General features: G+C 50.1%; 1 protein-coding gene and 5 non-coding genes across 6 annotated transcripts; 4 read left to right on the forward strand and 2 right to left on the reverse strand.

The window, feature by feature from the left end:
- The first annotated feature begins 16,367 nt into the window (after window positions 1-16,367).
- LOC115643907 (gastrula zinc finger protein XlCGF49.1-like) lies at window positions 16,368-18,161 on the forward strand. The gene is made up of 3 exons (XM_030547921.1): window positions 16,368-16,476; window positions 16,837-17,400; window positions 18,025-18,161. The coding sequence occupies exons 2-3, from the start codon at window positions 16,848-16,850 to the stop codon at window positions 18,159-18,161; spliced, it is 690 nt and encodes a 229-aa protein (XP_030403781.1). The 5' UTR covers window positions 16,368-16,476; window positions 16,837-16,847.
- A 15,909-nt stretch (window positions 18,162-34,070) lies between these two features.
- TRNAC-GCA lies at window positions 34,071-34,142 on the reverse strand. The gene has a single exon. It is a non-coding gene; the product is annotated as a tRNA-Cys (tRNA).
- Window positions 34,143-35,669: 1,527 nt separating this feature from the next.
- On the forward strand, window positions 35,670-35,751 carry TRNAS-AGA. The gene has a single exon. It is a non-coding gene; the product is annotated as a tRNA-Ser (tRNA).
- A 3,491-nt stretch (window positions 35,752-39,242) lies between these two features.
- TRNAV-AAC lies at window positions 39,243-39,315 on the forward strand. Its single transcript has one exon. It is a non-coding gene; the product is annotated as a tRNA-Val (tRNA).
- A 3,049-nt stretch (window positions 39,316-42,364) lies between these two features.
- Window positions 42,365-42,439, reverse strand: TRNAM-CAU. The gene has a single exon. It is a non-coding gene; the product is annotated as a tRNA-Met (tRNA).
- Window positions 42,440-63,508: 21,069 nt separating this feature from the next.
- Window positions 63,509-63,580, forward strand: TRNAQ-CUG. The gene has a single exon. It is a non-coding gene; the product is annotated as a tRNA-Gln (tRNA).
- The last annotated feature ends 6,714 nt before the right edge of the window (window positions 63,581-70,294 follow it).

Consider the following 70,294-nt stretch of genomic DNA (forward strand, 5'->3'; position numbering starts at 1 on the left):
TCCACCCTCGACCCCAGCCAGCTCCAGACTAACAACCCCTCCAGCCCCTCCTCTCTGCTCAGCTCCTTTCCCGGGCCAGGAGGTCACCTGATCCCTTTGTCTCCAACACCTTCAGCTGGCACCTTTGCAGAGGAGGGGCCCAGTCCATCAGTTGCTAGGAGACAGAGTGCCAGGCATTTAGGTGCACTGGCCCTTTGCTCTGCCAGATACTTAAGAACTGCCATGGGGACACTGAGGCACCAACACAGTATTCAGAGAAAACATTAAGAACTTTCCCAGTTCGTCACATGGAGAAAGGGAGAAACCTGCTGAGAGTTAGTTAATAAGTGGCCTAGATTCTAGGAACCAGACCCAGGAGGTTCGGTGGTGGAAATGCTCTAGTTTGTGGAGCAGAAAATAACCCAGCTCCATGGATCTGGGAAAACTGACCAGACTCCCAGTGCTGGAGCCCGACCTGACTAACCAGCGGCTGCTGTGAGATATGAAGGGGGCTCCCACCAGTGAGGCTGAAGGGAGATTCCCCTCCCTTCACATCCAGCTCTTCAGAATGAGGAGGGTGTTGGGCTTCCGACCAGGGAGCTGTCCCTGGACCTGCTAGGGGCTCCATCTCCTGAATCAGTCTGTGGCTAGTAGGTGTGTGATGGCTCTGCTGGGAGAGAGGAGGGGCTCTCTCTTCATCCCCTCCCCCTGGTGTTTCCTGGATGCTCTGAGCAGGGTGGGGGTGGGACTCTGACTGCAATCCACCCAGAGTTTCTGTTTGGCTCCTGTCCCCCATGTATAGGGGGGCTGTGAGTGGGGCAGCAGGTGCTGAGTGTTGGACTCTCGCTCTTTCAGGGGCCAGTGACCTTCGAGGAGGTGGCTGTGTATTTCACCAGGGAAGAGTGGGCTCTGCTGGACCCTACTCAGAGAGCCCTCTACAGGGATGTCATGCAGGAGAACTATGAGAATGTGACCTCGCTGGGTAAGGGTTACTCTCCCCTCTCTTCTTGGAAGGGGAAAAGAAGAGAGATGGTTCACGCCAGCCCCCCCATGCCACCTCTACTCTGTCCTGTCTCAGCATCACGCCAATATACCAGTGACACACAAGCTGCCAGAGACCCTCCCCTGCTGCAGAACACTTTGGGAACAGCGTATAGGAGCCGTATCGCACAGTGTCAAATATCTCCTGTTTGCTCAAGTAAAACTGAGGGTTAGGTGCAGCATAATCAGCAGAAGCTTCCTACCCCTGACCGCTCAAACCCTGAGCCTTCTCCACCCAGACCACAATTATGCTTGGGGTGTAACGAGCAGGCGGCTGGAGTCAGAGCTGCTGGTCCAGGTTACTTATCACACAGACAGTCCGTGTGTCCTTGAACGCTGGCTGGGGGGATCCCGAGAAGGAAGCTCAGTGGTGGATTTAGCGTTAGTGGGGCCATGTGCTCAGCTCCATTTTAGGGGTCCCTCCTTGGGACACAGGCAAGAAAAAGAACATTCTCTCATTTCCCTCCCACCCCCATTTTTCTTTTTTTTTTTCTTCCTCCTCCTCCTGTAAGTAATAGGAAGTAAATGAGGCTAAAGTGAGGAACCTTGATTGTTTTTGTGGTCTGAGTTTACCAGGGTCTGGCCAGGAGTTAAGGTGTGGGAGGGGGCTCAGGGCTGGGGCAGGTGGTTGGGGTGTGGAGCACTTACCTGGGACAACTCCTGTTTCATGCGAGCAATGCAGGTTTGGATATGGGGAGCAGGAGTCAGGGTTGGGGATGTGTGAGGGGCATGGGGGTGTGGCAGAAGGGGTTATGGGTGGTTGCAGGAATCAGGAAGGGCAGGGAACTGGAGTGTGTTTGAGAGGGGTGAAAGAGTAAGGGCTGGGGATGTGAGGGGGTGCAGGAGTCAGTGAGGGCAGGGTGCAGGAGTCAGGGTTGGAGGTGCAGTGTCTGGGAGGAAGTTAGGGTGCAGGAGCAGGCTGGAGATTGGGGTGCAGGGTCTATCCAGGTTTTAGGATGCAGGAGAGGGCTCAGGGTTGGGGCAGGACATTTGAGTGTGGAGTGCTTACTTGGGGCAGCTCCCATTTGGTGCGAGGGATGCAGATGGCAATGTGGGTGTGTGTGTGCAGGAGCTCCCATATTTGGTGCTCAGGGTGGGGGTGAGGATGTGTGTGGGGGGGTGAAGGAGTCAGAGCATGGAGTGTGAGGGCTGGGTATGTGGGAGGGGGTGCAGGAGTCAGGGCTGGGGCCCTGGGAGTGCTCCCAACCCGTACCCTGAGTGGCTCACAGCAGGGGGTGGGGTGGTGTTATACCAATTATATTAGACCAGTAAAAACCAGCAGGATCTTATTAAAGGGGACAAGACAAAGTAGCCACATTTATTATGACAACAATTTGATTTATGACTAATAACTAATATCTTAATTCTTATATACACACACACACACACACACACACACACACACACACACACACACATTCACATTATACTTAATACCTATACACACGCCCACATTCATCAGGTGTTCTGCAGCTGCTGCATAGTTACCAGTCCTGAAGACAGCTTGAGTTCGTGGCTTGATTTTGCAGCTTGGGTTCGTAGCTTGTGGTGGCTAACTGGCCAGGAAAGCCGGGCACAAGGCCGAGCTGGATCTCTGTTGGGCAGGCACCGATATTCTTCCATGTTGGCAGCAGAATGTTACCCAGAGTCTCTCATCTCACTCTTCTTTTTTATAGGCTTTTAGTTTGGATTCAAAGTCTATAGGTCTTGTTGTGTCACGCTGCCTCTGGGTTTAGATTGATCACCCATCAATTGCAGGCGTGACTTTCAGCCTTGAACCTGGCTTTGATTTTCTTTCTGTTGTTCTGCTGTCCTTTTCTTTTTAGGGTGGATGCTTCTTACTTTGTTTAGGGCTGTTGTCTAGGTCTTCAGCCGTTGGTATTTGAACTTTATCTCATCAGGACAGGCTGGGGCTGGAGGTTGATTTCGTCGTTCATACATACCTCATTCACACATCTAACCTGAACTAATAAGATTAAAGCAGGGTTTGCAAAAATGAAGGCTGGAGGAAGCTTTTACAAAATGGAGTGAGTGTTTTAAAATGGGGTTTGAATTACAATATGGAATAGAAGTTACAATGTAGGCAAGTGTAGTGAATGGTGAACAGAAGTTACATGAATAAAATGAACAATTAGAAACAATTTCATTTATCAGTTCTACAGTGGTATGTGATAGGGAAGTGCTTTGTAAAGCAGTGAGCAAGCGACCAGGAAGCTTTGCAAGCAGGGTTGCTAACGAGGAGTTTCATGAGGGAGTTTGGAAGGGGAGTGAGAAGGGGGCGAGGTACTCTTGCCATTCCTTAAACCATTTAAGCTATAATACAAACTTCTTGATTGAAACAAAACCGCTGTTGTTAACCTAGGTAGCTGTAAGAGAGAGTGCAGGCAGAAGCCTTGCAGCAGAGTGGAGGCTATCCTGTTTATTGCACTCAATGTAGCATGTATGATTACCTGCCCTGTGAATGGGTGGTTTATGTGTACATTCGGTGCAAGGAGCTCCTGGCCCTCAGAGACCGCATGGAGGCTTTGGCGGGCTGGGTGGTGGAACTGGAGATGCCTAAGGGAGGCAGAGAAGTATGTTGATGAGGCTTTCCGGGACACTTGTAGATTTCTCCCACCTCTGGCCAGACAACCACTGTGCTATTGAGGAGCATGAAAGGCCCAGGGAAGGAGAGCAGTCAATGGGAGCAGAGGGAAATCTTCTCATAATTGGGATCCTCCTTCCAGATGGTGTTGGGCTAACCTCTTGCACTGAGGTTACCTTGTCAGGGGAGGGAATTCCAGTCATTAAGCAAAGGCAGCTGTTAGTAGTGGGTGATTTGATCATTAGAAACAAGGATAGCTGGGTTTGTGATGACCGGGAGAACCGTATGGTGACTTGTCTGCCTGGTCCAAAGGTTGCTGATTTCTCGAGGCATCTCGATAGATTTATGTGTAGTGCTGGGGAGGACCTGGTGCTCATGGTACATGTAGGCACCAATGACGTAAGGAACGGTAGGTGAGACGTCCTGGAGGCCAAATTTAGTCTGCTAGGAAAGAGACTGAAATCTGGGACCCCTATGGTGGCATTCTCAAAAGTGTTTCCGGTTCCACGTACAGGGTCATACTCGGGGTGGGGAGGCAAGTGGCACTGCATGTTAAAGAAAATGTAAACTCAAATGAAGTAAAAATCTTAAATGAAACTACATGTTCCATAGAATCTCTATGGATAGTAATTCCATACTCTAATAAAAATATAACAATAGGGATCTATTATCGACCACCTGTCAAAGACAGTGACAGTGAGGATGAAGTACGAAGGCAGATTAGAGAGGCTATCAAAATAAAGAACTCCGTAATAGTGTGAGATTTCAATTATCCCCAGATTGACTGGGTATATGTCACCTCAGGTCAAAATGCAGAGACAAAATGTCTAGATACTTTAAATGACTGCTTCATGGAGCAGCTGGTACAAGAACCCACATGGGGAGAAGCATCTCTTGATTTAGTCCTGAATGGAGCGCAGGATCTAGTCCAAGAGCTAACTATAACAGGACTGCTTGGAAATAGTGACCATAATATAACAACATTTAAACATTCCTGTGGTGGGAAGAACAGCTCAACACTGTGGCATTTAATTTCAGAAAGGGGAACTATGAAAAACGAGGGGGTTAGTTAAACAGAAATTAAAAGGTACAGTGACTAGAGTGAAATCCCTGCAAGCTGCATGGACGCTTTTCAAAGACACAATATTAGAGGCCCAGCTTAAATGTATCCCCCAAATTAAAAAACACAGCAAAAGAACAAAAGAAGAGTCACTGTGTCTTAACAACCATGTAAAAGAAGCAGTGAAAGATAAGCCATCTTTTAAAAAGTGGAAGTCAAATCCTAATGAGGTATATAGAAGGGAGCATAAGCACTGCCAAATTAAGTGTAAAAATGTAATAAGAAAAGCCAAAGAGGATTTTGAAGAAGGGGCTAGCCGAAAACTCAAAAGGTAATAACAAAATGTTTTTTAAGTACATCAAAAGCAGGAAGCCTGCTAAACAACCAGTGGGGCCCCTGGGTGATCGAGATGCAAAAGGAGCCCTTAAAGACTATAAAGTCATTGCGGAGAAACTAAATGCATTCTTTGTTTCAGTCTTCATGGCTGAGGATGTTGGCGAGAGTCCCAAACCTTTTGTGGGTGTCAAATCTGAGGAACTGCCACAGATTGAAGTGTCAGTAGAGGAGGTTTTTGGAACTAATTGATAAACTTAACTGTAACAAGTCACCGGAACCAGATGGTATTTACCCAAGAGTTCTGAAGGAACTCAAATGTGAAATTGGGGAACTATTAGCTATAGTTTGTAACCTGTCCTTTAAATCGGCCTCTGTATCCAATGACTGGAAGATTGCTAATGTAACACCAATATTTAAAAAGGGCTCTAGAGGCGATCCTGGCAGTTACAGACCGGTAAGTCTAACGCCTGTACCAGGTAGAGGCGTAGCGAGCGCCCTCCGACCAGAGGGGGCCCCGCAAGGAAGAGGGCCCCTAAAAGTGGCAAAAAAAAATGTAAGGTATAACTAGGTAAGTGAATTTATTGACGCTATTGCACAATCCATGTCGGTTTTACTGACAAAACCATGAAGTCATTATGATACATCATAATGCTATTGGCTACATCAGTTGTCTGTCGGTCAGTTTCGAATTTTAGTTGGACCCATTCAAAGAATGTGTATTTGCGTTCATAATGGCAGTCGGCGGATAAATGTTATTAATTTAGTTGTTTAGTTTTTTATTGTTTCCAACGCAGGAGCGTGCTTTGTGATGTCTAAGAGAATGTATAAGAGCGGAGCTAGTAAACAAAAGGCAGCAAAAGATGCCGAGAAGGAACTTGAGAAAATTCCAAAGTTGTCAACGTATTTTGCACTGCAATCCAACGTACAGGTACAGGCACATGAAACGGACAGCGCTAGCAGCGACGAATCATATCCAGAAGTGCTTCAAGTGAGGTCGAAGGTGAAGCCAGTTGTTCTACCAAACAAACTGTGACAGATATTCCAGCTGCTGCTGGGAAAGAAGAATCTGAATCTGAACCACTGACTGATGATCCAGGAGATTGGCCATCTATAATATCGGACAAGCAAGTGTGTGACGTTGTACGTGGCCCACCGCAGCAGAATGAAAGTTACAAATTTCCATTTAACGAGGAAAGATAGTGGTTCACAAGTACTCATTTCTATCGAAGCATGGCAAATGGCAAGAAAATAAGACGTTCATGGTTAATGTACTCAGTTCAGAAAGATGCCATTTTTTGTTTTTGTTGTAAATTATTTGGCACTGGCGACATACCGCTACGTCATGGAACATCTGCTTGGAAAGCACTGTCAAAAAGACTTCAGCAGCATGAAACAGGCAAAGGTCATCAAGACTGTATGGTGAAATGGTTTGACCTTCGGTCAGGCATAGTAAACCGTACATCTATTGACCAACTCGAATTGCAGGCTTTTCTGAAAGAAAGATTTCTGGAGAAATGTTGTCAAACGCATGGTTGATGTCGTTATTTTCTTGTCCGAAAGAAACTTGGCATTTTGAGGAAGTAATGAAAAGCTCGGCGATCCTTCGAATGGCAACTTTTTGGAACTGTTTGAATTGCTTGCAAAGTATGATGCTGTCCTCAGCGAACTTTTACAGAGGATTAAGAAGGCAGAGACACATGTTCAGTACCTCAGTCCACAGATCCAAAACGAGCTGATTCAACTTGTTGCCAGTAACATTCAAGAGGCCAACATAGCGCAGCTTAAAAAAGCAAAATATTATTCAGTTATTTTGGACTGTACTCCCGACGTGTCACATGAAGAACAGATGTCTGTGGTGTTACGCTTTGTTGAATGCAACGGTGAAGATAGTGTCAATATTCGTGAAGCGTTTGTTGGTTTTCTTAATGTTCATGATACAACTGGCGAGGGCTTATTGGAAGTGTTTCTTGAAAAGGCAAACAACTTAGAAATAGACATTGCTGACATGCGAGGCCAAGCTTATGATAACGGCACAAATATGAGAGGAAAGAATAAAGGAGTTCAAGCCCGCATGCTAAAAATAAATGACCGTGCCTTGTATGTACCATGTGGAGCTCACACTTGGAATCTTGTGGTCTCAGATGCAGCAAAGTCATCAAAATATGCCGTTGACTTTTTCGGTCTGATTAACAGAATATACGTTATCTTTTCTTCTTCACCTTCACGTTGGGATATACTTCAAGAACATATGCCAATATCTGTTAAAGGGTTATCGGACACTCGTTGGGAGTCGAGAATTGATGCTGTGAAGCCATTGCATTATCACCTTGAAGAATTGTGCCATGCTTTGTCATCTTTGCGAGAATATGCGCTCGAAAAGAAAGATGGCAATACAGCAACAGAAGCTGGTGCACTTTTAGACCATGTTACTATGTGGCCTTTTGTTCTGACTGTGTACACGTGGTACGATATACTATTTCACGTCAATAAAACCAGCAAATTAATTCAGTCACCAGATGTGTCAATTGACGTACTTCAGGCAGAAGTCAGTGCTACAATGAAGTTTTTGGAAGACTATCGAAATACAGGATATAACTCTGTGGTCACAAATGCACGTGAAATAGCAGAGCATATGGGTATTGAGCAGGTGTTTCCAGAAACCAGGGTTACCAACTCGTGGAGTGGTATAAGTTGTTTGGATTTCTGTACAACGCTAACAGCCTGAAGCAGTGTCACAGAGAAAATGAACTGGAGAATCACAGCAAAAATTTTGAAAGAAAAATGGGAGACATTGATGCCAACGAACTCATAATGGAATTGAATGATTTTATTTATGTTGTCGAGAAAGAGAGAGGACTTGTCACGGCAAACAATTTTTTAACGTACATATACAAGAACAGCCTTCAGGAGATATATCCAAATCTTTGCATTTTCATCAGAATTCTTCTGACCACACTAGTTACTGTCGCTGGTGCTGAAAGGAGCTTCAGCAGAATGAAACTAATCAAGAATATCCTGCGCTCAACCATGACAGATGCAGGCTTTCTGTGCTTGCAGTTATCTCAATCGAAAACAAGATTGCCAGATCTCTGGACTATGACGCATTGATTAACCAATTTGTGGAGAACAAGGCTCGAAAGAAGCGCTTTGCATAAATACAGAATACATGTACACTGTAGGCCTATGTATACATAATATGAACCCTGTATATTGTATAAAATAAATACCGTATTCCAGTTTCTGCATTGTAAGGGGCCCCGGACATATGTTCAGAGGGGGCCACATTCTTTGTTGCTACGGCCTGGTACCAGGCAAATTAGTTGAAACAATAGTAAAGAATAAAATTGTCAGGCACATAGAAGAATAAAAATTGTTGGGCAAAAGTCAACATGGTTTCTGTAAAGGGAAATAGTGTCTTACTAATCTATTAGAGTTCTTTGAAGGGGTCTGTCATGGTATAATTCCCCACTCTGAACCTTAGCATCCAAAAGATGGGGTACCAGCATGAATTCCTCTAAGCTTGATTACTAGTTTAGAACCTGTAGCGCTGCCACCAATCAGGAATTCCAGTGCCTGGTACACTCTGGTCCCCCCAAAACCTTGTCCAGGGACCCCCAGGACCCAGACCCTCTGGATCTTAACACAAGGAAAATAAACCCTTTCCCTCACTGTTGCCTCTCCCAGGCTTCCCCTCCCTGGGTTATCCTGGAAGATCACTGTGATTCAAACTCCTTGAATCTTAAAACAGAGAGGAAAATGCACCTTCCTCCCTCCTCCTCTCTCCCCGTCCCAGACTCTCACTGAGAGAGACAGTACTCCTAACACACATATAAATTAGCCTCTCTCCCCCCCTTCCCTCCTATCTCCCCACCAGTTCCCTGGTGAATCCAGACCCTGTCCCCTGGGGTCTCACACCAGAATAAAAAAACAATCAGGTTCTTAAACAAGAAAAGCTTTAAATTAAAGAGAGAAAAACAGTAAAAATTATTTTTGTAAATTTAAAATGGAATAGGTACAGGGTCTTTCAGCTATATACACTGGGAATACCCTCCCAGCCTAAGTATACAAGTACAAATTAAAATCCTTTCAGCAAAATACAAATTTGAACTCCTTCCAGCCAAATACACATATGCAAATAAAGAAAACAAACATAAACCTAACTCACCTTATCTACATAGTACTTACTATTTGGAATCTATAAGAACCTGTATCAGGGAGATTGGAGAGAAACCTGGTTGCACGTGTGGTCCCTCTGAGCCTCCAGAGTTAACAACAAGCAAATTCTAACACCACACGCAAAAACTTCCCTCCCTCAAGATTTGAAAGTATCCTGTCCCCTGATTGGTCCTCTGGTCAGGTGACAGCCAGGCTCACTGAACTTGTTAACCCTTTAAAGGCAAAAGAGATATAAAGTACTTCTGTTCTATTAACTCCTAATATCTGTTTATGACAGGGTCAACAAACGTGTGGACGAGGGGATCCAGTGGACATAGTGTACTTAGATTTCCAGAAAGCCTTTGACAAGGTCCCTCGCCAAATGCTCTTACATGAATTATGTTATCATGAGATAAGAAGGAAGATCTTTTCATGGATTGAGAACTGGTTAAAAGACAGGGACCAAAGGGTAGGAATAAATGGTAAATTTTCAGAATGGAGAGGAGTAACTACTAGTGGTGTTCCCCAAAGGTCAGTCCTAGGATCGATCCTATTCAACTTATTCATAAATGAGCTGAAGAAAGGAGTAAACAGTGAGGTGAGGTGCCAAAGTTTGCAGGTGATACTTGTGACAATGCGGTTCTGGTGAGACCCAACTAAGAGTGCCAATTCAGGACAAATCGCTTAAAACAGGGTAGTTACAGACCAAGGCTGGGGTTTTTCCACCTCTAAGGCAAACCAAACCAGCCAGACAAAGAGGACTTCTGTTTCACCCCACTGGTTAACCACAAGTCACACAAGCAATTCCCTTAGACACTTCAGTCTTCCAGTATCACCACCAGTGGCACTCGTCCTGGGGATGAATGGTTATGAAAACCAACACCCCAATAAAAGAGAGAGGTTCTTTCGATCCCAAGGAATCAAGCCCCAGACCCAGGTCAATATACACATCAGATCTTACCCACAAATCACGCCGTTGCCAATCCTTTAGAATCTAAAATCTAAAGGTTTATTCATAAAAGGAAAAAGATGAGAGTGGAGACCTAGAATTGGTTAAATGGAATCAATTATATGCAGTAATGGCAAAGTTCTTAGTTCAGTCTTGTAGCAGTGATGGAATAAACTGCAGGTTCAAATCAAGTCTCTGGAGTACATCCCCTTCTGGGATGGGTCAGTCAGTCCCTTGTTCAGAGCTTCAGTTTGTAGCAAAGGTCCTTGTAGACGGGTTCCGCCGGGGCTCGACCCTCCCTGAGCGGGAGGGGAGCCACACCGGCCTCGATGTCTTCCCTGCAATTACAGTCTGCTCTGGCCTTTTCAGCAGGTCAGAGCAGAGAAAGTCAGATGGGGCCCAGCCCTTGGTTCGGGCGGGGCACCAAACACAGTTTAAACAGCCCTGGCCTTTTGGAGCAGAGCCAGAGCAGTGGCAAAGTCAGAGGGGGCCCAGCCCTTGGTTCGGGCGGGGCACCAAACACAGTTTAAACAGTTACAGGCCTCTCCGACTGGGGAAAGGGGGAATCTGCCACCCGGTTATGGGTGGCAGGGGGAACACAGGCCCACCCAGTCCTCTGCGTTCCAGCCCGGGGCCCTGGTAGCGGTTGTCACCGCTACTGGTGGTCAGTGGGGTCCTGACCGCAACACACTGACATGGGCAACGGTAGCTCTGCAGCCTGACTGGAGTCAGCTGCCCCCGGGCTACTTCCTAATTCCCCCTCTATTCCTGCCTGGTCCAGGGCCTCTGTTCTGGAGACGTCCAGGACCATCGGTTCCTCCCAATAAGGGGCTGGGCAGTAGGTCCAGTAGGGTTTTGGGGAATTCGGGCCACGCCTGGTCTGGGGGCTCCTCGGGGCCATAGTAGGGGCAAGGCAGCTCTGGCATCTCCTCGTTGTAATAGGGGCGAGGCAGCTCTGGCATCTCATCGTAGTAGGGGCGAGGCAGCTCTGGTGTCTCCTCGTCGTAGTAGGGGCGAGGCATCTCCGGCAGCTCCTGGTCTCGACCTCTGGCTTGGGCAGCCTCCCAGTCACGAGCGGCAGCGGGCACGTCTGGTCCTGCCGGTGGCCGAGCCACAACTGAAGGCTGGGGCCCGGCTTTTATTCTTCCGGGTCGCCGCCTGACCCTTTGAGGGGCGGGACTTCTGCCCAGAGGCCCCGCCCCCGTGGATGACTGACGGGGCTCGACCCTCCCTGAGGAGGAGGGGAGCCACACCGCCTCGCTACAGTCCTCCAGAGGTAAGAAGCAGGATTGAAGACAAGATGGAGATGGGGCATCAGCCTTTTATAGGCTTTTCCAGGTGAAAGAAACAGCAAAATGGAGTCTGGAGTCACATGGGCAAGTCCCTGCATACTTTGCTGAGTTATGTCAGGGACTCTAACCCCCAGACGGCAAAGTTCGTTCTCTGACCGTGAGAGAGACAGGTAACACCAGCAAGGTCCGATCAAACGCTCTTTATTGACAAGTGCACGCATTAAGAGAGAGCAGCTCATCTCCAGAGAGAACCAGCCCCCTCTTTACATCTTAGTATAAGCCTATATAGACAGTTGCGTCGTGTCATAGATTATTCACTGGAGCAACCCACCCCCTTCTTCTAACAACTAGAAACTAGACACTTTTAGTATACATGTTTTACAGCATTAGGTGATTAACAATATCTTAGCAAGCACCAGAAGTTAGGAATATAGGGGAGTTAAAACAGACGAACTGAACCAAGGAGTGAAATCAGGGAGGCTGGGATTTCTTATCAGTTCTTCAAAGGAACTGTTCCTAACACAGCACAGTTGGTACTATACCAGGAATGCAGCCCCTTCCTTATCTTACTTTTTCCCAGCGCTTCGTGAGACATGCTGCTTCTCAGTTTTTTTTCACTCAGAGATTACCCACAAACCTCTGTTAGCCTGACTTTGGTCAGGTTGGCATACCTGGTTTTGTCTGCTATATCTTTATTCAGGCCTAACAGTTACAAGGCATATCTGCCTTCTCTCAATGGGTCAGTTGAATAGCTGATGGTCCTTAATGGGCCATCAAGCATGCTAGGCAGAGCAAACACCAACTTGTCTGGGATGTCTCCCAGAAGCACAGCATAAGTTTGAAATACAGACAGTATAGAGCCAGTACTCAGAACTTCAACTACAAAATGATACATACATATAGACACCATAATTATAACCAGCAACCCATAACCTGGTCTTGGACACCTTATATGACCTCCTTTACATAAGATTTGGTGCCATTACAGAACCTTGGCTGCAACCATGTTCTATATGGTCCCAGATTATATCAGTAATGTCATAATACTAAACTGATCAAGATACTTAAGACCAAAGCAAACTGTGAAGAACTTCAAAAAGATCTCACAAAACTAAGTGACTGGGCAACAAAATGGCAAATGTGTATAAATGTAAAGTAATACACATTGGAAAAAATAATCCCAACTATGCATACAATATGATGGGGGCAAAATTAGGCTGATCAGGAAAAAGATCTTTTTGTCGTTGTGGATAGTTGTCTGAAGCCATGCAGCAGTGTGCAGCGGAAGTCAAAAAAGCAAACAGGATGTTAGGAATTATTTAAAAAGGGATAGACAGTAATACAGAGAATATTTTATTGCCCTTATATAAATCAGTGGAAATAACTAATTTAGACCCCATCATTTTATATGTATATTTGGGATTATGTTTTCCAATGGGCTGCATTATGTGTTATCCTGTCATTTAGTACTGCTGAGATCCTGCATTCAGTAATATCCCTGCCCTTCCTGTTCCCTTTCTCCACTGAACCCCACGCTTATGTTTCCACCTTCGCTGGGACTCTCTCTTTGTCTCTGGACCCGTCTGTCAGCAAGAAGCAGTGGCAGGGAGACTTGCCCTCTCTCTAGAGACTCTGATTTCTGGGACGTGGATTTACTTTGTGTGTGTTTTAGGAGACTCTTTGAAATTGAGTGTCTGTGACATTAAGCACAGTGCAATCTGGAGTGTTGAACAGCTCTGTCCCCTCAGTTCCCCAAGCTGGGGTGACTTTTACACTGCTCTACTGTGAGAGCAGCCGCTCCTGGGCAGTTCACACACAGTCTCCAGCATGTAACTCATTCCCAGCTACACAGTTTTAAGTGCTGCTAGTCAGTGACTCACAAATTACAGTACCTCACAGGAAAACCCCAGAAAATTCTCTGGTCCCAGACTTCCCCCAGAAATGTGCATCTTGCACTGTCCAGCACGCTCCTCGAGAATGGGAGCTCATATGAAATCTGTTATTTCATCAGTGGAAAATGCCATGCACCAGCCTTTTTATTCCAAATGGAGTTTCCAACACACTTTAATCCAAACACACTGGTTTGATTAAAAAAAGGAAATAAAATTGACTACTGAAAAAAAGATTTTAAGTGACTACAAGTAATGAGGCATAGAAGTCAGAATTGTTTACAAAAGAAATGCAAGATAAAACACAAACTAATGTTTAACTTAACAAGCTAAAATGGGTTTAAATCAAATGTTTCTCTCACCATCTGCTGAGACAGGCTGGTTTTCCTTTCAGCCAGGACTCCCCCCTAACCTGCCCCTGCCGCCCACATTCAGTTCTTCAGAAGTTGTCATGAGCAGAGGGAAAGGGGAGACAGAGAGAGTCTCATGCATTTTCCTCACCTTTTTTTATAATTCAGTCCTTGGTACTAGAAATCACTTCTGTTCTCAGCTGAGTCATGGTGACAGGCTGTCATAGATACGAGCTTCAAGTGATCCCTGTGATGAAATGTAAATGTCTTCTTCACACCTTCCCCCTGGTGGAGAATGGCTATTTGACCAGCTGTTTGCCTTGCTGTCTCTGAAGAACTTAGGGTTAGGGTTGCAACTTTTTCAGTAATTTCATACCGTAAAATCTCATAACTTTACATACAATGTTGCTACGCAGTTTAAGAGGAAGCTATTCAGTAGATTGTGTCTTTTCAAATGATACCTCACAAGCCATACAGTGATAAATGAAGTGGAAGGGCGGGATCTCCCTTTTATAAACACCCAGCCAGCCAGTTGGCTGTAAAATCCCTGTTGGTGTCTGTTCTCTGCTTGCTTTACCTCTAAAGGGTTAACAAGCCAACAGGGTTAAAAAAAAAAACAGTATTGGGCACCTGACCAAAAGAGACAATGAAAAGGCTAGAACTTGGTTAAATGGGAAAGTAACTTTCCCTTTGTCTGTTGTTCTCCGGAGAAGACGATGCGGAGTAGCAATGCTGTGTAAGGCTTGAAGCAGGTATGAAAATTCATCTTCCATGCTTAGAAGAATTGATTTGGCTAGGGAATGTTTAGACAGACACAATCAGGTTTATTTTTTATTTTGGCTTTTGGATCTCCTCTGTGCTGTCCCAGATGCTTTTGTTTGCTTGTAAGCTTTAAGCTGAACCCCTTAGAAAGCTATTTTGGATGCTTACAAAAAATTTCTTTGAAGATCTAGCAAAAGCCTAAGTTCCAGATGTATTGTGTTCCTTTTCAATTTTAATAAAATTTACCTCTTTTAAGACCAAGATTAGATTTTTGGTGTCCGAAGAGGTTTGTGCATGTGATTTGATTATCTGGCAGCCGCAGCTAATTTCCTTTGTTTTCTTTCTCGGCTCTTTCCCGGAGGGGAGGCGAAAGGGCGTGAGGGTGCCCCAGAGGGAAGAATTCTCAAGTGCTCCTTCCTGAGTCCAAGCTCCTTCCTGAATCCAAGGGTTTGGGGTTTTTTTTGCATTTGAGTGGCTGCAGCATTTACCAAGCCACAGTCAGAGAAAAGCTGTAACTTTGGGGTTTTAATACAAGCCTAGAGTGGGACAAATTAATTTTTAGAATCCTGGCGGCCCCCCCCCCCTTTCTGCACTCGGAGTGACAGAGTGGGGATTCAGCCCTGACACATACTATGAACAAAAATGATCATAATTTTCTAGAAGAGTGAACATAGGGGAACAGACTTCAACAGTGTCTCTGTATTCCCAACATATATGTGTGGGTATTTCAGTCCCTCACAAGCAAAGTGTTCGGCATCTTCAAACACCCGGGGAACCAGTCCTGGGAATTGACTGATTTTTTAAGTAACACTGTATGAAATTGAGACACACTTTATATTATTATTATTATTTTATAAATAGCAATATGATGAAATTGCAATAAATCGTGCTAGATATGCCATGTAAGGTGTCAAAGAAAATCTTATGATTTTCCAAGTATAATGATCTTGTTTCTATCTTTGTATTGTGAGTTACAGATCTGTAGGGTATATCTGTATTCCAGACTTGTGTAGTGTTTCTGAGTGACACCCCCAGACATATTGGCATCAGTGCTGCCCAGCCTGTTCGATGGCCCATCCAGGGTTATCAGCCATACAATAAACCCATTGAAAGGATTAAGGGGATACACCTATTGAATCAGCAAGACATGCCAGGGTTTGCCTGTGTACTGAGACCTCCAAGGCTTTTCCATGCCATGTGCTGTGAAGCTTGTGTTTGGGACACAGGAAGTAGAAGCCACTTGGCAAAAGGAATGTAAAAGGCAGCTCCATCATCTCCATTTTGTCTTCAATCCCTCTTCCTACCTCTGGAGCAACTTCTCTACAAACCGAAGGCTTGAACAAAGAACTGAATAATATGAATGTGTACCAGGGAGCCTTTCAAGCCAGAAACTCACCAACACTGCTAAGAACCAGATACATTCAGAAATATACATATATGATTGCTTTCCCATTTAACAACTCCCTTTTTCTTTCTTTCTTTTATAATAAACCTTTAGTTTAGGTGCTAAGGATTGGCTGGCATCGTAGTATTTTGGGTAAGATCCAAACCCATACTGACCTGGTAATGTGGCTGACTCTGGGGTCAGAAGAACACTGTTTATGTGAGCAGATTTTTTTAAATAATAACCTCTCACTGTGCTGGAGCTAGGTGCTGATTGGGAGTCAGAGAACTGGAATGCAATAAAGGGGGTGTGTGATTTCTTTTTTCAGTTTCTCGATAACCAGCATGGGGGATCAGAAGCACAGTTGGTGACTGGTCAGTGAGTTTAACTTCCATGTTATCCACCAGTTTTGGGAGCATCTGCTCTCTCTTTTTCAGCCTGCCCTGATCTTGGCCTTTTCAGTGAGGACTGCCCCAGGCACACTGGGTCACACTAAGCACTGAAGTTCAATTAATAGAGTGTTTTTATGACAAAGTTTTATGAAATCAATGGAACTCCTTTGTTTTCTTTCGTCTGAGCAGGGTTTCCAGTTTCCAAACCTGATGTGATCTCCCAGCTGGAACAAGGAGAAGAGCCATGGGTCCCAGACCTCCAGGGTTCAAAGGAAAGATTGATCCTGAGAGCCCCCTGCACAGGTGAGGAAACATTAAACCAACTCAGAATCCGTAAGTGCCTGAAAGAAACCTCTGGGATGCCCTACAGAGCCCTTGGGAGGTCTCTCAGTTCATTATTGTCCCTAGCAGGGGTCGCATCCTCAGGGTAAATATAGCTCATGGCTTCCTGTAGATCCTAGCAGACACCAGGCCATGGCTTCCTTCCTTCCCCCTGTGAATTTGGATGGGATGTGAAGGCCCAATTGATCCCCTCCTCTCTCCTATTTAGGGGAAGAGTTTGGAGGAGTTCAGTTCTTGTTTTTATTTGACCTCTCTCCAGCACTTGTATTGGTTTGGTCTTCCCCTTTCCATCCCTGTTTGAGGTTTCTTTCTCTATCGCAGCAGGTGATGCAATGACATGTGAGAAAGAGGAGCAGAATTCTCAACAGGAAAATGTCGAGCAAGTGGATAAACATAGAAAATTATTGCAAAGATCAAAAAGAAATGTGTCGAAGAGTCATGAGCAGAGAAAATCATGCAAGACTCAGCACAGACCACAAAGCAAGCAGGGAAAGCAGCCAGGAGAGAAAATGGGTAAATTTATTTCCTGTTGGGAAACTCAGAAGAGTGTCAAGGAAAGCACAACACAGCAGGAAATCCTCATGGGAAAGAGGAAAAATACATGCTGTGAGTGTGGTAAAAGCTTCTCTAGCAGCTCAGACCTTTCTAAACATCAGAGAATCCACACAGGGAAGAGGCCCTATGAATGCCGTGAGTGTGGGAAAACCTTCACTCAGAGATCAGGCCTTTCTCAACATCAGAGAATCCACACAGGGGAGAGGCCCTATGAATGCAGTGTGTGTGGGAAAAATTTCACTTACAGATCAAGCCTTTCTCAACATCAGAGAATCCACACAGGGGAGAGGCCCTATGAATGCCGTGAATGTGGGAAAAGCTTCACTTGCAGCTCAGCCCTTTCTAAACATCGGAGAATCCACACAGGGGAGAGGCCCTATATATGCCATGAGTGTGGGAAAAACTTCACTCAGAGATCAAGCCTTTCTCAACATCAGAGAATCCACACAAGAAAGAGACCCTATGTATGCCGTGAGTGTGGGAAAACCTACACTCAAAGATCTCACCTTACTGGGCATCGGAGAATCCACACAGGAGAGAGGCCCTATGAATGCTGTGAGTGTGGGAAAACCTTCCCTCATAGATCAGCCCTTTCTAGACATCAGAGAATCCACACGGGGCAGAGGCCCTATGAATGCCGTGAGTGTAGGAAAAGCTTCATTGAAAGATCAGCCCTTTCTCAACATCAGAGAATCCACACAGGGGAGAGGCCCTTTGAATGCAGTGAGTGTGGGAAAAGCTTCTTTACCAGCCCTCACCTTATTGAGCATCGGAGAATCCACACGGGAGAGAGGCCCTATGAATGCCGTGAGTGTGGGAAAAGCTTCCTTCACAGCTTTCACCTTTCTCAACATCAGAGAATCCACACGGGGGAGAGGCCCTATGATTGCCGTGAGTGTGGGAAAACCTTCCCTCATAGATCAGCCCTTTCTAGACATCAGAAAATCCACACAGGGCAGAGGCCCTTTGAATGCCATGAGTGTGGGAAAAGCTTCCTTCACAGCTTTCACCTTTCTAGCCATCAGAGAATCCACACAGGTATGAGACCCAATGGAAGCAGTGAGTGTGGGAAAACTGTGTCCTGCCACTGAGCCCATGTGAGCCGTCAGAGAATCTACATGGGGGATCAACACCACAAAACCCTCTAGGGCTATCAATACTTTAATACTTTTCCTGATTCCCACAGAATAACTTTTTAAAAGCTTTATGAACTGCTTGAAGCACCAATATCCCTCAGCTTGTCCAGATGAGTGGCCCAGTTTTGCATTTTGCAGTTTGACTCTTTGAGGTGGACCCATTTCTCCTTTCTATCAACTCCATTCTCCCATGAGTAGTTCGAGTGTGCCCTTCCCACAAGAAACAAGGGAGCATCAGATTTGTACCATTCCTCCTCTTGCGAAGTTATTGTTAGTCACCAGTGATGCAGATTGTATCATTGCCAGTTGTTCTCACATTACTTTGGGTTGTGCTGAAGAGCAGTTATCATGGGAACTTTTCAAATTATATGTAAATGAAGAGGAGCAAGGGCAGGAAAAAGTGTTATTTCAGACTGTGATACTGGGAGGAGATGTAAAAAGTGACAGAGTCTGTGGCACCTTATAGACTAAAAAACGTTTTGGAGCATAAGCAATATACAAAAACCTGTAGGAGAACACTTCAATCTCCCTGGACACACAATCACAGATTCAAAAGTAGCCATCCTGCAGCAAAAAAACTTCAGACCCACACTTCAAAGAGAAACTGCTGAGCTTCAGTTTATTTTCAAATTTGACACTATCAGCTCAGAATTAAACAAAGACTGTGAATAGCTAGCCAACTACAAAAGCAGTTTCTCCTCCCTTGGTGTTCACACCTCCACTGCTTTAAGAGAGCCTCATCCTCCCTGGTTGAACTAACTTTGTTATCTCTAGCCTGATTCTTGCTTGCATATTTATACCCGCCTCTGGAAATTTCCACTACATTCATCTGATGAAGTGGGGATTCACCCACAAAAGCTTATGCACCAATATGTCTGTTAGTCTGCAAGATGTCACAGGACTCTTTGTCACGTTGTACAGGGCTGGACTAACACAGTTTACCCCTCTGATTCTTGGAAGGAGATGGAGTGACTCAGAGATTCCCTCCTTCTCCATCACGGCAGAACTGTTACCTTTTGTCTGAGCCAGGCAGAGTTTATCGTCATCACATTCTACCCCTCCACTTCTCAAACTGTCATGTGATGAAGTGTTCTCAGTTGTCCATGCTTGGAGATGATGCTTTGACTTATTTAATCCTATGTCAGAGTTGCTATGACTGGAGATGAAAGTATCAAAGGGCTGGAAGGGGAATTCAAATGGATCCTAAATACAGTGTCATCATTTAGAGTTTAAATCCCAGGTTCCATCTATTGGTAAAGCCAATTCTGGCAAGGTGGCTGTTTTTTCCCCCCATTATGGCAATGCTAGGATACTAAACATGTTGTAAATAACATAACTGACTATTGAGACAGTGCTCATTGAAATATGTTTGAATGGATCAGAGGATAATGTGATAGGAGAATCTCTTGTCCTGATTCTAAATAATTAGATGTAGCCTGCTCTGGAATTTCAATTTACACTTCATTGTCATGTGTTCTATCTCTCTGTGATCTGGGTTTCTCTCTTTCTTGATGGCTGTGTGGTCACACAATTAGATATTAGTTGAGCTCAGATTTATTGGAGAATTGAAGACAAATGAGCATTTGCTAAAGTCATCATTTCTCACTTCAGCTTTGCTTTTCCCCCATCCTTCCATGATGACATGGAGAAAGTTGAAGTGCAGTTCTGTCAATAGTGGAGAACTCTCCAGTTTACTGACCATGCTAACAAAGACACAGCAGTGATTTAAAATCTCCACTTGGAAATGGTGAACAACAGCAGACCCCCCAGTAACTGAGGGAAGTGCATATGAGCACAGTGTAGTTCAATTGTTTAAATCAATATTGCCTCAGTTGGCTATGTTGGCAGGAGCAGCTCTCCTGCTGATGTGGCGCTATCTACACAGGGGATTAGAGCTGTGTAACTATGTTGCTCAGCTGCGTCAATTTTTCACATCCCTGAGCAATAATTATACCGATAAATGTCTGTAGTGTAGACCAGAGAGTTTTCTCTTGTGTTTTATGCATTTACATCACTTCTCCCCATCTCCTACTACTTCAAAAGATTTAAAGTGTGACAAGAGAGGTATTTTTCCTCATGATGCAAACATTCCCACATAGGAGACGCCTTCCACCAACACGCATGGCAGAAGAACCAGAGAGATATGAACTCTCAGAAGTGTTGGGACAAACCACAACTTGAGCCAAGGTTCAGGTGTTGGCAATGGCGAATAAAAGAAAACTAACATATGACAAGAATTTGTGATTTTTGAATGTGTTAATGTTACCAATGAAAATGAAATTATAGGTGGTTATTGATTCAAGAGTAAGAGACTAATTGTTTGATAATCTGAATTATTTTGGAAAACTGAAAGTTGTCTTGTTTTTTTCTTTTTTTAATTGTACAGGAAATGATGGCTAATCTTCAAAAGTTACTTTGATTTAATTTACCCCCTGTAGTGTAGGGAGTTCTGATAGAAAACCTCACTCCAAAGGTTGGGGTGGGAGAATAGGTGTTAGAGTGTATAAGAGAATATTGGGCCTGTATGGATTTTATTTTTTTGTATTTCAAATAGAACATATTTTGCTTAGCTTCAAAGTCAATTTCTATTAAAAGGAAAACTACTCGAGGAGACAAGTTGTATAACTTTTTACCTACTTACACTGTAAGGGTCACTGACTTCCCCACTTCTCTAATTTGCAAAGGAGAGACCTGACATCTGTCATAGGATGTGTCCAGCAGGTAGGAAAGCTGCAGTTGTCAACCATCAATACCAAGGAAAAGGCTGAAGTCCATTGTCTTTCTTATCAAAAAGCCATCCAAAGGCTGGTCTACCCTGAAAAGCTATGTTGACATGGCCACATCTCTCAGGAGTGTGAAAAATCCACTCCTCTGAAAGAAGTAGTTAATGTAACCTAAGCCCCAGTGTAGGCAGTGTTACCGAAATATCGGGTCCGCCTAGCTGAGATCCAATTAACAGCCTGACAGGGATAAGGAAAAATGCTTTATTCTGCAGAAAAAGGAGAGTCTGTACCTTGGTACAAAAGACTCTGTCTTACACAAATTTCACAAACCTTTTATACACATTCAGACAAAGACCCTTGCGTGTTAATACTTGATTGGTAAGTGTAAAATCTCATGTTCCCCTTATCTGGGTAGTACTAGCTGGTTTGGACCAGGATCTTCCTGCTTTGAGGCAGAGGAAAAGGGATAGTGAAAAAGTTCAGGCTACTGTGTCCATGAGCAGTACTCACCCCCCCCCCCCGCCACCTACTGGCCGCTTGTAATCTATTAAGGGGGGTCAGCCGGCTTTCACAATCCCCCCTTCAGGCCTGGCAAGCCCAGATTGCCAGGCCCATTATGTAATTTACGATCAAGCTGAAGAGACAGGAACTGAGTTGTCTTATGGACAGCAGAATCTTTGGTTACAGCATTATACAGACATTTAGTGCATTGTATTACTATCCAAACAATACATGGGAAGAACAGACAGAAAATAATCCATTTAACAGTTGTATGGAAATGGCCAGTAAACCATGACCCAAGGTCTGGGAGAAGGTCCTTAAAATTAAAGGTGTGATCAAGAGATACAGCATGAAAAATAACAGCCGCATTCTTAATAGCCTATAAATCCTGTTCAATTAAGCCAGAATGATTAACATAAAAACAGCATTTTTCCCGATGCGCACAAGCGCCCTCTATTTCAGCATTCATAGCATCTAGCACTCGTTTATTTCGCAAAGCCACTTCTGCTACTTCATCAATCTCTTTTTGTAACTTTTAAAAAGGGTCTATTAATGCATTAGCTGCTTTCTTAACCCCTGCAGAACTGTTTACAACTGCTTTCTCTAGTTCAGCTACCCGCAACTCAGGAATGATTGCACGGACAAAAGAATGGAATCCTGTTTGTTTGACAACTAAGGGATTGGGGCACTGACTATAAATCAGTTAAGTATACCAGGTCGTTTAATTTCCCAGATGTCTCGGTGAATAATCCAGTCCCACATGCATCCTCTCCATGGACCCATCAGGATTCGGTATGTGAAAGCACACACCCCCCTAACTGCTCCAAATGCTTGGAAGGAGCACTGTGAATGTCCACACTTCCAATCAGAAAGTGTCCAAATATATTTCCATGACCACAGATCAGATGGTACTCCTGATGTGTCTGTAAGGGCAGTGGGCCAAGTCTGGTGCTCAAGATCACTCCGAATGGCCATCAGCTGGTTATTCAGGAAATCCTGAATTTCTAAACATACTAGATCCCACTGCAATGCCTTCCCAGCCTCAGTGATATTCAGTACCATCTCTGTTAGTAACTTCTGGGTCATAGAACTAAGGGTGGAAATAACATGTAACTCACCAACTCCAGCCTGTACTTGGGTTAGCTGAGCCTCAGAGATAAGGCTAGTGGTCTTTTCTAGTTGGTCCAATTTCTCATCATGTTGTTGGCTTTTAATAATATTCCAAATGGCTGCTGCGCTATTGGCCCCATCCCATAGGGATCTGGTCAGGTCCCTCTTCTTCCAGAGGAAATAACCCAGGTCCTCTGTTGTGCTAATCTAATGGCAGCCCCTAGTGTTGTATTAATCACAGTCCATTGATATCCTAATACATATCTCTTAGGTGTAGAGCTATACCACATCTGTTGCTTGTATACCTTTAACTAATCTCAGGTACTTTCAAGAGGCATTGACATTAATAGCCTAGGAGGGGGTGTATTACAGGGTAACAGGGGAGATGGCAGGGGCAACAAGGTGCCTGTGGTACCTGTCATTTTAAATCCAATTAGGGAGAACAATACATACTGAAGGATTTATCCAGAACACAGGGCGCAGCCTGTAGAACAAATCCCAAAATCCAATTAATATCAGAATCCCAAGCATGGGTCCCACAATTTTTTTTCTGCCAGTGTAGAATTCTTTGTTTCTTCACCAGGGTCAATTTTTAATGTCCTTTCTAGTCAGGAATCCCTGGACTTTAGCAATTTTAGTGGAGTGAGTGTTCCTTCTTCCCTGAAACAGTTGTGATTCAGCATCCTACTGGGGAAAGGTTACCAGCACATCACCCTGTAATGGTTTTGATTCTTCTAGAAAAATTCAAAGGCACAGTAGGTCTGTCAGTGGACAAGGGAGAGGTTACTAGCACTTCACCTTGTACTTTTTTCCTGCTGTCCAGAAGGCACAGTGGAGCTAGAAGGAGAAATAGGCTAATCATCAGTAGGAGAATTCTCCCAATGTGGAGGGGTCTTTTTGCAGTGAGAATCATGGGTCCAAGCAGTCAGTCTTTGGCACTTCACAGCGGCGTTGGTAGTTAGCAGGACTTAATAAGGGCCTTTCCAGCGTGGAGCCAGAGCAGTCTTTCGTTAGTGGACCTTTACATTGATCCAGTCTTCTGATTCCAAGGAGTGGCAGGGCTGCTAGGGTCTTTGGGTAGCGCTTCCTTACCTGTGAGAAAAGAAACCTAACACATGTCATTAGTGCCTGGCAGTGTTTTGCAGATCTCATAGCTGTTTGGGCATATTCAAGCCCTCCCCCCGCCCTTTCTTGGGTTATCAGCCAAGTCTTAACTGTGAGCAGTGTCCTTGAATGGAGCCAGTGTCTTATCTTCAGTCTGCTAGCTATTATTTTTTTTCTTTCCAGTTAACTCATTCTGTTCTTTTTTCCTTCTCCCTTTTTGGCTTCTTTTAACCTACAAAGGAAACTTTCACTCTTCACTCATACACCTTTTCCCAACAACGAACACATAAACATTGTCATTATACAGTACATTAGTCGTCTTATTCAATGTATGCCACATATACCCTTCCACTAAAATAACTTTATTACAGAGCTTTGGAGCAACAAGCCAGGACAAGCACACCCACTTTGGGGAGTTCATTCAGTACAACCTTTAGTCCAATAGCTTCCCACCATCCCCAGCCCTCTGGCTAGAAATCTGAGGTAGCCAGACGGATCCCATGTACAATATGGGGAATGGGTTAACCTTTCATGTCCTTGCTCCCCAAAACTGTTGGTATGCAAATTTTAATAACAATTTTTAATTAAAAAATTTGGCCAAAGAAGTTTCTTTTTTTTTTTTTTACTTAAGCAAATGTGTTAGACTTTAGTATATCACATTTTCCTGATTTATCCAAACACTTTGTATTCCAAGTTGAATAAAACAAGTATCTGCATTCCAATCCAACCCCTCTGCCTGATTTCAAACCAGACCATCCCATGAAAACACTAAACACAACAATTCCGGCCACGAGACAAACACCACAAGACAGAACATAGAACACAAAACATAATTTCTATTGTGCCAGTAAATGCATGATATGTTGAATGCTGTTCAGCTGTCATCAGTTTTCTATGATTATCTGAAAGACAAAAAACAGAGGTCTACCTCTTTTGGGCAGTCAATCATTACTTAAATATACAAATACCCTTGTTGATTTCAGGCAAAACAGAGGAATTACCAAATTTTTTTTTTGTATTTGTTTCATAGGCAGCCCAGGTTTCAGTGGCTTCTACCTTATCAGTTAGATAATTCGCATTAATACAGATGCTTTCTGGCTTGCTTTTGGATCCAAAGCTATCCACAGCTTAAAGATTCTTACCTTAAAAGGGACATAATTAACTTTACCGGAATTTTGATTGCTTTTTACTTTTAACTCCTGCTTTCAAACACTGAAAGAAAACATCACTACTTATAGTGTCCTTTAGAGCCTAATAAAATTTCAATTACATAGCACTGTATATATTTCTTTAACTAATTTAGCTAAATTGTTCATAGCCAAGTGATTGCAATCTAATAATTTCTTTGCCTGAATTTATTTACAAACATTTCAAAGACACCAAGAATTTTCCTCTTTAACATTTTACAAAGTTCAACTGCTGTTCCCTCCAGCAACTACAGAGTTAACTTCTCACTCTTCCTTAAATCACTTGCTTGTCTCCCAACAGCCACTTTTATCAACTCAAATCACCATTTCAAGATATTGTCCTGGGTATTTGAAATCCCCATGCTTACACTTACTTACTCCTTCCTTCCACTATACCCTCAGAATTTCCAACCTGTTTTCCAATCTCTCTGTTGCCTGCCCACCTGGACCCGATCCTGCTTTTCTCGCTGAACCGCCCCTTCCATGGGCACCAACTTGTTCCACTACCAGTTTAGCTAGGAGGATGGGCTTCTCAACTAGCCCCCATCCTTCCTGGTCTCTTCCCTTAAACATTCTTACTCACAAGACTACCCGAGTCCTCCCTCGTGAGGCTTGCCACCTGGGCAAAAATGCATAGTCCATTGGTGTTTAACTATTCAATTTCCTCTTAACATTCCTTTCTGAACACCAGGTAAAGGCCATTTACTTAACATATAACCCAAACCCCTTTAGAGGGTTTACCCAGAGACCCACCAATCTGTCTGCTGACACTCAAACAGAAAAGAGAATTACACAGAGAACTGAGGGAATTACAGTCTAATCCAGGTTTTTCTACTTCTATTACACTGACCGCTACAGGGGATGGGACAGAAGGATCTCAATTCAACCTCGGAGCTTCCTCGCACGCATGGCTTCCACTCCGAGGAATTACGAATGAGATGTTCAGTTCCGCCCACACTCCTAACGCCCAAATGTATACAGAGCAGAAAAACAACAGTAACCAGTTAAACAGAACAGAACCAGATAGTGCACCAGAACCAGATAACCAGATAAGAGGCCCGCCTCTAACCAGAACCAGATAGTATTTCCTTATCCTATTAGGGCTCACCTTATCGGATCACGAACCCCAGGAGCTGCGGACAAGTGAGAAAGAGGGGTTAAGCACCCCAGTGGCCCCTCTCCTAGTTCACCGCAGCCATCCGGAGTCCAATGGCCGAGCTAGGAGAGTCCCATCTGGAGTCACTAGAAACTGTTACCGAAATATCGTGTCTGCCTAGCTGAGAGCCAATTAACAGCCTGACAGGGATAAGGAAAAATGCTTTATTCTGTAGAAAAAGGAGAGCCTGTACCTTGGTACAAAAGACTGTCTTACACAAATTTCACAAACCTTTTATACACATTCAGACAAAGACCCTTGCGTGTTAATACTTGATTGGTAAGTGTAAAATCTCATGTTCCCCTTATCTGGGTAGCACTGACTGGTTTGGAGCAGGATCTTCCTGCTTTGAGGCAGAGGAAAAGAGATAGTGAAAAAGTTCAGGCTACTGTGTCCATGAGCAGTACTCACCCCCCCCCCACCTACTGGCCGCTTGTAATCTATTAAGGGGGGTCAGCCAGCTTTCACACAGTGTTAGGTTGTCAGAAGAATATTTCCAGTGTTTGAAGGGTAGACACAGCCTTAGACAGATTGATCCCCTTTGAGAATCAAGTCATGACATCAATTCCAATTTTGACCCATCTCCCTATATGTGAGAAAGCTGCTAGTATGGAGGCCTGAGCCAGGTATCCGAACACTTGGTTCAAATGAGGGAAAAACTCTTAGTGCCCATCAGTCCAAAGACTGAGAGAAATGTTGAGTTCCAACCATTGTCATTTTAGTATCTTATTGTTCCTCTCTCTGTTTTTTGTGTTGGCCTTTCTGTTCTATCAGGGTGTGACTGTATAGCTCAGTGCATGTGTGATAAAAGCTCTTTGGTGCCAATTGGCAAAGAGGTCAAAGTAATTCACAAGAAACTCCTGTCTCAGACCTGACAAACTCATCACACCTGATGCACTAATTTTTATGATATTTATCCAGGAAGCTTAGCAGTGACATCTCTAGTGAAAGCTTGTAAATTATTGTTACTCCTGATCACTGCAAGAGGTGTGTATGAGTCCTGTTGAAAGAGACATGTAAGTATATGGAAAATTATGCCCATATGCTATTGTCATGAAAGTGAGTCACCCCAATCACAGGTTTCGTTGGGGACAGCCCATTCAAATGGGAGGGAATTGTCACCCATCCCTTGCTAGCCAGTTATGCGATGTATTGCTGCATTGTCAACCTTTGCACCAGCCCAGAAAAGCCAATGGAAAACTATCAAAGACAAATTATAGACATCGAAACCTGTGAAAGTGAAAAGGACAATATGACAATGAGGAAATGGTCCATTCTGTGAATATACACAAAAGACTGATTCAGTTTATGACAGGGTGGAGAGAAACTCTCTGGATCCATTCACCAAGGAGATCACTACTGACCAGTGGTGCTTCAAGAAAGGCAGGGGCATGGCTCCTAGGGACTAGCTATCAGTGCAATAGACTGTCACCTCACACTTCAGTCTACTTAGATAGGGAAGGGATCTATTAAAAAGTGTCGGTTGCATTTTGTGATTTTGTTTTGTTAGTAACGGTTGGTTTCCATCACTCATATTTGTTTCTGTTTAAATCTTTGTCGCTTGGTAAAGAAATTTCCGTTTGTTCGATAACTGTGCTCAAGTGCTGTGTGTGATATCAGTAAAACTGGTAACCTGGGAGGTACCATTGCTTTGGGCAGAGAGGAGCTGGGATTCTTCTGAGCCCTGGTCTACCCTAGGGGAGGGGATCGATCTGAGTTACGCAGCTTCAGCTACATGAATAACGTAGCTGAAGTCGATGTACTTAGATTGACTTACCGTGGTGTCTTCGTTGCGGTGAGTCGACTGCTGCAGCTCCCCGTAGACTCTGCCTGCGTCTCTCACCGAGCTGCAGTACAGCAGTCGAGGGGAGAGCACTCGATGTATTGCATCTACACTAGACATGATATATCTACCCCCACTGGGTTGAGCGCTGCCCACCGATTCGGCAGGTGGTATAGACATACCCCGAGTATCTGGTGATCGGAGCTGGATCCCGGAGGGGGACACATTGAAGGAACTCAGGGGTTAAGGTGCCTCTATTGTCAACTGTCAGGGCTGCTGTGGCTCAGAGGAGGGTGCTTGACTGCCTGGCAGGCTTAGGCGCCACAAGCCTGGGAGGCGGGAGAAGTGAAGTGGCCACGGTGTGCTCGGGGTGCTCGTGCTCGGAGCAGGGCTGAGTTGGGGCGAGGGGGGTGCCGCAGGGCAGAGCGGGGATCCTGCCACAAGAGGGGAGCCTCAGGGCGGGGACACCGGGTGGGGAGGGCGAAAGGTGGAAGTTTCACCTAGGGCACGAAACATCCTTGCACTAGCCCTGCCCCATGCCCTGCCTGCAGCCAGCCCCTGTCTGCAGCCAGGCCAGCTCCCCCTGTCCTGCCTGCACCAGCCACATCCTCCGTGCCCTGCCTGCCGCCAGCCTCACAGCCAGCCCCTGACACACCCCTTGCCCTGTCTCCAGCCAACTCCTGCCGCACCCCCTGTGGCCCAGCCCAAAGCCAGCCAGCCCCTACACCTCCCCAGCCTGCACCAGCCCTGCACCCCCAACCCTGCCTGCAGCCTGTGCCGCACCCCCTGCCCTGGCTCCAGCCAACCCCTGCCGCACCCCTCTGCATCCCTGCCTGAAGTCAGCCAGCCTGTCCCACACACCCCTGTCTCCAGCCAGCCCCGCACCCCTTGCCCTGCCTGCAGCCAGACTCTACCTCCAGCCAGCCCCATGTACACTGGTGCCCTGCAGTTCCCAGGGCAGTAACCCTGCACATGTGCTTCAATGAAGGGGGCAGAGACCAGCTGGGACCCATACATGTGCACACCCTAGGGTGACCAGACAGCAAGTGTGAAAAATCAGGACAGGAGATGGGGGGGAATAGGATCCTAGATAAGAAAAAGACCCCAAAATTGGGACTGTCTCTATAGAATCGGGACATCTGGTCACCCTATCACACCCCCAGGACTCCTGAGCTCCATTGTTGGGTTTCCTATTGGTTCCACTACCGGTTGTTTTCCTTTTTCTGTGAGATTTTGGGCAAGTTGCTCCCCCCTCTAGGGCTCTGTCCCCAGCCTACAAATGGGGATTTCATACTTTCCCACTATTGGAAAGTGCTGGGAGAATCCCCCAGCAAAAGCTGCTCTGACAGTGCTAAGCAGCATCTGACCATTCAAGGGAGGAGCGCACTGCCCAGAAGGAGTGTTTGGCTCTGGGGTTTCACTTCAGCCCAATCTAGAGAGAAGGACCCAGCCACGGAGTTTGGCTCAAGAAGACCGACTCTCCAATTTGTTATGGCAGTTTTGAATTCCAATCCTGTGCTCCAAAGTGCTTGATGTCAGTTGCAAATTTTAGAAGTATGGTCTCCACTGCATTTTCCAAATCATTAATAAAAATATTGAATAGTACTGGACCCCAGACTGATCCCTGCCGGACCCACTAGGTACAGCCTCTCCGTTGGACAGCCAAACCTGGAGAAGGGCTCCTGGAGTCTGCGCTTTCAACCAGCTCTGCACCCACATTACACTGAGTGCAGCTGGACCGCATTTCCCTCATTCACTTGTGAGAATGTCCTACGGGACTGTCTTGTTCATGGATGGGAAAATGTTCTTTTTCAGGGATCTCAGACAAAACTGAGGCACAACACCGGGTTTGTTAAGGGTACAAAAACGGAGGCAGGAACATCTTCTCTCCTGCTGGCAAAGAACCCCAGGTACCTAAAAGATATGGACTCACATCTCTGAATGGGCTTTAAAAAGGGCAGTGGTTAAAAAGTTCGACCCTGACCATTTCTTGTTTTCGCAGACTAGATATTTTAGCAAACTTTAGAAATCATTGGTGTTAAACACTGTGAAACTCCCCTTTCTCCTTCACCCAGAGCTTTAACACCCCTTATCTCACTCAGGCTCTAAACTGCCCAGAGTTCGAGAATTATCCCTGTTCCCATTGGACAGATGGGGAGGCGCCTAAGGTCCAGAGAAGGGAAGTGACCTACCCAAGGCCCTACACAGCAAGGCGGTGGCAGAACCAGAAAGAGAAGCCACCAGCCCTGACTCCTGTTCTAACAGACAACAACCCCCTGCTTCCGAGGCAGGGATAGAGCTCAGGAATCGAGATGGGGAAATTTCATTGAAACCATTTCTGTCAGAAAATTTCATTCAGATTACACCAGTTTGTTTCTTGAAATCATAACAAGTGGGATGAAAGTTCTTTGCAAAAAGATTTTGTTGCAAAACAAAAGCATCTCCTGTTTGTGACAGTGTGTTAAATTGTCTCGTCACACACAAAGAGGAGACACTTAGATCTCAAAAATTAGGTAAAATGCTTCAATCTGAGCTAAGTCATTGCTGCTCTTAACAATTTCAAAATAAAAAAATACAAATCAAATAGACTATTTCAGCTATTCTATTATGTGTTAATCTGCTCTGAGTAAACATGATAGGACACCTCATATTATGCACTACTCCAAATGACACTCTCCAATGGATCCCCATCCTCTACCCACCATGAAGTAGGTAGGAGCGGATCATTACTATCCCTACTTGAAAGAGGGAGAAGCTAAGGTTGAGAAAGGAGAATTGACTTGTCTTAGGTCACCCAGCCAGTCAGTGGCAGAGTTCGGAATAGGATCCAAGAGTCCTGATTTTCAAACTAACCATCGGATCTTGAATTTCAGACATTGAACGACCTGAATAAAGTGCTCTCAGATGAGCTCCAGACCAACAACAGTGCAAAGTAATTATTTAGCAAATATTTGAGGAGAACTGCAATGTTAGAATCATGAACTGCTCAGAGACAATTAATGCAGAGAAGCAGCAAAATTCATCAAACATAGAACTGGTTATGACTTATTTCCTTGATCTTAAAAGATAACAACAAGGACATAAATCTCCTCCCAGCCAATAACCCCCTGCTCAGCCAGTCAGGGTAGAGACGGAGGACGGGAGGCTGAGGGTTCTCACCAGGGAGCCCGAAGGATTGCCCAGGTCACTGGTGGGGATCACTGCCTGAGCACTAGTTCAGCCCAACATTTTTGGGTGGACCTCCCACAGTGGGAGCTGCAGAGCGCGCACACACACACACACACACACACACACACACCCCTCCTGTTGTTGGGAAGCGAACAGGAGAAAGGAGAAAAGAAGCAAGAGATGAAGAGAAAGGAAGGAGGGAGGAAGGGAGGGACGAAAAGGTGGAACAAAAAGGACAAACCCAAATGTCCCCAGCGATTCTAAGGGACAAAATCCCAGGGTGCGCAATAAAATTCTGCCTCCTTAACATGTGTTTTCCATGCCTAGAATTCACCTGTCACCAGATGGATCAGACTGAACAGGTTTCAAACCTCCAGGAGGCTCTTACCTTCTAAACAGGGACGGCTGTTTTCTAGTAAAATCGCAAAAAGGAAGGAGAAAACTGGAAAGAGGTTCCTCCTGGCACTCACGTCCGTGAACCCGAATACTCTCTCAGTCCTCAAAGAGAGACCTGGAGAAGGAGACTTTCTGAAGCAAAGCCACAGGGGTCTCTGAGGTTTCCCTGGCCCCTTGCCCCTGTCCTGCCTGGCTGATGTCAGTGAGGTCACCACCTCTCTGTGAGGACACCACCTCCCCACCACCTTTGACCAATAGTCTAGGGTCCTGCAAAAGGCCTTTGCGATGTCACTGCCACACCACTCCCTCGCCATGCTACTGTCCTGCCCCTGGCCAGGCACTTTGGAGGTTTGAGCTACTCCCTGTGGATCACCCCACTCAAGGAGCGTTCGTTCTAGGCAGCAAGCCAGCTAGACAGGAAAACATCAGACTCTGCTCCCAATGCTACACTCAGTTTTTCATAAATTAGTCGACTTTATGGCCAGAAGAGACCATTAGTGCATCTAATCATATAATCATAGAATATCAGGGTTGGAGGGGACCTCAGGAGGTATCTAGTCCAATCCACTGCTCAAAGCAGGACCAATCCCCAACTAAATCATACCAGCCAGGGCTTTGTCAAGCCTGACCTTAAAAACCTCTAAAGAAGGAGATTCCACCACCTCCCTAGGTAACCCATTCCAGTGCTCCACCACCCTCCTAGTAAAAAAGTTTTTTTTCCTAATATCCAACCTAAACGTCCCCCACTGCAACTTGAGGTCATTACTCCTTGTTCTGTCATCAGGTATCACACAGAACAGTCTAGATCCATCCTCTTTGGAAACCCCTTTGAGGTAGTTGAAAGCAGCTATCAAATCCCCCCTCAGTCTTCTCTTCTGCAGACTAAACAAGAACAGTTCCCTCAGCCTCTCCTCATTAGTCATGTGCTCCAGACCCCTATTCATTTTTGTTGCCCTCCACTGGACTATTCCCAATTTTTCCGCATCCTTCTTGTAGTGTGGGGCCTAAAACTGGACACAGTACACCAGATGAGGCCTCACCAATGTCGAATAGAGGGGAATGATCACATCCCTTGATCTGCTGGTAATGCCCCTACTTATACAGCCCAAAATGCCGTTAGCCTTCTTGGCAACAAGGGCACACTGCTGACTCATAGCCAGCTTCTCCTCCACTGTAACCCCTAGGTCCTTTTCTGCATAACTGCTGCCCAGCCGCTCGGTCCCTAGTCTGTATCAGTGAATGGGATTCTTCCGTCCTAAGTGCAAGACTCTGCACTTGTCCTTGTTGAACCTCATCAGGTTTCTCTTGGCCCAGTTCTCTAATTTGTCTACGTCCCTCTGTATCCTATTCCTATCCTCCAGCATATCTACCACTCCTCCCAGTTTAGTGTCATCTGCAAACTTGCTGAGGGTGCAATCCACACCATCCTCCAGATCATCAATGAAGATATGGAATAAAACCAGCCCCAGGACCTACCCTTGGGGCACTCCGCTTGAAACCGGCTGCCAACTAGACATGGAGCCGTTGATCACTACCCGTTGAGCCTGACGATCTAGCCAGCTTCTATCCACCTTATAGTCCATTCATCCTGCCCATACTTCTTTAACTTGCTGGCAAGAATACTGTGGGAGACCACATCAAAAGCTTTGCTAAAGTCAAGGAATAACACATAGACTGCTTTCCCCTCATCCACAGAGCCAGTTATCTCCTCATAGAAGGTAATTAGGTTAGTCAGGCATGACTTGCCCTTGGTGAATCCATGCTGACTGTTCCTGATCTCTTTCCTCTCCTCTAAGTGCTTCCGAATTGATTCATTGAGGACCTGCTCCATGATTTTTCCAGGGACTGAGGTGAGGCTGACTGGCCTGTAGTTCCCCAGACCCTCCTTCTTCCCTTTTTAAAGATAGGCACTACAGTAGCCTTTTTGCAGTCATCCGGGACCTCCCCCGATCTCCATGAGTTTTCAAAGATAATGGCCAATGGCTCTGCAATCACATCCGCCAACTCCTTTAGCACCCTCGGATGCAGCACATCCGTCCCCATGGACATGTGCTCGTCTCCAGTTTTTCTAAATAGTCCCGAACCACTTCTTTCTCCACAGAGGGCTCGTCACCTCCTCCCCATGCTGTTCTGCCCAGTGCAGCAGTCTGGGAGCTGACCTTGTTTGTGAAGACAGGGGCAAAAAAAGCATTGAGTACATTAGCTTTTTCCACATCCTCTGTCCACTAAGTTACCTCCCTCATTCAGTAAGGGGCCCACACTTTCCTTGACTTTCTTCATGTTACTAACATACCTGAAGAAACCCTTCTTGTTACTCTTAACATCTCTTGCTAGCTGCAACTCCAAGTGTGATTTGGCCTTCCTGATTTCACTGCTGGATGCCTGAGCAATATTTTTATACTCCTCCCTGGTCATTTGTCCAATCTTCCACTGCTTGGAAGCTTCTATTTTGCGTTTAAGATCAGCAAGGATTTCACTGTTAAGCCAAGCTGGTCGCCTGCCATATTTACTATTCTTTCTGCACATCGGGATGGTTTTTTCCTGCAACCTCAATAAGGATTCTCTAATCCTGTAGAGGATTGGAACTGATTTCAGTGGAGGCACATGTTTGCTAGGTTTTTATGCATTTGCACAGGAAGATATTGAGTGTTTCTATTCATTTCAGGGATCCCTATTCAGTGGAACTCCTCAACATAATGGAAATACCATTATTTTGGTTGAAGGAAGAGGTTTGTAAGGAGGCACTTGGATCTGAACCAAGGACTCTTTGATCTGCAGTCAAACACTCTACCTCTGAGCTACACCCCCATGGTTGCTGTAGAGGTAAGTCAGTGATCTTAAAGATTTTGAAGGACAGGCCCTGCCTCAGAGATCTCCTGTTCTCTTCCCAGACCACAGTGCTTTTAAAAATGGGGTTTGATTAAACTTATAGATACATGTAGACACCACAGCTTGCACGCCCACCCACATAGCTTCCCCCAGTGACATAGCTACCACCTCTCAGGGAGATGGATTAACTACACAGATGGGACAGCTCTCTCTCCTCTGCTTAGAGCATCTTCATTCTTTATGAATAGGTAGGAAAGAACCTCCTGAATGGACAGTTACCAATTTATCAAATATTGCTGGGTCTGCATTCAGTATGGGGAACTGGTCGTATTGGGCTGGATTAGTAGGAGCATTGCCAGCAGATCAAGGGAAGTGATTATTCCCCTCTATTCGGGGCTGGTGAGGCCACATCTGGAGCATTGCGTCCAGTTTTCGCCCTCCCACTACAGAAACAAATTGGAGAGAGTCTAGGGGAGGGAAACAAAAATGATTAGGGGGCAGGGGACTTAGGAGGAGAGGCTGAGGGCAGGGCCACCCAGAGAAGAGGCAAGTGGGGCAATTTGCCCCAGGCCCTGCAGGGCCCCCATGAGAATATAGTATTCTAGAGTATTGCAACTTTTTTTTATGGAAGGGGCACCCAAAATTGTTTTGCCCCAGGCTCCTGAATCCTCTGGGAGGCCTTGCCCACTCCACACCCTTGACTCATTCTCCTCCTTCTGAGGCCCCACTTGTGCTCTGCCCTCACTTCCATTTGGCCACTTCCCACCCCTGCTCTTCTCTTTAGCTGAGGCCTGCTGGTCCACCTTTTGCTGCACTCCTCTCTCCCCGAAAGGCCTCCTTGTGCCTCTCCACCCCCTACACCAAGGTCTGCCTGCTGCCCCCACCTCTCTGCCCTTCCCCTGAGACTCACCCTGCCCAAACCTCTCTGCCCACTCCCCTAAGACCATCCCTGCCCAGCACTCATACCTCTCTATCCCTCCCTGACCTGCCCTGTCCGCCACCACACCTCTTTGCCCTGCCCATGACGGCCTTCCACCACTTGCACCTCTCTGCCCCTCCTTTGAGGCCCGCCCTGTCCATCTCTTTCCTCACTCATCTGTTGCTGTTCCTTGAAACATCAAGGATGGAATAAAAAGCTGAGTTTACTCCAGGGTGAGGAAAGAAAGGAGCCACCAACCCCCTGGCAAAGCTCAGTGCCCCAGAGAAAACCTGCCCCCTGCTATTGCAATCCCTGATGTGCTGGGGATAGGATGGTAAAGGAACTGTCTGAATGATCAAGGCAGGAAATGGACAACTATCTACAGGAACGTCATTGACCACAAAAACACTCTCCTCATGCTCCAGGCAGAAGGGAAATGAGCAGGAATTCTTGCAGTTCAGCCAGGGACACACTTACACAATGGCACAGCAGTGTGTGTGTTGTGGAAGCTGGTCTGAGGATACAATGGGAATTGATTACTCAGTGAGAACAGAAGTGGAGTGTAGTGAGAAACACATCTCAAGCAAGTAGTTGTGGCTGAGTGGTTAAGGCGATGGGCTAGAAATCCATTGGGATCTCCCTGAACAGGTTCAAATCCTGACAACTACGGAGGAAGTTGTGGTTCTTCAGTTTCAACAGAGCTGGGTCTTGTCTCACTCTCAAGCTATATCTACACTATTGGGTAATGTGGCTTTAAAGTGTTTTAATTAAACAGCTGTTGCAGGTCCACACTAGGCCCCTTGTGTTACCAGAGCACATCCAGGCTAGACTCTTGGATGGCCACAGAGAGCAGTGCATTGTGGGTAGCTGTGCAACTGGCTGCAGGTCCTTTGGGAAGGGTTTGCGATGTCTCACGGGCCGGTACAGCATCACATGATGCAGGTTTCTCTATCCCATTGTTCCATGGGAATCCTACTAGATTGCCAGCTGCTTTTCAACTGCAATGTGCCTGGTGGGGTAGAGTGTGTGTTAGTGTGTGTGTTGGGGAAGAGTGAGTGTGTTGGGCACTTTTGTGCCCACACTGTCTCTAAGTTCAGACAGCTGCTGCAAGCAACCAGTCCTGAGGCAGGGGGAAGGGGACAGCCCCAACATCAGCCCCCGTTTCCCTCACTGGCTCGGCTCAGCACAGCAGCTTCTGTGACACACACACACTGCTGCCTGCTTAGCTCTGTGTCAGGGGTGCTGGAACAGGGGGTTAGAGGGCCATGGCCCCACCACTCTTTACTGGCTGTTAGGACAAGTGATGGGGGAGAAGGGTGAAGTCTTGGGGAGAAGAGGTGTTCTGTGGGTGTGGCCTCGGGGGAGGGGTGGTGTGAATGTGGGTCCCTGGGGAAGGGGTGTCATGGGAGTGCCACAGTTCAGACAACGCTGCCCCACACCACTGTAAGGAAGCTCCCGCCGCCCCTGCTCTGTGTTCATGGCGCGGGAGAAAGCAGCATCCACGGCAGTGATTTGCTCCCCAGGGCTACGGCAGGGGGGCTCAGGCAGCGATTTAAAGGGCCCGGGGCTCTGGCCTCTGCAGGGAGCCCTGGGCCCTTTAAATCACCAGATTGGGGAAGCTGGGCCGGGCTAGCACAGCATACCCACTCTTGCCGGTATCCCATACTGGACTGGACTGGCTGACTTTCACCTCCGGAAGGTCCTCACCTGGATCAATAACTGGTTAAAAGCTGGGTTAAAAGGGTAGGAATAAATGCTCAGTTTTCAGGATGCAAACTGGTACCTAGTGTGTCTGTACTGGGACTATTCAACATATTGATAAACGGTCTGCTAAACACCGAGGTGACAAAATTTGAAGATGATCCAAAACTACAGAGGACAGTTAAGTGCGAAGCAGCCTGTGAGGAGCTAAAAAAGAGATTTCACAAAACTAGGTGAAAGGGCAACAAAATGGCAGATGAAATTCAGTGTTGATAAATGCAAAGTGATGCACATTGGCAAACACAATCCCAACTCTACATATAAAACGATGGGATGTAAAATAGCTGTTGCCACTCAAGTGAGAGATCTTAGAGTCACTGTGGATAGTTGTCTGCAAACATATACTCAATGTGCAGCAGCTGGCAAAAAGCGAACAGAATGTTGGGAATCATTAAGAAAGGGATAGATAATAAGAGAGAAAATCTTTTTGCCACTGTATAAATCCATGGTACACCCACATCTTGAATGCTGCTTGCAGATATGGTCACCCCATCTTTAAAAAGATGTATTGGAATTGGAAAAGGTTCAGAAAGGGGTATGGAGTGTCTCCCATATGAGAAGAGAATAATAAGACTGGGAAATTTCAGCTTGGAAAAAAGATGACTAAGGGGGGATATGATAGATGTCTATAAAATTATGGCTGGTGTGGAGAAAGTAAATAAGGAAGTGTTACTTATTCCTTCTCATAACACAAGAACTAGGGGTCACCAAATGAAATTAATGGGCAGCACGTTTAAAACAAACAAAAGGAAGTATTTTTTCACACAATGCACTGTCAACCTGTGGAACTCCTTGCCAGAGGATGTTGTGAAGATCAAGGCTATAACAGGGTTCAAAAAAAGGGCTAAATCGATTCACGGAGGACATGCTCTGAGCCAGGATGGGCAGGGAAGGTGTCCCTAGTCTCTGTTTGCTGGGAGCGGGTGACAGGGGATAGATCACTTGATGATTACCTGTTCTGTTCATTCCCTCTGGGGCATCTGGCTTTGGCCGCTATGGGAAGACAGGACACTGGGCAAAATGGACCCAGTCTGACCCAGTATGGCTGCTCTTAAGTGCCTATGCTCCTTTCATAGATGCCTGGGATTCTGGTGCACAATGTGTCCCTGGGGTCTCAGCCAAAATGCCCAGACAGGCAAACATTCTGGGCTCCTGAAGCCTCTGCCCCCCACCTAGTGCCCTATGGCTCATCCCTGACCCTTGCTGCTGCTCCTTGCTGTAGAATGTGAAAGAAGCGGAGGCAGCACAGGAGCCTTCTGGGGATGCAGATCTGAGGCTTTGGGAGAGACACATTGTCTGAGACATCAGAGCGCTGTAAACCATGCAGCCACCCCCTCAATCAGGGCCTCTTCCAGCCCTGACTCTGGGCTACCACGATCCCTCCCACAGAGCAGGGTGCCCACAGATTACAGGCTGAAAATAGGCATGTGAGACTAACTCCTGTTCTCCCTGACAGGGTCTGACCTAGACCAAGTGGCACCCCAGGCAAGACGTGTCTTCGGTGTCCCGCCCTCAATATGTTAAAATTTTAAGTATCTTATTTTTCATTGCATTTGTAGCTCAGTACATGATTTCGATGCACAATTTCGATGCATGATTTTCTCTGTCATATAAGATGCTAAATTTGCAGGCTAGGTTCTGTAAACCTGTATTTATTCATGCCATATGTAAGCAAATAAAACAAATGCATTTTCTTTAAGCATATAGAAACTTTTTAATTTTAATGGTAACTGACACATATTAACATCTAGAAATGGAACTGTCACCAGCACAGGGCTGGCCAGGATTAAATAGTGTTACAGTAGGAGACAGCGTTAGGATGTTAACCCCAGGCCTTTAGTTGAAAGGTGGCTTCTCTCACCTTTCCCCCATGAACTGAAGCGCAGCATTAAAGAGATCCAAAGATTGGCCAATGGCATTTTCAAGTGCTAAAATAGCAAGCAATGTCACTCTCTCATTGGCCATCAGTGACTGAAGATGTGATTTAATGAGCCAAAAAGAAACCTAGCAGCTGCTGAAGTAGTTCAGTTGGGAGCGTGCTAGACTAACAGGCTATTCAATCCCCCTTTGTGCACAGGTGGTATGTTTTCTGAAAGTGCAGCAGTTCCTTTAACTGTCACGAGTCCTTCATTTCAGGCTATGCAGCAGGAAAAGACAGTATGGGCTTCTGCACCGAGTTGGCCCACCTGACCTTTCATTCTTCTCTTACTCTTTGTCAGCAAGGAGAAGAAGAAGAAGCTCTCCCTCAAGCTAGAGTCACACGGGCGAGGTAAGGACGACTTCCTGAGTACCGGCTCCAGTCCTCTGCTCTGCCAGCTGACCTATCGAAGGGCTGCCACCACTTTCTCTAGGTTTGTCCATCGGTCTGTGGCAGGCTGAGCAACAACCAGGTAGATGGAGTTTCTGTAGTGTAGTGATTATCACATTTGCCTAACACGCGAAAGGTCCTTGGTTCAAAACCAGGCAGAAACACGCTGGCTTCATTTTCCCAGATCCCCTTCCTGTTCAGAAAGATGCTCCTCCTTCTCCTATTGGCCTGTCCCTTGGGTAACTCCAACCCCTGCATGACAGAAGGTGCTGACAGCAGTGGAGAAAGCACCTTGGTGTCAGGCTGGAGAACCTAGAGGAGTTAGGCATGTTACCTTTCAGAGGCTTGTGGCTTGGCCTCCTCTGCCCTTGGAGATTGGCTGGTGGACGCCGGCTCTTCCTGCTGGCCTCCTTTGCGTGACTTGCCGAAGGAGGAAGTGAGGCAGGAATGGGGCAAAAGAGGAAAGTCAAGCTGAGGAAGGCAGGGCAGAAACTAAGCACATCATTGTGGCTAAGTGGGGTTAGTAGAGCACCACCATTCATTCTGCAAAGCCTGGGGAGGTGTGGTTGGCTGCTGGGAGGCAGAATCCTGTGCCTGCCTCTTGGTTTCCCAGGGATGGCTACTTGCAGCCCAGGAGAAGAAGTGGGGTTCTGGGTGAAAGGAAAACAAGCAAAGCTGAGTCCAAGCGGAGAATAGCTGCTCCTTTATGGCCAACCTGGGGGGATGACTGATGGTTTTAGAGGTGGAGGCTGGGCTGGCTGTGAGCAACTGGGATCCAGGAAACCCCCACCTGCCCTTCTGAGGGCCAAACCCATGGAGGTGCAGTTGGCTGCTGGGAGATAGACCCCTGTGGCTGCCTGTTGGCATCCCAGGGATGGCTCCTTGCAGCCCAGGAGAAGCAGGGTTCTGGGTGGAAGGAAAAGAAGCAATGGTGAGGCTGAGTAGGTTCCTTTCTGGCCAAAATGGTGGGCTGTGGTGGGTCTGGGAGTTGCCTGTAAGCCATAAGTGGACTTGGTGCAGTGAAAACTGCTGCTCCATTCTGGCTGACCTGGGGGCGCCATGGACGACTTGGGAGTGGGGGCAGGGCCCTGGGTGTGAGCAAATGGGATCCAGGAAGCCCATCTTGCCCCTCCAGGGGCCGAGTCTTCTTCTTCTCTCCTTCCATGGGGACCCTGGCCTCAAGTCTGCCCAGCATGTGCTGTAGCTCGAGCATTAAGCCTTCCTGTGTGGCCTGTACTGGAGCTGACCCTGCCCCTGTGGGGCACTGTTGGGGGAAATCTCGACTGCAAATAATTCTAGGGGAGGTAGCCGCTGTGGTTCACCCTTCCTGCTCCCTGCGCTGCTGCACCCTAAAATCCCTGCCGGTCAGCAAAATGGGCTAGGAGCCTGGACAGAGGAGACAAAGGGGTGGCCTGAGCCCCCTCGGGCACTGCCCTGCCCCAGGCAGCCCACAGAGACCTGATGCCTCCCCAAGGAACGCACGGAGATGTGCCAGCAGCGCTAAGGTAGCTCCCTGCCCACTTTGCCCCCTCCCTCCCTGCCGCACTGCTCCTGGAAACAGCCGGCATATCCCTGCGAACCTGAGTGCAAACTCCACAGCTGACCCGCCCTCGGATCCACTGCCTAGGAGCCACTGCCGGAGTGGAGTGTGTGCCGGTCACTTTGGAAGCTGTGCTCCCCGAGGTAAGCACCCCCCTCCGACCACCTCCTGCACCCTTACCCCTGCCCCAGCACAGAGGCTCTCTGTGTCTTGAACAAGCACTGTCAAGGATTGGACAAGAACTTCTGCTCTGTTTATGTGAAAAAGACACAAAAAAGGGAGCCCAGCGGACAAGTTTAATTCACAAGCACAAACTGGCCGGCCAAACCAGGATCTCTCAGTTACTCAGAAGGCTCTTCAGCCAGCTCTTCCCAAAGACCAGTCTCTGGAGGCTTTTGTGACATGATGTACCTCAAAATAGCCCCCTGTAGCTCACATATTCATCATTCATATATGACTGTGATATGTCATACAAACAATTCCATGTCAGTTATCACATGAAAAGTCATGATCTGCTGAAATTGGTTACTCTGTCCAAATATGTATAGCATGAGGGTGTATGAAGTTATGCATTTTGCTGTATGGTTGTTACTGAAATATGCTATAATTTTGCTAGTGACCCCTGCCAAGGAGGGAGTTCAACAACCATGAATCAGCAGAGGAATTGTAATTAAGGGATTTCCAATTCAATGACAGATGCCCAAACACAACACTGTGGGAATTGCTCAAGTCTATGACTCAGTTGCACAAGACCACACCAGGAGGATTCCCCAACATAGTGACTCAGCAGAGCCCACCCAGACATGTCTGGGCAAGTGTCTTCTAGACACTTGAACTAAGGATATAAAATAGGAGACTGTGGCATCATGTTTTTGCCTTTGTCCTCCCCCACCTATGTTGGAAGCAGCAGGAATCCTGAGAAAATAAAGGGGGGAATTCTATGTATTAAGGAGGGTAACATCCAGTGGGGTGAGAAAAATGCTTGACCTAACTACTGCCTAGTGTTATAAGGTGTAAAGTTTAGATTTTGCTGTGGTCATACAGTGCTTAGTGCTCTGTGTTGTGGCCTTAAGAGCCATGGATGCAAGTTGAGTTACGATGACCCTTTCCTTGTCTCCACATTTCTTAGGTGCCTCCTTCCAACACTTGTCAGAAAAAATGACCGGTTTCTTTTGGAAGCATTTGCATTGCAAGGCAGAGGCAGTTTTCTCTGTTTCCTCAGAAGATTGACCAAAAGATGGGAAGAGCAGACACATTTGGCAAGGCACCACTGGGTGCTGCATCCCTAACTCCACTTTACCTGGCAGGTGAGTCAGCCAGCTTAGCCACGGTGCCACTCTCTGGGACTTTTCTCCCAACTGCTCCATTTTTCATCAGTGACTATCAAAAGGAAGGTGACATGACATCTGCGTGTGGACATCCCCAGTGAATCACAAGGACATGTGGCGCAAGCTCTCGTGTTGCAGCGATTGCAGTCAAAGCAACCACCATGCTAATGCCAGTCACAGCAGCCTTTTCATCAGCTCCAGGCTTGTGATTTGATTCTTTCCAATGCTTCTCTACAAAGAAACCTTTTTCTTAGCAAGCAATGACTTGAATACCAAGGGAGGTCTCTTCTGTTTCCCAGAAAGACACAGGAAAATGTGAGCAGAGAAGACAAAACCCACACAACAAGGCACCACTGGGAGTTGAACCCAGGATCTCCTGTTTATGAGAAAGGTGTTTTAAGCCAGTTAAGCCATGGTGCCTGCCTCATGAAACTGTTTGCAACTGTTCCATTTGATGGCCCAGGACAACACCTGCAAATTCTAAAGTACAGACGTTCCACATTTCCCTTAAGACCTGCAGACCTTGAGATGTCTGGCTCTCCGTGCACAGAAAGCCACAGCTGAGATGACAGAGGACTTCTAACATGTGCTTCTCCCACCAGCCACTGTGATCATATAGCAGTTAGTGATTTGTGTTTCAGTTGCAGCAACCTCGGCTCAGTTCTCAGTCATGGTAACCTTTCCACCAGCTCTAAACTTCTCATTTGCATTTTCCAAGTGTGGGGAGGTGTCTGCCCCCAACCAAGCAGGAGAAAGATTAAGGCAGCCTTGCAGAGGCTGCACAGAACCCGGCCTATCAGGAAAGGGCTTATTGGGAGAGCCAATCAGGAGAACGCTTGCTGGAGCAGCCCATATATAAAGGGCTGCTCAGCACAGCAGGAGTTAGTCACTGCTTGGAGTTTGAGGAGGGAGGTTTGGCTGGGGCTGGGGCTGGGGCTGGGGCTGGGGCTGGGGAAAGAGGAAGGGTGGGCACCATGATCAGAATAGTGCTGAGTGGATAAGGGGAGCATGAGTGACCTTCTGGCTGAGTACTGCCAGACTGAGGCCCTAATATAAAGGCAGAGGAAGCTGCTGGGGCTGTGGGGAAGTGATCCAGGGAAACAGATGCAGGGTTGGAGGTTCACCACTTTTGCCTCCGTAGCGGCTGACACAGGTGGCTACACCCTGGACTGCAGCCGACCACTGACGCAAGTGTCTGGGTAGAGAACAGCTGCTCCCGGGAAGAGGGGAGAGAACTGAGCGGGGCACAGCCGGAGGGCTGTGTCCATAAGAGGACACTGAAGTCCTGAGAGCGACATGGGTCCTAATGATAAAACAGATGCAGCCAGATGCCACTAGATGAAGGCGCACCGGTGAACCAGAACTCATTACCAGGATGGCCAGCAAGAGACACCACATGCCCTATTACACCAAGACTTAGCTGCAAGGAAGGCTCTCTCTGTCTTGAACAAGCACTTAGAAGGATTCTGCTAATAAGTCTTCTCTTTTTTTGAAAAGAGATACAAAAAAGGAGCCATCAGACACACTAGGTTCAGCAAGGAAGAACTGGCAGGCCAAGCCAGGCTCTCCTGGTTAGTAGGAAGGCTCTTCAGCCAGCTCTTCCCAAATATCACTATCTAGAGACCTTTTAACAGCCACTGCAGATGCTGACCACAAAACAGGCAAAGAGATGTCAAAATACAGTTCTCCACTGCCTGCAGCCATCACGCTACCAGGCGTTCTGTGCACAGAGAGGCCCCTGCTGGGGGGAAGAGGCCTTGTTAGAGACTTTTCTGACACCAGCCGTTCTCAAATACTGTTTAGTGCTCTGTGTTGTGACTTCAGCATCCACAGATGCCAGTTCAGTTGGGGGACATTTTTCCTGTCTCCACATTTGTCTAGTGCCTCCTTTCAACACTTGTCACCAAAAAGACCTGTTTCTTTTGCAAGCAATGTACAGCTAGGCAAAGGCAGTCTTCCCCATTTCCTCAAAAGATCACCAAGCTGTGAGGAGAGGACACACATTCAGCCAGGCTGGATCCTGAATCTTCTCTTTATTCAGCAGGTGTCCGAGAAAGACACAAATCTACACCGTGTAGAGGTCAAAAATAGGAGTTTATTACACACAGTGCTGGCAGAGTGTCACCTTGCTTATTAGGCTCAGAGACATTGTTAATTAATTAATTACAATAGAATATATAGATTTTCTACAAGCAGGGGAAAGTGACGGGGTAGGCAGTTCCACACCCCGGAATAGGTTTTGCAGCAAGACAAGATAAGCACATTAGCCAATAGTTAACAGATTACATAATATCTCCACCCATGGTCTCAAGTTAGCAAGTTAACATTTCATTAATATTTTGATAAAATGTTGTTAGTATAAAATATCTATGTTGAATTCTGATTTGGGGTTCAAAGGAATGGAGCAACTCCTTTGATTGTCCAACAGGTACATTTCTAGGAGTTAAAGCAAAGAAACAGTGAAAGTATATGGCAATAAAGATTTTCTGTGTGTCTAAAGGCAGGCATTGGTCCCTGGGAAGGGACATGGAAGGATGACATATCTTATACTGACATGTGACAACTTTTCATAAACTCAAGATTGGATCTGTGGGAAGAACGTCTCCCTACAGAAGAAACAAACACAATAGGAACAGGGATTCTTTGTTCAATCTGCAACTCTGAATAAGACACAATTCTTTAGTTCTTAGCTCCAACCCCTGGCAATTTGCTGACCAGGCCTATCTTAGCAAGCAAGGCTTTCTGTTTACCCCAGCTTTCTCTGAGCTTATCACCATTTGCTAGGCCTCTGATCCTTGACCATACTCTGGACTTTGAGTCTGGAAAAGAGCTGGCACAATCCATGCACCAGGTTGCTGCATAAACAGCAAATAGATTTTTAATCCTTCACATGAAGTAATGGCAAAGCTCTTGGTTCAAACCTGTAGCAGCGATGGAATAAACTGCAGGTTCAAATCGAGTCTCTGGAGTACATCCACAACTGGGATGGGGCATTCAGTCCTTTGTACAGCGCTGAAGCTTGTTTGTAGCAAAGTCCCTCCAGAGGTATGAAGCAGGATTGAAGACAAGATAGAGATGAGGCATCAGCCTTTTATAGTCTCTTGCCACGTGGTCTTTGCTTTCTTTGTCCCAAGGACACTCTATCCAGCACGTGGCATAGAAAAACCTTTGAGTTCTGTCCACAGGCAGGTCCCTGCATACCTTGCTGAGTCACAAGGTGTATCTGCCTTCTCTCAATGGGTCAATTCTATAGCTGATGGTCCTTAGTGGGCCATCAAGCATGCTAGGCAGAACTGACACCAAATTGTCTAGAGTGTTCCCCAGAAGCAGAGCACGAGTTTGAAATATGGACAGCATAGAACCAATATTCATAACGTCGACTACGGCTACGTCCAGAGTACCCGCCGTATCGGCGGGTTAAAATTGATTGCTCGGGGATCGATATATCGCGTCTCATCTTGACGCGATATATCGATCCCCGAGCGCGCTTATATCGATTCTGGAACTCTATCAACCCCAACGGAGTTGTGGAATCGACAGGGAGAGCCGCGAACATCGATCTCGCGCGGTGAGGACAGCTGAGTAATCCGATCTTAGATATTCGGCTTCAGCTATGCTATTCACGTAGCTGAAGTTGCGTATCTAAGATCGATTACCCCCCCTTAGTGTGGACCAGCCCTACAAAAATGATACAAATCTAGAGATAGCATCATTATAATCAGCCAGTCAGAACCTCTTCACAGACCCCTTACATGGCAACTTTTCTACAATATTGGCTGCAAATATAGAACAGTGGTCGCAATGGTGATCTATACAGTTACAGATTAAGTCTTTAATGTCCCAGGAGGTGACATGGTATCAGTGAGACTGATATTGGAATGCTGCCTCCAGTTTTGGTGTCATCGGTTGAAAAAGATGATGTGAAATTGGAGCTGGGGCAACAAAGAGCCACCAAATGTTCTGAGGGCTGGAGAAAAATGCCTTCTAGTGAGCTATTGAAAGAGCTCAGTCTGTTTAGCTTATCAAAAGAAGATTGAAAGGTGACTTCACTGAAGTGTTGAAGGGCCTTAATGGAGAGAAAATAGTGGGTGTTAGAGGGCTATTTAATTGAGCCGAGAAAGGCATAACAAGACCCAATGGCTGAACGGCAAAAAGAGACAAATTCATATTACAACTAAGGCACAAATATTCAACAGTAAGGATGATTCACCACAGGAACAGGCTACCTAAGTAGCTCTTGTGTCATACAGGAGGCCTGTGATATGCAGGGGTTCAGATTAGAAGCTCTAATGGTCTCTTCTGGCCATAAAGTAAACTAATTTCTGAAAAACTGAGTGTAGCATTGGCAGCAGCGTCTGATATTTTCCTGTCTAGCCGGCTTGCTGCCTAGAACGAACGCTCCTTGAGTGGGGTGATCCACAGGGAGTTGCTCAAATCTCCAGAGTGCCTGGCCAGGGGCAGGACATTAGCACAGCAAGGGAGGGGTGTGGCAGTGGCATCACAAAGGCCTTTTGCAGGACCTCAAACTATTGATCCAAGGTGGTGGGGAGGTGGTGACCTCAGAGAGAGATGCTGACATCATCCAGGCAGGAGAGGGGCGAGGGGCCAGGGAAACCTCAGAAGACCCCTGTGGCTTTGCTTCAGCAAGTCTCCTTCTCCAGGTCTCTCCTTGATGACTGACAGAGTATTCGGGTTCACGGATGTGAGTGCCAGGAGGAACTTCTTTCGAGTTTTCTCCTTCCCTTGTAGTGATTTTACTAGAAAACAGCCGCCCATGTTTAGAAGGCAAGAGCCTCCTGGAGGTCTGAAACCTGTTCAGTCTGATCCATCTGGTGAGAGTTGAATTCTAGGCGTTGAAAACACGAGCTTAAGGAGGCAGAATTTTATTCCACAGCTGGGATTTTGTCCCTTAGAATCACTGGCGACATTAGGGTTTGTCTCTTTTGTTTCACCTTTCCCTCCATCCATCCATCCCTCCCTCCTTTCTCTTCATCTTTTGGTTCTTTTGTCCTTTCTCCTCTTCACCTCCCAACACCAGGGTGTGTGTGTGTGTGTGTGTGTGTGTGTGTGTGTGTGTGTGTGTGTGTGTGTGTGTGTGTGTGTGTGTGTGTGTGTGTGTGTTGCGGGAGAGTGCTTTGCAGCTCCCACTGTGGGCGGTCCATCCAAAACTGTGGGGCTGAAATAGTGCTCGTACATTGATTCCCACTGGTGACCTGGCCCATCCTTTGTGCTCTCTGGTGAGAACCCTCAGCCTCCCCTCCTCAGGCTCTACCCTGATTGGCTGAGCAGGGGGTTATTGACAGGGAGGAGACTCAGGTCCTTTTTCTCTTTTAAGATCAAGGAAATAAGTCAGAACCAATTCTATGTTGGACAAATTTGCTGCTTCTCTGCATTAATTGTCTCTGAGCAGTTCATGATTCTCTCTAACATTGCAGTTCTCCTCAAATACTTGCTGAATAGTTACTGTCACTGTTGTTGGTCTGGAGGTCATCTGAGAGCACTTTATTCAGGTCATTCAATGTCTGAAATTCAAATTCCGATGGTTAGTTTGAAAATCAGGGCTCTTGGGTCCTATTCCCAACTCTGCCACTCGCTGGCTGGGTGATCTAAGGCAAGTCAATTCTCCTTTCTCAGCCTTAGCTTCTCCCTCTTTCAGGTAGAGGTAATAATGATCCGCTCCTACCTACTTCACAGTGGTGGAGGATGGGGATCCATTGGAGAGTGTCACTAGAAGTAGTGCATAATATGAGGTGTCCTATCCCGTTTACTCAGAGCAGATTATGGTATAATAGAATAGCTGAAATAGTCTATTTGATTTGTATGTTTTTATTTTGAAATTGTTAAGAGCAGCAATGACTTAGCTCAGACTGAAGCATCTTATCTAATGTTTGAGATCCAAGTGTCTCCTCTTTGTGTGCGACAAGACAACTTAACACACTGTGACAAACAGGAGATGCTTTTGTTTTGCAACAAAGTATTTTTGCAAAGAACTTTTATCCCACTTGTTATGATTTCGAGAAACAAACTGGTTTAGTCTGAATGGGATTTTCTGACAGAAACAGTTTGAATGACATTTCCCCACCATCTCGATTCCTGAGCTCTATCCCTGCCTCTGGGGCATTCGTTGTCCATTAGAACAGGAGTCAGAACTGGTGGCTTTTCATTCTGGCTCTACCACCGCTTTGCTTTGTAGGCCCTTGGGTAAGTCACTTCCCTCCTCTGGACCTCAGGCTCCTCCCCATCTGTCTGATGGGAACAGGGACAGTTCTCGAACTCTGGGCAGTTGTGAGCCTGAGTGAGATAAGGGGCGTTAAAGCCCTCTGTGAAGGAGAAAAGAGAACTTCTCAGTGAGTGGGGCTCCTCTCTGTATGGCTCTAATGGAGAAGGGAAGAGATGATGTGGGGGAGAAGACAGGCAGAAAGGGTCAAATGGGGCTAAACCGGAAATGAAGAGGTTTTCTTTCTGTTAAATATCCTGGAGTCTCATTGCTGAAAAGTCACTTCTTTAGTTAGGTTTAGAACCAGCAGCCTTTCAATGACCAGGCAAGGTTGTGAACCACAGAGCTTGATAACTGCCTGTTTCCCAGCTTTGCCTATGAAGCACCTGCAGTATAACTGGCTCTGTCACGGCTGTAGGAGGGTTCTATATGCATTGAGTGTAACTGTTTTCTAAACCTTCCTAGCACAGCTGGTAGTGTCTCAGTCTCATAATCTGAGAGCTCTGAGTTCAAACCCCTCAGATTATGATAATGGTTTTCGCTCCCTGCTTCAAATTTTCTAAAGGAAATCAGAGAAAAGAGACTACAGGAGAGTGTTTTCTAGACACCTTCGCATCCATCTAACACACACACACACACAGAATCTTCTAAGGCATTAACTTTTCCTTCTCTATAGAGCAAAATATATGAAAAACATGCAAGTCTAAACCTAATACAATAGGAAACTCAATACAGATAAAATGTCACCATCAGAGATCTTCCAATAAACTTCTTTTGAAGACAAGGCTTATTTCTAGTCTGGGCCAAATCTTTTCACCTGGCATAATCCTTGTTCCAGCTCAGGTGGTAGCTAGGGGATTTCTTATGACTGCAGCCACCTTTCTCCCTCCTGCGGGATTAGGGCGCTGCTTCCTCTCTCTAGCCCTGCAGACCACTGGGGAGCGGCCGATCCTGCAGTATTAGGGCGCTGCCGCCTCTCCCTAGCGCTGCAAGACCACTGGGGAGCGGCCCTTCCTGCGAGATATGGGCGCTGCCTTCTCTCCCTAGCTCTGCAAGACCACTGGGGAGTGGCCCTTACTGCGGGATAAGGGCGCTGCCTGTTCTCCCTAGCCCTGGGAGACCACTGGGGAGCAGCCCTTCCTGAGGGATTAGGGCGATGCCTCCTCTCCCTAGCTCTGCAAGACCACTGGGGAGCGGCCGTTCCTGCCGGATTAGGGCGCTGCCTCTTCTCTCTAGCTCTGTGAGAGCACTCGGGAGCAGCCCTTCCTGCGGGATTAGGGCGCTGCCTTCTCTCCCTAGCTCTTCCAGGGGCCTGTGGAGCAGCCCTTCCTGCGGGATTAGGGCGCTGCCTTCTCTCCCTAGCTCTGTGAGACCACTGGGGAGCGGCTCTTCCTGCGGGGGCGGGGTGCTGGCTTCCATCCCCAGCTCTGCCAGGGGCCTGGGGAGCAGCCCTTCCTTCGGGATTAGGGCGCTGCCTTCTCTCCCTAGCTCTTCCAGGGGCCTGTGGAGCAGCCCTTCCTGAGGGATTAGGGCGGTGCATCCTCTCCCTAGCTCTGCAAGACCACTGGGGAGCGGCCGTTCCTGCCGGATTAGGGCGCTGCCTCTTCTCCCTAGCTCTGTGAGAGCACTCGGTGGCAGCCCTTCCTGCGGGATTAGGGCGCTGCCTTCTCTCCCTAGCTCTTCCAGGGGCCTGTGGAGCAGCCCTTCCTGAGGGATTAGGGCGGTGCCTCCTCTCCCGACCTCTGCAAGACCACTGGGGAACAGCCCTCCCTGCAGGATTAGGGCTCTGCCTCCTCTCCCTAGTTCTGCGAGACCACTGGGGAGCGGCCCTTCCTGCGAGATATGGGGGCTGCCTTTTCTCCCTAGTTCTGCGAGACCACTGGGGAATGGCACTTCCTGCGGGATTAGGATGCTGCCTCCTCTCCCTAGCTCTGCGAGACCACTGGGGAATGGCACTTCCTGCGGGATTAGGATGCTGCCTCCTCTCCCTAGGTCTCCGAGACCACCGGGAAGCGGCTGTTCCTGCGGGATTAGGGCGCTGCCTCCTCTCCCTCGCTCTGCGTGACCACTTTGGAGCGGCCCATCCTGCGGGTTTAGGATGCTGCCTCCAGTCCCTAGCTCTGCGCAACCACTGGGGAGCGGCCCTTCCCGCGGGTTTAGGGCGCTGCCTTCTCTCCCTAGTGGTCTTGCAGAGCTGGGGAGAGAAGCCAGCGCCCTAATCCCGCAGGAAGGTCCGCTCCCCAGTGGTCTCGCAGAGCTAGGGAGAGAAGGCAACGCAATAATCCCGCAGGAACAGTCGCTCCCCAGTGGTCTCGCAGAGCTAGGGAGGCAAGACAGTTCCCTAATCCCGCAGGAAGAGCTGATCCCCAGGCCCCTGGCAGAGCTGGGGAGTGAACCCAGCACCCCGCCCCCGCAGGAACGGCCGCTCCCCAGTGGTCTCGAAGACATGGGGAGGGAAGCCAGCACCCCGCCCACGAAGGAAAGGCCGCTCCCCAGTGGTCTCGCAGAGCTAGGAAGAGAAGGCAGCACCCTAATCCCACAGGAAGGGCCGCTCCCCAGCGGTCTCGCAGAGCTAGGGAGAGAAGGAAGCGCTCTAATCCCAAAGGAACGGCTGCTCTCCAGTGGTCTCGCAGAGCTAGAGAGAGAAGGCAGCACCCTAATCCCGCAGGACGGGACGCTCCCCAGTGGTCTCGCAGAGCTAGAGAGAGAAGGCAGCGCCCTAATCCCGCAGGACGGGATGCTCCCCAGTGGTCTCGCAGAGCTAGGGAGAGAAGGCAGTGCCCTAACCCCGCAGGAACAGCCGCTGCCCAGTGGTTTCGAAGAGCTGGGGAGACAAGGCAGCGCCCTAATCCCGCAGGAAGGGCCGCTCCCCAGTTGTCTCGCAGAGCTAGGGAGAGAAGGCAGAGCCCTATTCCCGCAGGAACGGCCGCTGCCCAGTGGTCCTGCAGTGCTAGGGAGAGGAGGCAGCACCCTAATGCCGCAGGAAGGGCCGCTCCCCAGTCGCCTCGCAGAGCTAGGGAGAGAAGACAGTGCCCTAATCCCGCAGGAAGAGCTGATCCCCAGGCCCCTGGCAGAGCTGGGGAGGGAAGCCAGCGCCCCGCCCCCGCAGGAACGGCCGCTCCCCAGTGGTCTCGCAGAGATGAGAAGGGAAGCCAGCACCCCGCCCACGCAGGAAACGCCGCTCCCCAGTGGTCTCACAGAGCTAAGGTGAGAAGGCAGTGCCCTAATCCCGCAGGAAGGGCCGCTCCCCAGTGGTCTCGCAGAGCAAGGGAGAGAAGGCAGCTGCCTAATCCTGCAGGAAGGTCCGCTCCCCAGTGGTCTCGCAGAGCTAGAAAGAGGAGGCAGCGCCCTAATCCCACAGGTAGGGCACCTCCCCAGTGGTCTCGCAGAGCTAGAGACAAAAGGCATCGCCATAATCACGCAGGAAGGGCCACTCCCAAGTGGTGTCGCAGAGCTTGGGAGAGAAGGCAGCGCCCTAATCCCACAGGAAGGGCCGCTCCCCAGTGGTCTCGCAGAGCTAGGGAGAGGGGGTAGCGCCCTTATCCCGAAGGAAAGGCCTCTCCCCAGTGGTCTCGTAGAGCTAGAGAGAGAAGGCAGCACCCTAATCCCGCAGGAAGGGCCGCTCCCCAGTGGTCTTGCAGAGCTAGGGATAGGAGGCAGCGCTCTAATCCCGCAGGAACGGACGCTGCTCAGTGGTCTTGCAGAGCTAGAGAGAGAAGGAAGCGCCCTAACCCCTCAGGAAGGGCCGCTCCCCAGCGTTGTCGCAGAGCTTGGGAGAGAAGGCAGCGCCCTAATCCCGCAGGAAGGGCCGCACCCCAGTGGTCTCGCAGAGCTAGAGAGAGAAGGCAGCGCCCTAATCCCGCAGGAAGGGCAGCACCCCAGTGGTCTCACAGAGCTAGGCAGAGGAGGCAGCGCCCTAATCCCGCAGGAAGGGCCGCTCCACAGTGGTCTCGCAGAGCTAGGGATAGGAAGCAGCACCCTAATCCCGCAAGAAGGGCCGATCCCCAGTTGTCTTGCCGAGCTAGGGAGAGGATGCAGCGCCCTAATCCCACAGGAACGGCTGCTCCCCAGTTGTCTCGCAGAGCTGGGGAGGGAAGCCAGCGCCCTAATCCCGCAGGAAGAGCTGATCCCCAGGTCCCTGACACAGCTGGGGAGGGAACCCAGCGCCCCGCCCCCGCAGGAACGGCCGCTCCCCAGTGGTCTCACAGAGCTAGGGAGAGAAGGCAGCGTCCTAATCCCGCAGGAAGGGCTGCTCCCCAGTGATTTAGCAGAGCTAGTGAGAGAAGGCAGCGCCCTAATCCTGCAGGAAGGGCTGCTCCCCAGTGGTCTCGCAGAGCTAGGGAGAGCAGGCAGCGACCTAATCCCGCAGGAAGGGCTGCTCCCCAGTGGTTTCGCAGATCTAGGGAAAGGAGGCAGCGCCCTATTCCCGCAGGAAGGGCCGCTCCCCAGTCGCCTCGCAGAGCTAGGGAGAGAAGACAGTGCCCTAATCCCGCAGGAAAAGCTGATCCCCAGGCCCCTGGCAGAGCTGGGGAGGGAAGCCAGTGCCCTGTCCCCGCAGGAACGGCCGCTCCCCAGTGGTCTCGCAGAGATGAGAAGGGAAGCCAGCACCCCGCCCACGCAGGAAACGCCGCTCCCCAGTGGTCTCACAGAGCTAAGGTGAGAAGGCAGCACCCTAATCCCACAGGAAGGTCTGCTCCCTAGTGGTCTCGCAGAGCTAGGGAGAGAAGGCAGCGGCCTAATGCTGAAGGAAGGGCCGCTCCCCAGTGGTCTCGCAGAGCTAGAAAGAGGAGGCAGTGCCCTAATCCCACAGGATGGGCCGCTCCCCAGTGGTCTCGCAGAGCTAGAAAGAGGAGGCAGTGCCCTAATCCCACAGGATGGGCCGCTCCCCAGTGGTCTCGCAGAGCTAGGGAGAGAAGGCAGCGCCCTAATACCACAGGAAGGGCAGCTCCCCGTTGGTCTCGCAGAGCTAGAGAGAAAAGGCATCGCCATAATCACGCAGGAAGGGCCACTCCCAAGTGGTGTCGCAGAGCTTGGGAGAGAAGGCAGCGCCCTAATCCCGGTGGAAGGGCCGCTCCCCAGTGGTCTCGCAGAGCTAGGGAGAGGAGGTAGCGCCCTTATCCCGAAGGAAAGGCCTCTCCCAAGTGGTCTCGCAGAGCTAGAGAGAGAAGGCAGCGCCCTAATCCCGCAGGAAGGGCCGCACCCCAGTGGTCTCACAGAGCTAGGCAGAGGAGGCAGCGCCCTAATCCCGCAAGAAGGGCCGATCCCCAGTTGTCTTGCCGAGCTAGGGAGAGGAAGCAGCGCCCTAATCCCGCAGGAACGGCTGCTCCCCAGTTGTCTCGCAGAGCTGGGGAGGGAAGCCAGCGCCCTAATCCCGCAGGAAGAGCTGATCCCCAGGTCCCTGACACAGCTGGGGAGGGAACCCAGCGCCCCGCCAACGCAGGAACAGCCGCTCCCCAGTGGTCTCACTGACCTAGGGAGAGAAGGCAGCGTCCTAATCCCGCAGGAAGGGCTGCTCCCCAGTGATTTAGCAGAGCTAGTGAGAGAAGGCAGCGCCCTAATCCTGCAGGAAGGGATGCTCCCCAGTGGTCTCGCAGAGCTAGGGAGAGAAGGTAGTGCCCTAATCCGGCAGGAAGGGCCGCTCCCCAGTGGTCTCGCAGAGCTAGGGAGAGAAGGCAGCGCCCTAATCCGGCAGGAACGGCTGCTCCCCAGTGGTCTCGCATAGCTAGGGAGAGAAGGCAGCGCCCTAATCCCGCATGGGGGGCTGCTCCCCAGTGGTCTCGCAGTGTTGGGGAGGGAAGCCAGCGCCCCGCCCCCGCAGAAAGGGCATCTCCACTGTGGTCTCGTAGAGCTAGGGAGAGAAGGCAGCACCCTATTTCCGTAGGGAGGGCCGCTCCGCAGTGGTCTCGCAGAGCTAGGGATAGAAGGCAGCGCCCTAATCCCGCAGGAACGGCTGCTCCCCAGTGGTCTCGCAGAGCTAGGGAGAGAAGGCAGCGCCCTAATCCCGCAGGAAGTGCCGCTCCCCAGTGGTGTCGCAGAGCTTGGGAGAGAAGGCAGCGCCCTAATCCCACAGGAAGGGCCGCTCCCCAGTGGTCTCGCAGGGCTAGGGAGAGGGGGTAGCGCCCTTATCCCGAAGGAAAGGCCTCTCCCCAGTGGTCTCGCAGAGCTAGGGAGAGAAGGCAGAGCCCTCTTTCCGCAGGAACGGCCACTCCCCAGTGCTCTCGCAGAGCTAGAGAGAGAAGGCAGCACCCTAATCCCGCAGGAAGGGCCGCTCCCCAGTGGTCTCGCAGAGCTAAGGAGAGAAGGCAGCGCCCTAATCCCGCAGGAAGGGCAGCACCCCAGTGGTCTCGCAGAGCTAGGGATAGGAAGCAGCACCCTAATCCCGCAAGAAGGGCCGATCCCCAGTTGTCTTGCCGAGCTAGGGTGAGGATGCAGCGCCCTAATCCCGCAGGAACGGCTGCTCCCCAGTTGTCTCGCAGAGCTGGGGAGGGAAGCCAGCGCCCTAATCCCGCAGGAAGAGCTGATCCCCAGGTCCCTGACACAGCTGGGGAGGGAACCCAGCGCCCCGCCCCCGCAGGAACGGCCGCTCCCCAGTGGTCTCACAGAGCTAGGGAGAGAAGGCAGCGTCCTAATCCCGCAGGAAGGGCTGCTCCCCAGTGATTTAGCAGAGCTAGTGAGAGAAGGCAGCGCCCTAATCCTGCAGAAAGGGCTGCTCCCCAGTGGTTTCGCAGAGCTAGGGAAAGGAGGCAGCGCCCTATTCCCGCAGGAAGGGCCGCTCCCCAGTCGCCTCGCAGAGCTAGGGAGAGAAGACAGTGCCCTAATCCCGCAGGAAAAGCTGATCCCCAGGCCCCTGGCAGAGCTGGGGAGGGAAGCCAGTGCCCTGTCCCCGCAGGAACGGCCGCTCCCCAGTGGTCTCGCAGAGATGAGAAGGGAAGCCAGCACCCCGCCCACGCAGGAAACGCCGCTCCCCAGTGGTCTCACAGAGCTAAGGTGAGAAGGCAGCACCCTAATCCCACAGGAAGGTCTGCTCCCCAGTGGTCTCGCAGAGCTAGGAAGAGAAGGCAGCGGCCTAATGCTGAAGGAAGGGCCGCTCCCCAGTGGTCTCGCAGAGCTAGAAAGAGGAGGCAGTGCCCTAATCCCACAGGATGGGCCGCTCCCCAGTGGTCTCGCAGAGCTAGAGAGAAAAGGCATCGCCATAATCACGCAGGAAGGGCCACTCCCAAGTGGTGTCGCAGAGCTTGGGAGAGAAGGCAGCGCCCTAATCCCGGTGGAAGGGCCGCTCCCCAGTGGTCTCGCAGAGCTAGGGAGAGGAGGTAGCGCCCTTATCCCGAAGGAAAGGCCTCTCCCAAGTGGTCTCGCAGAGCTAGAGAGAGAAGGCAGCGCCCTAATCCCGCAGGAAGGGCCGCACCCCAGTGGTCTCACAGAGCTAGGCAGAGGAGGCAGCGCCCTAATCCCGCAGGAAGGGCCGCTCCACAGTGGTCTCGCAGAGCTAGGGATAGGAAGCAGCACCCTAATCCCGCAAGAAGGGCCGATCCCCAGTTGTCTTGCCGAGCTAGGGAGAGGAAGCAGCGCCCTAATCCCGCAGGAACGGCTGCTCCCCAGTTGTCTCGCAGAGCTGGGGAGGGAAGCCAGCGCCCTAATCCCGCAGGAAGAGCTGATCCCCAGGTCCCTGACACAGCTGGGGAGGGAACCCAGCGCCCCGCCAACGCAGGAACAGCCGCTCCCCAGTGGTCTCACAGATCTAGGGAGAGAAGGCAGCGTCCTAATCCCGCAGGAAGGGCTGCTCCCCAGTGATTTAGCAGAGCTAGTGAGAGAAGGCAGCGCCCTAATCCTGCAGGAAGGGCTGCTCCCCAGTGGTCTTGCAGAGCTAGGGAGAGAAGGTAGTGCCCTAATCCGGCAGGAAGGGCCGCTCCCCAGTGGTCTCGCAGAGCTAGGGAGAGAAGGCAGCGGCCTAATCCCTCAGGAACGGCTGCTCCCCAGTGGTCTCGCATAGCTAGGGAGAGAAGGCAGCGCCCTAATCCCGCATGGAGGGCTGCTCCCCAGTGGTCTCGCAGAGTTGGGGAGGGAAGCCAGCGCCCCACCCCCGCAGAAAGGGCATCTCCACTGTGGTCTCGTAGAGCTAGGGAGAGAAGGCAGCACCCTATTTCCGTAGGGAGGGCCGCTCCGCAGTGGTCTCGCAGAGCTAGGGATAGAAGGCAGCGCCCTAATCCCGCAGGAACGGCTGCTCCCCAGTGGTCTCGCAGAGCTAGGGAGAGAAGGCAGCGCCCTAATCCCGCAGGAAGGGCCGCACCCCAGTGGTCTCACAGAGCTAGAGAGAGAAGGCAGCGCCCTAATCCCGCAGGAAGGGCCGCACCCCAATGGTCTCGCAGAGCTAGAGAGAGAAGGCAGCGCCCTAATCCTGCAGGAAGGGCCGCACCCCAGTGGTCTCACAGAGCTAGGCAGAGGAGGCAGCGCCCTAATCCCGCAGGAAGGGCCGCTCCCCAGTGGTCTCGCAGAGCTAGGGAGAGGAGGTAGCACCCTAATCCCACAGGAAGGGCCGCTCCCCACTTGTCTCGCAGAGCTAGAGAGAGGAGGAAGCGCCCTAATCCCGCAGGAAGGGCCGCTCCGCAGTGATCTCGCAGAGCTAGAGAGAGAAGGCAGCGCCCTAATCAAGCAGGAAGGGCCGCTCCCCAGTGGTCTCGCAGAGCTAGAGAGAGAAGGCAGCGCCCTAATCCCGCAGGAAGGGCCGCTCCCCAGTGGTCTCGCAGAGCTAGGGAGAGGAGGCAGCGCTCTAATCCCGCAGGAAGGGCCGCTCCCCAGTGGTCTCTCAGAGCTAGGGAGAGGAGGCAGCACCCTAATCCCGCAGTAAAGGCCGCTCCCCAGTGGTCTCGCAGAGCTAGGGAGAGAATGCATCGCCCTATTCCCGCAGGAACGGCCGCTCCCCAGTGGTCTCGCAGAGCTAGGGGGAGGAGGCAGTGCCCTAATCCCGCAGGAAGGGCCGCTCCACAGTGGTCTCGCAGAGCTCGGGATAGGAGGGAGCACCCTAATCCCACAGGAAGGGCCGATCCCCAGTTGTCTTGCAGAGCTTGGGGAAGGATGCAGCGCCTTAATCCCGCAGGAACGGCTGCTCCCCAGTTGTCTCGCAGAGCTGGGGAGGGAAACCAGCGCCCCGCCCCCGCAGGAAGTGCCGCTTCTCTGTGGTCTCGTAGAGCAAGGGAGAAAAGACAGCGCCCTAATCCTGCAGGAAGAGCTGATCCCCAGGCCCCTGGAACAGCTGGGGAGGGAACCCAGCGCCCCACCCCCGTAGGAACGGCCACTCCCCAGTGGTCTCGCAGAGCTGGGGAGGGAAGCCAGCACCCCTCCCCCGCAGGAAGGGCAGCTCCCCTGTGGTCTCATAGAGCTAGGGAGAGAAGTCAGCGCCCTATTCCCGCAGGAAGGGCCGCTGCCCATTGGTCTCGCAGGGCTAAGGAGAGAAGGCAGCACCCTAATGCCGCAGGAAGAGCCGCATCCCAGTGGTCTCGCAGAGCTAGGGAGAGAAGGCAGCGCCCTAATCCCGCATGAAGGGCTGCTCCCCAGTGGTCTCGCAGAGCTAGGGAGAGAAGGCGGTGTCCTAATCCCGCAGGAAAGGCTGCACACAACTGGTCTCGCAGAGCTAGGGAGAGAAGACAGCGCCCTAATCCCTCAGGAACGGCCGCTCCCCAGTGGTCTCGCAGAGCTAGGGAGAGGAGACAGCGCCTTAATCCCGCAGGAAGGGCCGCTCCCCAGTGGTCTCGCAGAGCTAGAGAGAGGAGGCAGCGCCCTAATCCCGCAGGAACGGCCGCTCCCCAGTTGTCTCGCAGAGCTGGGGAGAGAAGCCTGCACCCCGCCCCCGCAGGAAAGGCATCTCCCCTGTGGTCTCGTAGAGCTCGGAAGAGAAGGCAGCGACCTATTCCCACAGGAAGGGCCGCTCCCCAGTGTTCTTGCAGGGCTAAGGAGAGAAGGCAGCACCCTAATGCCGCAGGAAGGACCGCTTCCCAGTGGTCTCGCAGAGCTAGGGAGAGGAGGCAGCGCCCTAATCCCGCAGTAAGGACCGCTTCCCAGTGGTCTCGCAGAGCTAGGGAAAGAAGGCAGCGCCCTAATGCCGCAGGAAGAGCTGCATCCCAGTGGTCTTGCAGAGCTAGGGAGAGCAAGCAGCGCCCTAATCCCGCAGGTTGGGCTGCTCCTAAGTGGTCTCGCAGAGCTAGAGAGAACAGGCAGCGGCATAATCATGCAGGAAGGGCCGCTTCCCAGTGGTGTCGCAGAGCTAGAGAGAGAAGGCAGCGCCCTAATCCCGCAGGACGGGATGCTCCCCAGTGGTCTCGCAGAGCTAGGGAGAGGAGGTAACGCCCTAATCCCGCAGGAAAGGCCTCTCCGCAGTGGTGTCGCAGAGCTACGGAGAGAAGACAGTGCCCTAATCCCGCATATAGGGCTGCTCCCCAGTGGTCTCGCAGAGTTGGGGAGGGAAGCCAGCGCCCCGCCCCCGCAGAAAGGGCATCTCCACTGTGGTCTCGTAGAGCTAGGGAGAGAAGGCAGCGCCCTAATGCCGCAGGAAGAGCTGCATCCCAGTGGTCTCACAGAGATAGGGAGAGAAGGCAGCGCCCTAATCCCGCAGGAACGGCTGCTCCCCAGGCCCCTGGCAGAGGAAGGGAGAGAAGGCAGCGCCCTAATCCCGCAGGAAAGGTTGCTCCCCAGTGGTCTCGCAGAGCTAGGGAGAGAACGCAAGGCCCTATTCCCGCAGGAAGGGCCACTCCCCAGTGGTCTTGCAGAGCTAGGGAGAGAAGGCAGCACTGAAATCCGGCAGGAAGGGCCGCTCCCCAGTGGTCTCACAGAGGTAGGGAGAGAAGACAGCGCCCTTATTCCGCAGGAAGGGCTGCTCCCCAGGCCCCTGGCAGAGTTGGGGAGGGAAGCCAGTGCCCCGCGCCCGCGAGAAGGGCCGCTCCCCTGTAGTCTCACAGAGCTAGGGAGGGAAGCCAGCGCCCCGCCCCGCATGACGGGCCGCTCCCCCGTGTTCTCGCAGAGCTTGGGAGAGCAGGCAGCGCCCTAATCCCGCAGGAAGGGCTGCTCCCCAGTGATCTCACAGAGCTAGGGAGAGAAGGCAGCGCCCTAATCCCTCAGGAACGGCCGCTCCCCAGTGGTCTTGTGGAGCTGGGGAGGGAAGCCAGCGCCCTCATCCCGCAGGTTGGTTCGCTCCCCAGTGGTCTCGCAGAGCTAGGGAGAGACGGCAAGGCCCTAATCCCGCAGGAATGGCTGCTCCCCAGGCCCCTGGCAGAGCTAGGGAGAGAAGGCAGCGCCCTCATCCCGCAGGATGGTTGGCTCCCCAGTGGTCTCGCAGAGCTAGGGAGAGAAGGCAAGGCCCTATTCCAGCAGGAAGGGTCGCTCCCCAGTGGTTTCGCACAGCTAGGGAGAGAAGGCAGCGCCCTAATTCCGCAGGAAGGGCTGCTCCCCAGGCCCCAGGCAGAGCTGGGGAGGGAAGACAGCGCCCTACCCCCGCTGGAAGGGCCGCTCCCCAGTGTTCTCGCAGAGCAATGAGAGAAGGCAGAGTCCTAATCCCGCAGGAATTTCTGCTCCCCAGTAGTCTCTCAGAGCTAGGGATAGAAGGAAGCACCCGAATCCAGCAGGAAGGGCTATTTCCCAGGCCCCTGGCAGAGCTGGGGAGGGAAACCAGCGCCCTGCCCCCGCGGGAAGGGCCGCTCCCCTGTGGTCTCACAGAGCTAGGGAGAGAAGGCAGCGCCCTAATCCCGCATGACGGGCCGCTCCACAGTGTTCTCGGAGAGCTAGGGAGAGAAGGAAGTGCCCTAATCCCGCAGGAAGGACCGCTCCCCAGTGGCCTCGCAGAGCTAGGGAGAGAAGGCAGCGCCCTTATCCCGCAGGAAGAGCCACATACCAAAGGTCTCGCGGAGCTAGGGAGAGCAGGCAGCGCCCTAATCCCGCAGGAAGGGCTACTCTACAGTGGTCTAGCAGAGCTAGGGAGAGAAGGCAACGCCCGAATCCTGCAAGAAGGGCTGTTCCCCAGGGACTGGCAGAGCTGGGGAGGGAAGCCAGCGCCCCGCCCCCGTGGGAAGGGCCGCTACCCTGTGGTCTCACAGAGCTAAGGGGAGAAGGCAGCGCCCTAATGACGCAGGAAGAGCTCCATCCCAGTCGTCTCTCAGAGCTAGGGAGATCAGGCAGCGCCCAAATACCGGAGGAAGGGCTGCTCCCCAGTGGTCTCGCAGAGCTAGGGAGAGAAGGCAGCACCATAATCCCTCAGGAACGGCTGCTCCCCAGGCCCCTGGCAGAGCTCGGGAGGGATGCCAGCGCCCAGCCCCCACTGGAAGGGCCGCTGCCCAGTGGTCTCGCAGAGCTAGGGAGATGAGGAAGTGCCCTAATCCCGCAGGAATGGCCGGTCCCGCGTGATCTCGCAGAGCTGGGGAGAGAAGGCAGCGCCCTAATCCCGCAGGAAGGGCTGCTCCCCAGTGGTCTCTCAGATCTAGGGAGAGAAGGCAGCGCCATAATCCCGCAGGAAAGACTGCTCCCCAGTTGTCTCGCAGAGCTAGGGAGAGAAGGAAGTGCCCTAATTCCGCAAGAATGGCCGGTCTCGAGTGATCTCGCAGAGCTAGGGAGAGAAGGCAGCGCCCTAAACCCACAGGAAGGGCCGCTCCCCAGTGGTCTCGCAGGGCTAGGAGGAGGAGGCGGCGCCCTAATCCCACAGGAAGGGCTGCTCCCAAGTGGTCTCGCAGAGCGAGGGAGAGAAGGCAGCGCCCTAATCCCGCAGGAACTTCATTCCCCAGTGGTCTCGCAGAGCTAGGGAGAGAAGGCAGCGCCCTAATCCCGTAGGAAGGGCCTCTCCCCAATGGTCTCGCAGAGCTAGGGAGAGGAGGCAGCGCCCTAATCCCGCATGGAGGGCTGCTCCCCAGTGGTCTCGCAGGGCTAGGAAGAGGAGGCGGCGCCCTAATCCCGCAGGAAGGGCTGCTCCCAAGTGGTCTCGCAGAGCTAGGGACAGAAGGCAGCGCCCTAATCCCGCAGGAAAGGCTGCACCCCAGTGGACTCGCAGAGCTAGGGAGAGAAGGCAGAGCCCTAATCCCACAGGAAGAGCTGCTCCCCAATGGTCTCGCAGAGCTAGGGAGAGGAAGCAGCACCCTAATCCCACAGGAAGGACCGCTTCCCAGTGGTCTCGCAGAGCTACGGAGAGAAGGCAGCGCCCTAATCCCGCAGGAACGGCCGCTCCCCAGTGGTCTCGCAGAGCTAGGGAGAGGAGGCAGCACCCTAATCCCGCAGGAAGGGCCGCTCCCCAGTGGTATCGCAGAGCTAGGGAGAGCAGGCAGCGCCCTAATCCCGCAGGAATGTTCGCTCCTCAGTGGTCTCGCAGAGCTAGGGAGAGAAGACAGCGCTCAATTCCCGCAGGAAGGGCCGCTCCCCAGTGGTCCCGCAGATCTAGGGAGAGAAGACAGCGCCCTAGTCCCGCAGGAAGGGCTGCTCCCCAGTGGTCTCGCCGTGCTAGGGAGAGGAGGCAGCGCCCAAATCCCGCAGGAAGGGCCGCTCCCCAGTGGTCTCGCAGAGCTAGAGAGAGGAGGAAGCGCCCTAATCCCGCAGGAAAGGCCGCTCCTCAGTGGTCTCGCAGAGCTAGAGAGAGAAGCCAGCGCCCTAATCCCGCAGGAAGAGCCGCTCCCCAGTGGTCTCGCAGAGCTAGGGAGAGGAGGTAGCGCCCTATTCCCGCAGGAACGGCCGCTCCCCAGTGGTCTCGCAGGGCTAGGGAGAGGAGGCAGCGCCCTAATCCCGCAGGAAGGGCCGCTCCACAGTGGTCTAGCAGAGCTAGGGATAGGAGGCAGCACCCTAATCCCGCAGGAAGGGCCGATCCCCAGTTGTCTTGCAGAGCTAGGGAGAGGAAGCAGCGCCCTAATCCCGCAGGAAGAGCTGATCCCCAGGCCCCTGGCAGAGCTGAGGAGGGAACCCAGGGCCCCGCCCCCTCAGGAAAGGCCGCTCCACAGTGGTCTAGCAGAGCTAGGGAGAGAAAGCAGCACCCTAATCCCGCAGGAAGGGCTGCTCCCCAGACCCCTGGCAGAGCTGGGGAGGGAACCCAGCGCCCCGCCTCCACAGTAACGGCCTCTCCCCACTCCCGTCGCAGAGCTAGGAAGGAACTTAGCACACCACGCGCCCAGGAACGGCCGCTCTCCAGTCCCCTCGCAGAGCCGGGGAAACAATCAAGCGCCCTGCCCCTGCTAATACTACTGCTGCCCGGTCCTCTGGCAGAGCTAGGGAGGGATGGCAGGGCCTTACTCCCGCAGGAACGGCCGCTTTACATTCCCCTTGCAGACCTGGAGAGGGAAGGCTGCGCCCCTCCCCTGCAGGTCTGCACACTGGCCATGGCCATGGCCAGGAGCTCAGCGCAGAAGCTGCTCCAGCCCTGCAGCCTGCGGGCAGCGCATTGGGGTGGGGGCAGCACGGAGCAGGCAGGGCCCAGGTGGGCGGGGGGCGGAGACACAAGTGGGGCGGACACGCTCCTGCCAGGAGCTGCCTGGTTCACCCCTTGCCCCGGAGATGCAGGAGTGGCCTGGATCATGGCTCGGCTGCAGAGCTTGGAGCCCAGGCTGGGCCCAGGAGTGAGAGGATGGGGGAGCTAGGGGTGTAGCAGAGGTTGGAGCCAAGAATTGGTTGGAGATGGGGTTGTGCCACTTCCGCTTGGCGGCAGGGGGGCCCTCTGGCTTTTTTTTTTTTTTGCTCCGCCCCCCACATCCCAATATTTCATCTTTGACATCTGGTCACCCTAGCCTGATATGAAGGAGGATGTCTGGACCAAGGGGCCAGGGACTGGCCTTTGCTAGAGAAACCACTGTCAAGTTTTAGCCAATTAGGACAAGTCAGCAAATAAGAACAACCTCAGGTATCAGTAACTGCTACAGGTTGCAAATTCCTACATGCAGCAGTTTCTGGCACTACACCTGCACAGCTCTGCTCCCCGGCTCTTCTCGGGCTCCTGCTCTCTCCTTAGCTCTGCCCCACTCTCACCCAGGCAGTTCCAGCTCACATGGAGGATGGGACCCCCTGGCTTGGTGACTCTCTTATTACACTGTCTGGCCTGTCAGTGCAGCTAACTTGGAGCTTTGGCCTCTCCCCATTGCCCCTGGGGACTGTCAGTCTCAGGGTCCTGATTTCCCATTGATCCTTCCCCCTTCTATTGGTGCTGGGAACTAGCCAACCAACCCCCCCCCACACACACACTAAGTTTTAGTAAAGGGCCAAGAGCCCCCTTACACAAGCAGCCCCATGAGGGTCACCGATGTGCAGAGAAGGCAGCACAAGCTGCTCCCATGGTGTAATGGGCAGCACTCAGGACTCTGAATCCTGTAATCTGAGTTCAAATCTCAGTGGGACCTTGTGTTGGCTTGTGGTCATAGGCGGCAGGTTATATACATTTGTGGTGCTCGTGCTCCAGGAACATTCAGGGCTGGGGGCCCTGCTCCAGCAATATTTGGAATTGGGTCTCTTCCCCTGGCCCCTGCATGGCACCCCTCCCCTCTGTTGTGGTGCATCCCTGCCTGACAAAAAGCAGCATGTGCCTGTCCCCTGCCTGCTCCTGCTGCTGGAGTAGAGGGATTGTGGGCAGAACTGCAGCCCCAGAGTCCTAGTGCAGGCTGCCCTCAGCCTCTCCAACACCCCCAACCCTGAGCTCTCTCTGAACCCTGATTCTCTGCCCCAGTCCTGAGCCCCCTCCTGCATCATGAATCCCTCATCCTCAGCCCTATGCTCCCTCCCAGAGGGTGCACTCCTTCCCACCCCCAGAGCCTGCACCTCTCACCCCTTCCTACAACCCTGCTGGAGCCTGCACCCAGCACCCAAACTCCATCCTAAAGCCTGAATCCTGCACCCTAATCCCCCCCAAACCCCCTCCCAGAGCCTTAGGCAGGTGGGGGTGGAGTTTGGGGGCGGGTTCTGGGCACCACCAAAATTTCTACAAACTTGCCACCCACCCATGCTTGTGGTAATGCCCCAGAGCTCAACTCCCCTGTCTCCAGCTGTGTAAGAGTGAATCTTTCCCCTCCTGCTGGGTGACTCACACCTCCGAGAGCCAGGTCTTTGGCAGGGATGGCCACAATGGGATAGGGCTCTAGAACTTGCTACCCTGATAGTTGGGATTCTTGCTGCTGCACCTGATGTTCACAAGCTTGGCCCTTGTGCTTCCTACCACACGTTTCCTCTGGCCCACATGGCGCTTGAAGAAAGGAGTGCCAGCGCTGGGATTAATAGTCAGGGCTTGGCAGGAGGGAGGAAGAGTCCCAGGCTGGAGCCCCACACACCTTCCCTCCTCCGGGCACCTAGAGCAGAGGCAGCCCAGCTCTGTCCGCTGCATACCTCAGCAGAGTAGGTGAGTTCATGTAAATACAGTCTGGTCCCAAAGCTTCCCCCAACCCTGGTCATCAGTAGCTGCCAGGGGAGAGCTCATTCACACCTCGCTTACAAATCATCATTTGAAATTCTAAGGTTGGCCAACACTGCCGAAGCCAATGCACCGACATTGTCAGCAAACACAACAGCTGGGTGAGGAAACCCGGCTTTGTCCAGACTTTCCAAACCTATTTGACTTTCTCAGGTACAAGTAGTTTTCATACGTTGTATCTGCTTTTAAAGTGTGTGTTAACGTTTCAATTTCCATTCAAATTTGCAACCAATGACAACACTGGCAGCGCTGCATGTAACTACCTGACCACTGAGGGAGGGGGTGTTGGGGAAAATCGGGGAAGGGGGTGCACAGCCCCCTGGCTGGGGGGCGTATAGGGAATGCCCAGTTTCACTGAATTGAGTCTCCTACTGCAGCACCTCAGTAGGTTACATCAGAGAGGAGCTGCAGTGTCTAGGCAGTGGGATGCCTGTGCCTTTAAGAGCCCAGCCCTGGGAAGTCCATGCTGAGAGGTGCTGCCTGTGGGAGGGGAAATAAAAAAGCCCTCTGCTCCCCCCACCCATGTTTGCAAACACTGGAGTCTCAGCCCACCGGGATAACTGTTCCCCCTCGGCCCCTGCCTGTGCCGGGGTTTAACCCTCTGGCAGCGCCTCCCTCCGGGCTTAACTCCGGCTCCTTCCCACCTCCCTGACTTTGCCTTCAGTCCCTCTCCTAACTCTGCCTCCAGCTGCTTGACCCCCGACCAGTCAATTTCCACCTCCTGCTCAGACCCTGGCCACCTACTCCTCTGATTTGCCCTCCTTTGCCCCTTTTTAATCCCTGTAAAAAGTAGTCGATGCTGTGTCCCATTCTCTGGAGGGAGGGCTGGGCGCCTGGCCCCTGCCTGCGCAGTGCTCAAAGTGCCCCATGATCTTGTGGATGTTTGCTGAGTGCTGCAGGGTCACCCGAAGGGGGAGAGAGACGCGGTTAGGAGGTGATGCAGCCAAGGATGCCTCACCCAACACTGAGATGCAGCCACCTCTGGGGTGATTTACACAAGTCAGCAAATGAATATGGAACAAGAAACACATTGAAAGGATCGAGGCAGCTGCAGGAGGTGGAGAAAACCAGAAAAAGCAGTAGCCCTGGATCCCAGCCCTGTCCTCCCCCACTCTACCCCCTAATCTCTACTCCCCTCCCACATTTGAGGGGAGAACCCAGGAGTCCTGGTCCCCAGCCTTGCCCACCCCCATATTTAGATATGGCTCCATCCAACAGCTGCCTCCACAATTGCAGGGCAGTGCCATAGGGCACACCGGGGCCTGCCTGTTTGCACAGGATGGGCAATGCCAGTGCTCCAGGATGGGGAGAGATGATGCTAAGGGAGAAGCAGGCAGCAGACAGCTCCCATGACAGAGAAAGAAATGCTAGGGGGTGCTGTGCTGCAAGGAGTGAATGGGGTTGGCAGGGAATGGGAGGATCTTCCCTCACAGCAGGTGCGTCTGTCCCCCTCCCAATTCCTCCCCAGCCCTACCCCAGCCCAGGCTAATCCCAGCCCAGCTACCAGGATTAAATTTGGCCTGGATTCCCCAGCTGCTGGCGGTGGGGCGTGGGGCTGGGAAGAATGAGCCTCTACTCCTCCTTCCCCAGACACAGTTGCATGGGCACAGACCAAAGGAGCCTGCAGCACTGCTGCCTAGAGGAAACTGAGGCACCAGCCACTGACAGACACATCATGGCTCTCCTCATCCTCATCCTCTTTTCCATATACAACCTGGCCAGGGGAGGGGGGGTAAACTCAAGGCAGTTGCATAGTTAACCTGTGGAACTCCTTGCCAGAGGATGTTGTGAAGGGCAAGACTATAACAGGGTTCAAAAAAGAACTAGATAAGTTTATGGTGGATAGATCCATCAAGGGCTATTAGCCAGGGTGGGCAGGGATGGTGCCTGTAGCCTCTGTTTGCCAGAAGCTGGGAACAGGCAACAGGGGATGGATCGCTTGATGATTCCCTGCTCTGTTCATTCCCTCTGGGGCACCTGGCACTGGCCACTGTCAGAAGACAGGAGGATGCTGGGCTAGATGGACTTTGCGTCTGAACCAGTCTGGCCGTTCTTATGTCTCCCTTGGCGCAGCAGTGACACCCAGTGGCCAATCAGGGTAACACACAGAACACGTTTCCCTTGGAGCAGCAGCGACACCTCGTGGTCATTCAGGGTAATGCACAGAAAGTGTTTCCTTTGATACAGCAATGTCACCCAGCGGTCAGGTGGTGTAATGCACAGCGTGTGTCTGCCTTCTAGGAGCAGTGACACCCACGGACCAGTCACGGTGAGGCACAGAGTGTATTTCTCACCAAGCTGGGTAATGCACAGAGCATGTTTCCCATGGAGCAGCAGTGACACCCAGGGACCAGCAGGAGTGGCATCAGACTCTTCTTGTTTGGTGGGAGACTGAGGTGGGTAGACAAAAAAAATTGGGGGGCTGTGCCCCCCCATCACCTGGCCTCTCCCATGCCTCTGCTCCTTCTCAGTTAAAGGCCAGGCTCATCTCCTCTCCCACTGGCCAGGGTTTACAGCAATACAACCTTTATTAAAATAAAATAGTGAACAGTTTACTTTCAATAAGCTAAATCTGTCCAAATTTTAGTATTAAATCCAAAGTTCTTAAAGATCCCATCAACAACCAAAACCTAAATGAAAATTTGAAACCAAAAACAATGCTTAATTTAAAACCCAAACATTAAGAAAAACTTTGTTTTTAAAAATAAAAACTAACAAATGCCATAAATTAATAATTTCAAGGTTTTATCAAAAAGGTGTGCTACAGCAGGATGATAAAATAACATCAAATAAATAAGCCTGAACTCTAAAACCTCCTATAAAGGAATCGAATCCTTGAATACTGGCCAAATCTGTATAAAATATGCAGAAGTATGTCAAAACTGGTGTTGCAGGTCAGCCATTCGAATCCAGCAAATGTCAATTAAAATCTCCATTCCAACTTAAAAAACCAAAACAACCCAATAAACCAAAACAGTCACCGCCTGAAACAAACCTGCACAGAAGCAAAATTAAACCTGTGCCAACATTGGAACAAATGATGTAAATGTCTAATTCTAACTTCTTGTTTCTTGCAGGAGGAAAGTGTTTTGCACCCCAGTAACCAGGCTATCACTGCAGCTTTCCTTTCACGAAATAAGATTTTTACCAAATATAAATTGCCCTCAAATTTCTCTAAGAGAAATTGAAATTGTATCTTTGCACTAATATCCCAAGTGTGCAAGTCCATCCCCTCAGAGCAGCCCCACACCCTGAGCCCAGGGGAGAATCCCAACTAGTTTGGGCATTTGTAACCCTGGGGCCTGAAGCTGATGAGAGAAAGGGAAGTGAGCCATCTTGGAGCTTTCCGATACCACCTGCTGGGAGCACAGGGAATTGACTGAGCGACGTCCTGGCTGATTTTGACCTTGTTCTCCACCAGCAGGCTCCACTGGAGAGCTCGGGAGTGACATGACCATGGGAGCACCCTATGTACATATTAAAATCTGGCATTTGGGGGCCATTGGGGTGAAATGTGGGTACTTTTGGGGTTGGGTCCCACATGCGAAGGGATGTGGACAATTTGGAGAGGGTCCAGCGGCGGGCAATAGAAATGATTAGGAGGCTGGGGCACATGACTTACGAGACCCTACAGGCCATATCCTGTATGTTAAGCTAAGGCAAGGTTAGCATATCTATATTGTGACCTTTTACTAAGAAAGCAAAGTTGACCTGTATCTTGTTACTTAAATAGATAAGTACTCACGCCTGTCTAAGACCTTTACTTAGACCAATCGACAATGGAGAATGGCATAGGGTTTTTTTTTCAGTATTCTACCCACAGACTTAACAGGTACAACACAAGGGAACTTATGTGCATATGTACATGTCATCAACATGCACAAACATACTAGCCTGTGAAGTAAGCGTACCCTAACGTTTTGTGGGTGAGGAATGAAATTTGGGCATAGGAGGAAGGATTTCCGGTACTTGTGCCCTATAAAAGAGGTAGCCCACCTCACTAGAGCACTTCACTCTATCATTCTGACTTACTTCCTCCACTCTCTCTCTATGTACTAGCAGTAGGCTGTACTTGTTCTTAAACTTTAAGTTTCAAGGGAACTAGGCTAAGCTCCATTTCCGTAAGTTTTTATTCTTTGTTTATTAGGTTTTGATTTTAAGTTTAACTTAGTCAAGTAAACCCTAAGTAACAGTAGCTTTTTCTAAGCGCTGCATCTTTCACTCAAGAATTGAGAAACCTGAACTGCAAGGCTGGTTCTGTGTCTCTTACCACCAGGTTATCAAGGAATTGTGGTAAGAGACATTAACCAAAACTTTGTTGCATATAATGCCCTATGTATCTATTGAATAGCAGTAAAGCAACTGTAACTTTGTAACTCAATTAAATTAAATAAAATGTAAGCTAATAAATTAAATTTTCATCATATTATCCAAATTAATATTATTAGTACACCCTAAATCAGGGTACATGGGACAGAGAGTTGGAGTGCAGGTGGATGAGGGCACTGGCCCTGGGAGTGCAGGCTCTAGGGTGGGGTTAGAATGAGAGGTTCAGGGTGCAGTAGAGGGCACGGGGTTAGGGCAGAGAATTGGGCTGTCAGGGCTCTGGAACAAGACCAGGAAAAAGAGAATTGAGGTGAAAGAGGGAGATCAGGCTAGAGCAGAAAGTGGTGGGGGAAAAAGAAGTTTGAGCTGTAGGTGGGAAGAAAAAACTCAACCCCCCTCTTATCAGGGCATCTAAGAACTAGATGAAAGACATCTCTCCCCCACTGCAATAGCAACTCCAGTGGGCCTGGGCTGAGGGGAGAACTCCTCTCCCCAGCAGCTCCAGCTGGTTTGGGCTACAGACATCTTGCCTCCACAGATCTGGTGTTCTTGAGCTGGGACAGGGGAGGGGCTCCTCTCCTCTCCATTTGGGACATGGCGGGATGAGAGATGTGACAGAGCTTTACGGGAAATCATTATTTGCCTGATTCATGTGCCAGTCCTAGTCTCTGCTGACCCAAACAAGCCATTTATCCTGCATGCTGATGCCAGTTTGGAGGGTTTGGGAGCAGTCTCGTACCAGGAAGTGGAAGGCAAATGTAAATCTGTAGCCTTTGCCAGCTGAGGACTGTCTGATAGCGAAACTTGCTATCCCATCCACCAGCTGCAGTTCTTGGGCTTGAAATGGGCCATCACTGAGAACTTTGGAGACTACTTGTGTGGTGCTCAGTTTCAGGTATGGACAGAGAACAATCCACTGACTTATGTGTTAACAAGGGCTAAGCTGGATGCTGCAGGGCAGAGATGGGTGGCTACTTTTGCTAGCTGTGACTTCAGCATTCAATACCAATGATTTGGTATAATAGGGAGTGTGATTTACCAGGAGCACCAATTCTTGGTTGTGGGGAGGATGTAAGCAGGGTCAGAATGAACTCTACCCTGACATCTGTTGGTGATGTGTTGTAAAAGTCTTTTGTTGCTGATGTGCATGGTCACACCCACCCCGCATTGCATGATGGGGGTGCTTGTCCAAATGGTCATTTCGGCTGCTGTGAGATCCCCAATCTCTTTCTTATTAGGGCAGGAGTAATAAAGTGTAGTTATCCTGGTGATATGAATCAAGGACAGTAGAACGGTCCTTAGCAGGTCATGCTTTTGGGAGTCACCC

This window comes from Gopherus evgoodei, unplaced genomic scaffold, assembly GCF_007399415.2.
Source record: "Gopherus evgoodei ecotype Sinaloan lineage unplaced genomic scaffold, rGopEvg1_v1.p scaffold_77_arrow_ctg1, whole genome shotgun sequence".
Lineage (NCBI taxonomy): Eukaryota > Metazoa > Chordata > Testudines > Testudinidae > Gopherus > Gopherus evgoodei.

Bases quoted from the DNA above. Each gene is read 5' to 3' on its own strand.
- LOC115643907 (XM_030547921.1), top strand. From the start codon at position 16,848: ATGACATGTGAGAAAGAGGAGCAGAATTCTCAACAGGAAAATGTCGAG. The intron at 17,401-18,024 runs GCTCAGCCCTTT...AAATCCACACAG, and splicing joins TGGGAAAAGCTTCACTTGCA to GGCAGAGGCCCTTTGAATGC.